Raw genomic sequence first — 72,089 nt, 5'->3', positions numbered from 1 at the left:
AGGAAGAAATTCAAGGGAAAAATGTCACCCATGCATGCTACAAGGATCGAACAAGGAGCCATGAGGAAGCCAAGAACTAAGGTTGATTGCCGTGCCAAGAAGCCAAGGAAATTAATTGAATTTGTGCCCCAGCCATGTTTCGAACACGGGACGTGGAAGAGGGAACTCTGCCCTGCCCTTGGCGCGGGCAGGGCAGTATTTGGATTGGCGCACGATCTTGGCGCACCACACACAAATCTGGCGCACCAAATCCTCTCCTGGCAGCACCAGCGCGCACCACAATCCTCTCCTGGCAGCACCAATTTTTTCTGCCCTGCCCTCCGCGAGGGCAGGGCAGCATCCTATGCACCAAGCTCAATTCTGGCGCACCAACTTTGGATTCTGGCAGCACCATGACACGTTCTGGCAGCACCAAGACAAATCTGGTGCGCCAACTTTTCCTGCCCTGCCCTTGGCGCGGGCAGGGCAGCGTTCCACGCATCAGGGCAGCGTTCCACGCATCAGGGCGCACCAAACTCGCACAAGGCCGCACCAGCCGCACCACGGACGCACCACCATGCACCAATTTTCTGCCCTGCCCTCCACAAGGGCAGGGCAGCCTCCTGGGAGTGACTTTTAATGGGCCAAAAATTCAAATTAAAAATCCATTTGAATTCATTTCTTCACCAAATCAAAAGCCCATCCAAATCCCAAAATCCAAGAATAGAAAGTGTATAAATAGAAGCTAGTTTGATGTAATTAGGACCTTTTTTTTTGGAATTTTTTTACCTTTTGACTTACTTTTGGTTTAGCCTTTGAATTTGCACTTTCTTTGAGCTTTCTTGAGAGACTTGACCGAGCACTAAGAGGATCAAGGGAGAATTGACTGATCTCCTTCCTCATTCGTACTTGGGCAATTCTACTCTTCTGTTTCTGAGTTTTGGGTGTGTGAAATTGAGGAAATTCTGTCTCAATTCCCATTCAAACTCTTTTCAATTTGTTTTCTGCATAATTGAATCTGATTTCTGTTCTTCTACTGCTTTCTCTTCTAATTCTTGTCAATTGCTTTGCTAACTTGGATCTAGGAAGGCAAATAGAGATCTAGGCTCTGCTACCTAGTCTCTTGAGACCTGAGACTCAATTTTACTTTTGGTTCTTCTGTGAACCTCTGCTACATTTTATTTCCTTTTTGTTTGAATGCTTATTGCTTCTGATTCAATTTTTGCTCTCTTAATTGTTGCAATTTACTTTCTCTTGGTTTAGATTTTGCAATCCCAGTCCTCAAACCCCTTTTTATATTCAAGCCAGTTATCTTTCTTGCCATTTAAGTTACTGTAATTTACATTTCTTGCACTTTAAGTTTCAGTCATTTACTTTCTTGTTCTTTAAGCTTCTGCAAATTTATCTTCCTGTTCTTTAATTTACTGCACTTTTCCCTTCCCCCTTTACATTTACTGTCATTTACTTCTCGTTAAACACACATCACTCAACCAAAACGTAATTCGCTTGACTAAATCACCCACTAAACTAAAATTGCTCAATCCTTCAATCCCTGTGGGATCGACCTCACTCATGTGAGTTATTATTACTTGATGCGACCCGGTACACTTGCCGGTGAGTTTTGTGTTGGATCGTTTTCCACACATCAGCTACAAGTTAGGAAGCTTGGAAATCATGTCATAGAATGTGAAGTCTTAATGGGTAACAATATTGGTCATATTGCTTTGATTCTAAGAATGAATATGGTACCAACAAATGAAACCGTCTCAGTTAGATTCCAACGAAGACAGTTTCCCATAATAGTATCATTTGCCATGATAATTAATAAGTCTCAAAGACAAACTTTATCTCATGTTGGATTGTACTTGCCCAAACCAATTTTTTCATATGGCCAACTATATGTGGCACTTTCAAGAATTAAGAGTAAGAGAGGTTTAAAAGTTTTACTTATGAATCACATATGAATGTTTGCAAATTCAACCATCAATGTTGTTTATAGAGAAGTCTTTGAAAAAATAGTATTCTAATGTAAATATTTTAATTTTATTTTAAATTCTGTATTAGTGTATACTCATTTTACCTTAAAAATATAAAATAATTATTACTCACTTTTTTAAGTTAAACTTTGATTTTGATAATAATTTTATAAATTTCTTAAAATAATAATTATTTTGCACTTTTGTTTTAAATATCGAAGCATATAATTTTTTTTATTTTTATAAATTTTTCCGTGCTGAGCACGGGTTCATACACTAGTTAATATTAAATTATTAATATAATTTTAATTTTATATAATAGTTTGATAATAGATTAGTAAAAGCAAATGGAAGGATGACTTTAATTAGTATTCGATAAAATATTCATTTAGAATAATTAAAAAAAGTAAAAATATGATATTATTAAAAATAATATATTTTTATGTTTAAAAAATTATATTTAAATAAAATATTTGTAAAATATAAAATTTAGAGTAACATAGCTTCATGAACATCAATCATTAATCAATTATGAACTAACATAAAATTATAATACAATTTATTTACGAAAAAAAATCAACAATTAATATTAGTAAATATAAAAATCAACCAAACACTTTGATTAAAAGTATGAGTGGTTAATTATTAATAATATTTTATTCATAACAAAAAGTAAAAATATAATTATTCAGATTTAGATTTTAGAAGAATTAACGTTATAAGTATCAAATGATCTATTTTATCATGCATATTATAAATTAATAAATCAAACTATATAATTGATATAATGAATTATAATTAATTAATTGGTATAAATTATAATAAATTATATGATATTTTAAAAAAATAAAATGAATAAGAAGAAAACAAAATGAAATAGAAGAGATAGAAGACTACAATAAAATAAATTCAGTGTGAGTTTTTTTTTTTATAAATTTCATATCACATCCATTTCAATAATAATAAATAAAAATACGCCAACTTGATATCTAAGAGAAAATGATGAAATAAAATCATAACACAGTTCTAAAGTAAAAACTTAAATTAGACCATAATATCATTGTACAACACAAATTAAAAGTAATTTTACACTACAATATACCACACAAACAGGTAAATGACTTAAGTTTAAATACAATTTTTTTATTTATACATACATGATAACACCATGGTTTATAAATGCGTCATGGATAATATATCATATATTGCTCTGAATGATGAGCACGGGAGTTGGAGAGTGTGTGGTGGTTTGTGTCCACGATAGTTGCCTTCTTGCGATGTCGCCTCATAGGAAGAAAAAATTGTTGTAAAAGCTACCTAATGAAAGAGTAATTGGTAAACAAACGATATTTTCTTCTAGCATATATGGTCTTTTATAGTGGTAAAATAAAAATGGATGGAATAAAATTTTGTATTTTTATATTTGGAATAGAATTTGATATTTATCTGATGAGAGAACTTTTGCGTGGTCTAGAATTCAGAATAGATTCCCGTTGCAAGTATAGCTTCTAAACCAACAAAAGTCCTTTCATACAAACGATTTAGTTGTCACAAGTAACAAACCCCTTTTAAAATTGATAACCGAGTATTTAAACCTCGGGTCGTCTTCTCAATGAATTGCAGGGAGGTATATTCTTATTATTGGCTATGAAAAAGGTAAAATTAGGGTTTTTGGAATTTGGGCAACGGGCACAGATATATTTTCAAAGCAATAAAAATAAATAAATAACTGTAAAATAAACTCTTGGCAAGGTATAAGAACTGGAAGTCCTATCCTTATCAATTGTGATGAGAATTGGATTTTAATCCCACTTAGTTAACCTTTACTAAACAAAGGAAGGTCAAGTGGACTAATTAATTTGATACCTAAAGTCCTAGTCTTTCCTTTGGAAAGGCTAGAGTTATTGGAACTCAAATTAATTAGTAACTCCCAATTTCAACCACTGCTTTATTTGACAGCTCAAGCGTCACCAATTACTCAACCAAAGCCAAAAGGGTAACAGAAAAATCCAAATTATTTATATAAATAAAAGACAGCAATCATCAATCTGAAATACCTCAAAATTATAAATTAATAACTCAATCAAATGTAACATGGGCAGTTATAGCCAAATAAAGAAGTTGAGTTGAACATAGAAATCCATAAATTAAATTGAGAAAATAAATAAAAGGAACATTGAACCTGGGATCGAGAGTCACTCCTGAAACTAAGAGAAGTCCTAAATCCTAATTTCTAAAAACTCTACCTAAATCCTAAGAGAGAGGAGAGAACCTCTCTCTCTAAAAAACTACATCTAAAACATGAAAAGTGAATTCTTCAAGCATCATGAGTCTCTGCAAGTTCCCTGACTTTAATCTGTGTTTCTGGGCCGAAAACTAGGTTGAAATGCGGCCCAGAATCTCTACCAGCGACTTTTGTAATCCTGCAGATCGCGCACGTCACGCGATCGCATCATCCATGCGGACGCGTCATTTGCGTTTTTCCCTGCCACGCATTCGCGTCGTCCACGCTTCCGCGTCACTTGTGCTTTTCCAATCCGCGCGGTCGCGTGAGCCATGCGATCGCGTCACTCTGATTTCTTCTATTTCACGCGGTCGCGTGAGCCATGCGACCGCATGACTTTTCGCTGGTCATCTCCTCAATTCCTTGTATTCTTTCCATCTTTGCACACTTCTTCTTCATTCTCTAAGCCATTCCTGCCCTATGAAGCCTGAAACACTTAACACACAGATCAAGGCATCGAATGGTAATAAGAGAGGATTAAAATTAGCTAAATTAAGACCAAAGAAGCATGTTTCAATCATGTAATAATTTTAGGAAGGAAATATAAACGCATGCTAATTATATGAATAAGTGGGTATAGATCATGATAAAACCACACAATTAAACACATTATAAACTATAAAATAGTGGTTTATCAACCTCCCTACACTTAAACATTAGCATGTCCTCATGCTAAACTCAAGGAGACAAAATAAATGAGTAGGAAAGGCAAGACTCATGCAATGCAGCCTATGAATGTGAATGCGACTACATGCTAAAATGATTCTACCTACTTGGTGAAAAAATAAATAAATCTTTCAAGAATAAATATGAATTGGATTTCACTAATTCAAATCACAAAATACAATATAAATAACTTGCAAAAAGAAGATAGCTCATAAAAGCAGGGAACAAAGAATTAAGCACTGAACCCTTACTAGTAGTGTATATCATTCTAACTCTCAAGTGTCTAGGGTCAATTCTCTCAATTCTCTACTAATCTTGCTTTCTATAGCTTGCTTTTCATCTAACAATCAACAAAAATTTAATGCACCAATACACAAATCAAGAGGTCTTTTAAGGGTTGTAATGGGGTTAGGGTCAAAGTAGGATTGTATTTAGCCAAGTGGACTAAAATTTGAATCCTTAATTAACATAAACTTTCCACCTAACTTAAGACAATCCATTTAATTAAAATACTAAATCTAACTTCCCATCAATTGTGTTTACTACATATTTATGCATTCCAAATTTTGAGTACGGCTTATATGCATTAATTTCACTTATTTATTTTGGGGCATTTTGTCCCCTTTTATTACTTTTTTTTTTCTTCTCAATGCACATGATTAAGGTTTTGAATGCATAAACATGTTCTTAACATTTTTCATATTTTCACACAAAGTCTAACATACTCAATTCCCAAACCAAACGTTTCCAAACCCACATTTCCCCACACTTAATTCATGAGCATTCTCACTAGTCTAAGCTAATCAAGGATTCAAATTAGGGACATTATTGTTTTCCGCTTAGAGTTAGTGATGAGCTAAAGTAAAGAACAAGGGGTAAAATAGGCTCAACATGGGTTTGCAAAGGATAATAAAAGGTAAGGTCATAAGGGTATGTAAGCTCAGTGAAACAAGGCCTCAATCATATAGGTGCATGCATACATCAAATAATGGAAATATAGAATTAAGCAAGACAAAGATCACAATTTTTAAAGAGAGAAACACACACCAAAAAAAATATTGGTTGATAAAATGCAACCAATCAAATAGGCTCAAAATCTCACTGGTTTGTGTGTTCGAGCTTTAAACTATGTTCCAAAATAATATTTATTCAAACAAGTTTTTCAAAAAGTTTTATTCAAATTAGTGAAATATTATAAAAATTTCTTGAAGAAGAAAATATTACTTTAACCAAGTGGTAAAATATGCACAAAAAGAAATAAACATGCAAATGCAATAATGAAGAACAAAAATTGGTGTTGAGAATGGATTAACTAACCCGTGGAGATCGGTATCAACCTCCCCACACTTAAAGATTGCACCGTCCTCGGTGCATACTGAGATCCACAGATGGGTGGGTGTTGTGGTTCCTAAGCTGTTGCTCGTTGTAGAAGCTTTCTTTTTACCCGTTCTGGTGGCCAGCCTGAAAAAGGGAGAAGAGAAAGAGACATGAAGTCAAAGAGATGGAGCAAAGAGGAAGGCGGTACGAGTGATAGTCATGCCAAGTAAAAAAAAAGTAAATGAAAGACATGGTCGCGATTCCATGTGATCAGTTCATCAATGGAAATATAGCAAGGCATGGGGAGTATTGGATGTAAGATGTTTGTTAGCATGCCGGCAAGGGCATGAGTAGCATAGATCAAGCATTAAAAGCTTTAATGTATTGTTGGTCGTGAGAAACTAACAATAACGTTTGTATTGACAATTATATTTAATTAATAAAATATAAAAAGAGTTTTGTGAAAAGCAAGCATTTATAGTAGTAGATTAAAAAAATCTTTAAAAATGATGCACAATACCATACGGGCGTTTTCACAAGCACATAGCACACATATTAAATAACGTATGCAAAATATTAATTAGAACATGCAAGCAACCCTATAAAAATGATATATAATTGTCAAATAATTTCTCAACAATCAACAAAATAAATATCAACACCAATAAAAAATATGCATGAATGCAATGCATGAAAGTATGCAGATAAAGTAAGTAAAATAGAAAGAAGGAAAATAAGGGAAGAAAGAAGTAAGGAAGAAAGGATGGAGGAAAAATTAGGATTGGGGAAGAAAAGATAAGATATTTTGGCAAATTAGGATAAGCTGTGCGACGCAAGCGACGCGATCGTGTGGGGCACGCGGTCGCGTGACTTGCACTTATACGGATTGACGCGGTCGCGTCGAGCACGCGGTTGCGTGACATAGGTTATGCTACTGGCGCGAGGGCAGCCTCGCACTCGCACAACTCTCTGTTCAAAATCATTAATTGCCAAATATTGGGTGACGCGATCGCGTGGAGCATGCGATCGTGTGAGTGTGCTTCAAAAAGGAATGAAGCAGACGCGTGAGCCATGCGTCCGCGTGGATAGAATTGTGCGTTCAGCACCAATCCAGCACCACTCTCGCACAATAATTCGTAGTGCACCCTTTTTATGTCGAAAATTAGGGCAGGCGGCCGCGTAGGGCACGCGGTCGCATGGGAGGCCATTATTCCCATATGACGCGATCGCGTCATTGACGCGGTCGCGTGGGACGATTTGTGCCATTGGCATGCCTTCAGCCACGCTCTCGCGTGACTCTCTGTTCATTTTTATTTTCTCCCCTCTCCTTGCGATGCGGACGCATCGCGTGGCATTTTTTTTATATTAGATGCAAATGCAGATGCAATGAATGGTATGCAAAATTCCAGTTTCAATCAAAACTCAAAAATAGACTAAAATTTAAACTGGAAAAAGGAACGATCATACCATGGTGGGTTGTCTCCCACCTAGCACTTTTAGTTAAAGTCCTTAAGTTGGACATTCTGGTGAGCTCCTTGTTATGGTGGCTTGTGTTGTACTGATCCAGGAATCTCCACCAGTGTTTAGAATTCCAGTAGCCTCCGGGGTCCCAAACTAGGTGCAGAAAGCCTTCAAGTAAGTTAAAGCAAGTGACAAGGCCCCAAGAGTGGTGGTTGGTAGAATGGATTCCGGGGTCCCAGACCTTGCCCTTGCACCCGTCTTTTGGTTGAGCAATATTGTTCCATCCGGGTGGCAAGCAGTCTGAATTCTCACTGAAGCAGCCAAACAACTTCCTAGACCCATTCAGTTGAGCTTTAAACCAACATTTGCGCTTGAATGTTGAGCACACAACCCAGTTGAACTTTGCAGGATAAATCTTATCACTGACCATTTTTTTCTTACTCTTAATGCCACAGAGAGCTCTAAGTTGACCATCCGTCTCCAGTAGCCCGTATTCAAGTGGAATTAGAAAGCTAAGGGATATGAATTTCACCCACTTTAATGTTGTGAAGGATGATGGCAACTTAGGGGGAGGTGTTTCTAATGAACGTGCAAGCTCCACTCCCTTGTGCTCTTCTTCGACATCTTCCACCTCTTGGCAATCTTCTTCAATATTAACCTCTTCCTCTTGGTGGATTTCTTCCAATTCAATCTCTTCTTCAGTGTTCACCAAGGGCAAGGGAGGTTGTGCTTCTTCTTCTGTAATCTCCATGTCAAGTCCAATGGGAGAGGATTCAAATGTAGATAAGAATTCATTAATGATTGAATCCATCTCTTGATCGTCTCCTTCAAACTCTTCAACCATGATATGCTTTGGAGGTTGTACACCCTCCTCAACATCATCTTCAAACGTCTTTGAAGGATGCTCTATAACTTGACTTTCCCATGGAGGTTCAGCATCTCCTATGTCTTCAACCACTGCCTCCTCTTCTTCTCCAATAATTTCGGCTTCCTCCACTTGTTCCAATATCAAATCATGCTGCTCACTATCCACCGGAGTGCCCAATTTTTCCTTCTTGCTACATTCTTCAGTAGATTTCCCACATGAAACCATGGTGGTTCTTTGAATGTCCGAACGTTAGAAAGGTAATCGATTTCTTTCTTGATCCAGGTATTTAAGTATGCAATCGTATTCATCCTCAATGATTTTCCTTCCAACTATTTCTTCACCTTTAAGCACAAAATTCTCCTTGTTGTCTTCTTTCACTAGTTCTTCAACCGCGCTATCAACTTCAAGGGTTTCTACTACCTTTACCTTTAAAGCCTCCTCTAGCTCCTTATGAAGTATGGATTCACGAAGATGATCCCTTCTCTCTTGTTCCATGTCAATGGCTTCATTGGGATCATGTTGCTCTTGGATTGATGGATGTGGGTGCTCTTCCATGGATGGTGGTGATAGGGTGGAGAGATCATTCTGTGGTTGAAAAGGAAGTGCACTAGAGCTTGAGGGTTGATTGTTGAAGGTATTTGGTGGTCCGATTTGGGCGGCGAGAGCTCGCATAGTAGAGTTTAGATCAGCAATTACTTTTTCCAAGGAGATTTGGGGTGGATAGGAGGATTCATTTGTTGGGAGAAAGGGTTCATGGTAGGAAGGTGGTTCATCTTGATAATGATAAGGAGATGGTGTATATTGAAGTGGTGGTTCTGTGTATGGTTCATATGGTGGTTGGTGTGGTGAACAAGGATTGGGGTCATATGGAGGTGAATGGTGGAAAGGGGCTCGTGAGTGTGGCGGTTCAAAGTTATGTTGAGAGGATGGTCTATAGGCACGGGGTGGGACTTCTTCGTAGTTACAAGGTTGTCCACCATATCTTTCAGCTGGGTATGCATTGTAGAATGGTCGTTGTCCATGATATCTTGGAGGGTGTTGTTGCCTAAAGGGTTGATTAGATCCTCTTGGCTCCATCCATCCTTGATTGGTCTGACCTTGATGCATATTCCTGCTGTGGTTTCTATTTCCTTCAACAAAGTTAGAACCAAATTCAAAGCGAGAGGGGTGAGAATTCATAGTAGATATCAGAAATAAGGGGGAAAAGGAGAAACAAATAAACAAGTAAAAGAAAAATATATTTTTTTTAGAAAAATATTTACAATAACCAATAATAAGGCACACGTTTGCAATTCCCCGGCAACGGCGCCATTTTGATGAGAGAACTTTTGCATGGTCTAGAATTCAGAATAGATTCCCGTTGCAAGTATAGCTTCTAAACAAAAAAAAACTCCTTTCATACAAACGATTTGGTTGTCACAAGTAACAAACCCCTTTTAAAATTGATAACCGAGTATTTAAACCTCGGGTCGTCTTCTCAAGGAATTGCAGGGAGGTATATTCTTATTATTGGCTATGAAAAAGGTAAAATTGGGGTTTTTGGAATTTGGGCAATGGGCACAGGTATATTTTCAAAGCAATAAAAATAAATAAATAATTGTAAAATAAACTATTGGCAAGGTATAAGAACTAGAAGTCCTATCCTTATCAATTATGATGAGAATTAGATTTTAATCCCACTTAGTTAACCTTTACTAAACAAAGGAAGGTCAAGTGGACTAATTAATTTGATACCTAAAGTCCTAGTCTTTCCTTTGGAAAGGCTAGAGTTATTAGAACTCAAATTAATTAGCAACTCCCAATTTCGACCATTGCTTTATTTGACAGCTCAAGCATCACCAATTACTCAACCAAAGCCAAAAGGGTAACAGAAAAATCCAAATTATTTATATAAATAAAAGACAGCAATCATCAATCTGAAATACCTCAAAATTATAAATTAATAACTCAATCAAATGTAACATGGGCAGTTATAGCCAAATAAAGAAGTTGAGCTGAACATAGAAATCCATAAATTAAATTGAGAAAATAAATAAAAGGAACATTGAACCTGGGATCGGGAGTCACTCCTGAAACTAAGAGAAGTCCTAAATCCTAATTTCTAAAAACTCTACCTATATCCTAAGAGAGAGGAGAGAACCTCTCTCTCTAAAAAACTACATCTAAAACATGAAAAGTGAATTCTTCAAGCATCATGAGTCTCTGCAAGTTCCCTGACTTTAATCTGTGTTTCTGGGCCGAAAACTGGGTTGAAATGTGGCCCAGAATCTCTGCCAGCGACTTTTGTAATTCTGCAGATCTCGCACGTCATGCGATCGTGTCATCCATGCGGACGCGTCATTTGCGTTTTTCCCTGCCACGCGTTCGCGGCGTTCACGCTTCCGCGTCACTTGTGCTTTTCCAATCCCCGCGGTCGCGTGAGCCATGCGACTGCGTGACTTTTCGCTGGTCATCTCATCAATTCCTTGTATTCCTTCCATCTTTGCACACTTCTTCTTCATTCTCTAAGTCATTCCTGCCCTATGAAGCCTGAAACACTTAACACACAGATCAAGGCATCGAATGGTAATAAGAGAGGATTAAAATTAGCTAAATTAAGACAAAAGAAGCATGTTTTCAATCATGTAATAATTTTAGGAAGGAAATATAAATGCATGCTAATTATATGAATAAGTGGGTATAGATCATGATAAAACCACACAATTAAACACATTATAAACCATAAAATAGTGGTTTATCATTATCCTAATAAAATTAAACAACCAATTAGTTATAACTCATGTATTTAAATAAATAACATAAAAATATTTTTAAGAATTAATCAAATCAATTAGTTGATATATATAATTAGTATAATTGATTTTATTTGATTTACTGAATTCAAAAAAATAAATTAAGAAATAATTGATTGAATTAATTAGTTGAAATAATTGATTGAATTAATAATAATACATGGGTAATTGAAATAGTTTATATACGAAATTTTTAAGTTATTATTATTATTATTATTATTATTATTATTATTATTATTATTATTATTATTATTATTATTATTATTATTATTGGATAATAAATAAGAATTAGAAATATATCAATATTTTTAAAATTAATATAATTAAAATGACTAAAAATATTTAAAATCAATGTGCCTTATTAATATCATAAGATTTGATCATTTTATGATTAGAATCAAATATTCTTATCATGATTATTACGACCGGTGCCATTATCATATCATTATCATATATTATTATTACGACCTGTGTCATGCACGTGATAAGATTGAAATTATAATTTTAAATTATTTTTTAAAAATTAATTTGATTAATAAAAAAGTAACATGTTATGTATTGTTTTTTTAATTTAGTGTTAATTGGATTAACTCTACGTCAGTGAGAGATGGAGGGCTAGCTGGAATGGGTTGGGACAGCAGTAACAATCAGACAACGGCAGTGGCTCTAAGGTTGTAAAAGGCTGCGAAAATAGAAGGAGACGGTGGTCTTGGGCTCGCGGAGGTAAGGCAATGGGAAGAAGAAGAAAGAGAAAGGGAAAGGGCGGAGGAGGAAAGAAAGGAGGAAAGGACGCGGTGGCTGTGAGTGGAGGTTGGGTGGAACTTGACGGCGCCTGCGACTGTTGAGTGCCACGGCGGTGGTTATGTGATGAGCGGATAATTTATACGCTTTTTGGCATTGTTTTTAGGTAGTTTTTAGTAAGTTTAAGCTACTTTTAGGGATGTTTTCATTAGTTTTAATGTTAAATTCACATTTCTGGACTTTACTATGAGTTTGTGTACTTTTCTGTGATTTCAGGTAATTTCTGGCTGAAATTGAGGGACTTGAGCAAAACTCTGATAGGAGGCTGACAAAGGACTGCTGATGCTGTTGGAATCTGACCTCCCTGCACTCAAAATGGATTTTCTAGAGCTAAAGAACTCCAAATGGCGCGCTCTTAACTGCGTTGGAAAGTAGACATTCAGAGCTTTCCAGCAATATATAATAGTTTATACTTTATTCGGTAATTCACGACGTAAAGTGGCGCTCAACGCCAAGTACATGCTGCTGTCTGGAGTCAAACGCCAGAAACACGTCACAACCCGGAGTTGAACGCCCAAAACACGTTATAACTTGGCGTTCAACTCCAAGAGAAGCCTCAGCTCATGGATAGATTAAGCTCAGCCCAAACATACACCAAGTGGGCCCCAGAAGTGGATTTATGCATCAATTACTTACTCATGTAAACCCTAGTAGCTAGTTTAGTATAAATAAGACTTTTTACTAGTGTATTAGTCATCTTTTGGCCATTCGGTCTTTTGATCATTCAGGGGGCTGGCCATTCGGCCATGCCTAAACCTTTCACTTATGTATTTTCAACGGTAGAGTTTCTACACACCATAGATTAAGGGTGTGGAGCTCTGCTGTACCTCAAGTTTCAATACAATTACTATTATTTTCTACTCAAGTCTCTTTTATTCTTATTCCAAGATATATCTTGCACTTCAACTTGATGAATGTGATAATCCGTGACACTCATCATCATTCTCACCTATGAACACACGTGACTAACAACCACTTCCGTTCTACCTTAGGCCGGGCGCATATCTCTTAGATTCCCCAACAGAATCTTTGTGGTATAAGCTAGATAGATGGCAGCATTCATGGGAATCCGGAAAGTCTAACCTTGTCTGTGGTATTCCGAATAGGATTCCGGGAATCTGGAAAGTCTAACCTTGTCTATGGTATTCCGAGTAAGATTCCGGTATTGAATGACTGTGACGAGCTTCAAACTCCTGAAGGCTGGGCGTTAGTGACAGACGCAAAAGAATCAAGGGATTCTATTCCAACCTGATTGAGAACCGACAGATGATTAGCCGTGCTGTGACAGAGCATAGGACCATTTTCACTAAGAGGATGGGATGTAGCCATTGACAACGGTGATGCCCTACATACAGCTTGCCATGGAAAGGAGTACGAAGGATTGGATGAATGTAATAAGAAAGTAGAAATTCGAGAGGAGCACAGCATCTCCATACGCCTATCTAAAATTCCCACCATTAATTTACATAAGTATTTCTATCTTAGTTTATTTATCTTTATTTTCTATTTATTCCATTAATCAAATTTAAACCAATAATCCAATTATACTTGAATCCGCCTGACTGAGATTTACAAGGTGACCATAGCTTGCTTCATACCAACAATCTCTGTGGGATCGACCCTTACTCACGTAAGGTATTACTTGGATGACCCAGTACACTTGTTGGTTAAGATGAACGGAGTTGTGTCCACACATAATCAATAGCCATTAAATAAATCTCATGCAAATACAAAAAGGGTCACAATTTCGTCCACCAAGTTTTTGGCGCCGTTGCCAGGGATTGTTCGAGTATGGACAACTGACGGTTCATCTTGTTGCTCAGATTAGGTAATTTTCTTTTCAAAAATTTTTTCAAAAATCTTTTTCAAAATTTTTCTTTTCTTTTTCGTTTTTCCAAACTTTATTTTCAAAAAAATTAATAAAAATCCAAAAAAATTAATAAAATCATAAAAGTCAAAAATATTTTGTGTTCCTGTTTGAGTCTTGAGTCAATTTTTAAGTTTGGTGTCAATTGCATGCTTTAAAAATTTTTCTTGCATTTTTCGAAATTCCATGCATTCATAGTGTTCTTCATGATCTTCAAGTTGTTCTTGACAAGTCTTCTTGTTTGATCTTGATGATTTCTTGTTTTGTGTTGTTTGTTGTTTTTCATATGCATTTTTCGTTTGTTAGAGTCCATGCATTAAAGATTTCTAAGTTTGGTGTCTTGCATGTTTTCTTTGCATCAAAAATTTTTCAAAATTATGTTCTTGATGTTCATCATGATCTTCAAAGTGTTCTTGGTGTTCATATTGACATTCATAGTGTTCTTGCATGCATCTTGTGTTTTGATCCAAAATTTTCATGTTTTGGGTCATTTTTGTGTTTTTCTCTCTCATCATAAAAAAATTCAAAAATAAAAAAAATCTTTTCCTTTTTTATCTCCTAATTTTCGAAAATTTGAGTTGACTTAGTCAAAAATTTTAAAAATTAGTTGTTTCTTACAAGTCAAGTCAAATTTTCAATTTGAAAAATCTTATCTTTTCAAAACTTTTTCAAAAATTAAATCTTTTCCTTTTTTCTTATTAATTTTCGAAATTTTTTTTAAAATATTTTTCAAAATCTTTTTCTTATCTTTTACATCATATTTTCAAAAATTAGCTAACAAGTAATGTGATTGATTCAAAAATTTGAAGTTTGTTACTTTCTTGTTAAGAAAGGTTCAATCTTTAAATTCTAGAATTTTATCTTTTAGTTTCTTGTTAGTCAAGTAATTAATTTTAATTTTAAAAACAAATCTTTTTCAAAATATCTTTTTTATCTTTTTAATCATATCTTGTTATCTTATCTTTTTATCTTATCTTTTTCAAAATTTTATCTTTTTCAAAATTTGATTTCAAATATCTTATCTGACTTATCTTCTTATCTTTTTCTAATTTGACTTTAATATTTTTTTCAACTAACTATTTGACTTTTTGTTTGCTTCTTATCTTTTTCAAAACCAACTAACTACCTATCCCTCTCTAATTTTCAAAAATATCTCATCTCTTTTTCAAAAATTCTTTTTAATTGTTTTAAATTTTAATTTTAATTATATATTATCTTTAATTTTCGAAAATCACTAACCACTTTTTCAAAATTATTTTTGAAAATTTTCTATCTCTCCTCTTCTTCTATTTATTTATTTATTTACTAACACTTCTCTTCACTTCTCTTCATCTCAAATTACCACCTCTATCCTTACCCATTCTTCTTCACTCTTCTTCCCTTTCTTCTTCTACTAATAATAAGGATCCTCTTTACTGTGACATAGAGGATTTCTCTTCCTTTTCTTTTCCTCTTCTCTTTCATATGAGCAGGAACAAGGAAAAAGATATTCTTGTTGAAGCTGATCCAGAACCTGAAAGGACTCTGAAGAGGAAACTAAGAGAAACTGAATTACAACAATTCAGAGACATAGAAGAGCTCAAGGACATTAATGGTCCTTCAAGAAGGCGCCACCCTCACTAAGGTGGACTCATTCCTTGTTCTTAAATTTTTTTTCTACTTTTCATTTTTTTATATTATATGTTTATCTATGTTTTGTGTCTCTACTTCATGATCATTAGTGTTTAACTATGAATAAATTCTATAAATCCTTCACCTTTCTTAAATGAAAAATGTTTTAATTCAAAAGAACAAGAAGTACATAAATTTCGAATTTATCCTTGAAGTTAATTTAATTATATTGATGTGGTGACAATACTTTTTGTTTTCTGAATGAATGCTTGAACAGTGCATATTTTTGATCTTGTTGTTTATGAATGTTAAAATTGTTGGCTCTTGAAAGAATGATGAACAAAGAGAAATGTTATTGATAATCTAAAAAATCATAAAATTGATTCTTGAAGTAAGAAAAAGCAGTGAAAAAAAAAAGAAAAGCTTGCAAAAAAACTGGCAAAAAAAATAGAAAGAAAAAGAAAAAGCAAGCAGAAAAAGCCAATAGCCCTTAAAACCAAAAGGCAAGGGTAAAAAGGATCCAAGGCTTTGAGCATCAATGGATAGGAGGGCCCAAGGAAATCAAATCCAGGTCTAAGCGGCTAAATCAAGCTGTCTCTAACCATGTGCTTGTGTCATGAAGGCCCAAGTGAAAAGCTTGAGACTGAGTGGTTAAAGTCGTGATCCAAAGCAAAAAGAGTGTGCTTAAGAGCTCTGGACACCTCTAACTGGGGACTCTAGCAAAGCTGAGTCACAATCTGAAAAGGTTCACCCAGTCATGTGTCTGTGGCATTTATGTATCCGGTGGTAATACTGGAAAACAAAATGCTTAGGGCCACGGCCAAGACTCATAAGTAGCTGTGTTCAAGAATCAACATACATAACTAGGAAAGTCAATAACACTATCCGAAATTCTAAGTTCCTAGAGAAGCCAATCATTCTAAACTTCAAAGGAAAAAAATGAGATGCCAAAACTGTTCAGAAGCAAAAAGCTACAAGTCCCGCTCATCTAATTATAATTAATATTCATTGATATTCTGGAATTTATAGTATATTTTCTTCTTTTTATCCTAATTGATTTTCAGTTGCTTGGGGACAAGCAACAATTTAAGTTTGGTGTTGTGATGAGCGGATAATTTATACGTTTTTTGGCATTGTTTTAGGTAGTTTTTAGTAAGTTTAAGCTACTTTCAAGGATGTTTTCATTAGTTTTTATGTTAAATTCACATTTCTGGACTTTACTATGAGTTTGTGTGTTTTTCTGTGATTTCAGGTAATTTCTGGCTGAAATTGAGGGACTTGAGCAAAACTCTGATAGGAGGCTGACAAAGGACTGCTGATGCTGTTGGAATCTGACCTCCCTGCACTCAAAATAGATTTTCTAGAGCTACAGAACTCAAAATGGCGCGTTCTCAACGGCGTTCGAAAGTAGACATCCAGAGCTTTCCAGCAATATATAATAGTTCATACTTTATTCGGTAATTGATGACGTAAAGTGGCGCTCAACGCCAAGTACATGCTGCTGTCTGGAGTTAAACGCCAGAAACACGTCACAACCCGGAGTTGAACGCCCAAAACATGTTATAACTTGGCGTTCAACTCCAAGAGAAGCCTCAGCTCGTGGATAGATCAAGCTCAGCCCAAACATACACCAAGTGGGCCCTGGAAGTGGATTTATGCATCAATTACTTACTCATGTAAACCCTAGTAGCTAGTTTAGTATAAATAAGACTTTTTACTAGTGTATTAGTCATCTTTTGGCCATTCGGTCTTTTGATCATTCAGGGGGATGGCCATTCGGCCATGCCTGAACCTTTCACTTATGTATTTTTAACGGTGGAGTTTCTACATACCATAGATTAAGGGTGTGGAGCTCTGCTGTACCTCATGTTTCAATACAATTACTATTATTTTCTACTCAAGTCTCTTTTATTCTTATTTCAAGATATACGTTGCACTTCAACTTGATGAATGTGATGATCCGTGACACTCATCATCATTCTCACCTATAAACGCACGTGACTGACAACCACTTCCGTTCTACCTTAGGCCGGGCGCATATCTCTTAGATTCCCCAACAGAATCTTCGTGGTATAAGCTAGATAGATGGCAGCATTCATGGGAATCCGGAAAGTCTAACCTTGTCTGTGGTATTCCGAGTAGGATTCCGGGAATCTGGAAAGTCTAACCTTGTCTGTGGTATTCCGAGTAAGATTCCGGTATTGAATGACTGTGACGAGCTTCAAACTCCTGAAGGCTGGGCGTTAGTGACAGACACAAAAGAATCAAGGGATTCTATTCCAACCTGATTGAGAACCGACAGATGATTAGCCGTGCTGTGATAGAGCATAGGACCATTTTCACTGAGAGGATGAGATGTAGCCATTGACAACGGTGATGCGCTACATACAGCTTGCCATGGAAAGGAGTAAGAAGGATTGGATGAATGTAATAAGAAAGTAGAAATTCGAGAGGAGCACAGCATCTCCATACACCTATCTGAAATTCTCACCATTAATTTACATAAGTATTTCTATCTTAGTTTATTTATCTTTATTTTCTATTTATTCCATTAATCAAATTTAAACCAATAATCCAATTATACTTGAATCCGCCTGACTGAGATTTACATGGTGACCATAGCTTGCTTCATACCAACAATCTCTGTGGGATCGACCCTTACTCACGTAAGGTATTACTTGGACGACCCAGTACACTTGCTGGTTAAGATGAACGGAGTTCTGTCCACACATAATCAATAGCCATTAAATAAATCTCATGCAAATACAAAGAGGGTCACAATTTCGTCCACCATTATGCAGAGGAGCTATGAAGGGGCGAGAGAGAGGAAGAAGAGTGGAAATCGGGTGAGGGGGGACAGCTTGGTGTTTGCCAGTAGTGGTGCAGTTGTCTCAAACAATTTGCTTTTTCTATTGTTGTTGTTGTTGCTTTATGTGAAGAAGATGATAATGGAGGTATAATAGTAGTAGTGGTGATGGTAGTGATGAAGGAAATACGCCTTTAAATTGAGTGATGATGGTAATTAGGGTTTAGGGTGGTGGTGAGGAAGAATTTCGGTGATGGGTTTGGGATTGGAAAAGTGATGGTGTGGAGTAAGTAGTTGTGGTAGTGGGGTAATTTGGAAATTTTAAATAATTTTTTTGGATTTGGATAGTTTTATTAGCAAAAGTTTATATTTCATGGGTATAAATGGTAATTTTCCTCTTCTATATATGGGTGGATATGTCAGCGTTTCAACTTTCGTGGATACAAATGGTAATTTACTCTTTCGAAAATTCTATGACGAGAACTCGCAAACTCCAAGAATTATCTTTTAATATAAACACAACAAGGTGGATATAGATAAATAGACAACGCTAATATAGAAAACTTGATAGAGGATGCGGAAAGGAGCTTATACGAACCTGTTTTTGCGCCGTAATTTTTCGAAATTTTGTAAAAAAAACTCAGGAATTTCTAAGAGCGTGATATGTCGTGACATATCAAACAGCAAAAAATCAAACAAACATATATAAATATATTTATATATCAGTTGAATATGTTTAGAACCAAAGGGTTTTGTGACGATGTTTTTTATTGCGTCGGTAATTATTTTTGTTTAAAATTTCGATATCGGTAGTTGAAATTTTAACCATGGTTAGTTAATCTCTCTCCGGATTAATCCACACAAGTTTAACCACTTGTCTAGATCAATCATGACATAATTAATTTATCAAGTAATCAATTAATTAAAATAAAAAATTATCATTTGTACCCATAAAAGATATAGACACTGACAAATGTACTCATATAAGAATAAAACGACAATTGTAATCACGGAAGATGGTCTCCGTGTGCCAAGAGTACCCGGACGTTGGTTACGCAATTGGTCCGTTAGGGTGCTCTTGGCACACGAAAGCCACTTTTTATGGTTACAATTATTGTTTTATTCTGATATGAGTACATTTGTCAACGTCTGTATCTTTTATGGGTACAAATGACAATTTATTCTTGAAAAAAAAGTCTAGATACATCATCAAAAAAAGTTAACACATAATCACACTTTCTAATCACTCTTTATCTCTCCTTAAACATAAACCCACTCTCTGTAACTTCACATAAAGTACTCTCCCTCCTCTCTTGTAAGCTGGCCAAACCTCAGCCATAACATAATCAAAGATTGATGAATCATTAGTTGTATAGTTAATGAAGGAAGCATGTAATCAAACATGTGTTAACTTCCTTGCATTGTTGTCACCGAAAAACCTCTTCAATCCTCTTTCAATTCACACATAATTATCCTTGACTAAAACTTTTAGAGAGGAGCAAAATAACAAGGAAAAAGCAGAAAGGGAAAGAGTAGTGAAGATTAAAAGAGTAAGTGAAAGAGAGCACCAAGAGTGAAGGGAGAATGAGAACGCAATTTTCTTAAATTTCAGCAACTTCTCTTTAAATCCATCATCACCATTCTTGAGTTAGGAGGCAAGGAAATGAGAGAGTGAGAGCACCAGCTTCACCGAAGCTAGGAGGAAGAGGATGAAACATCATCAAGCTTTCTTGTTCCATGAAAAATCAGCTAGCTTGGTCAATCACTCAAACTCTCTTTAAGAACATCTAATCTGAGAGCTCTAGAGGGACTCTTTGGCTATACCAGAATCCAAAATAAGATTTCATTGATAATGAACAGTAACAAGTAAGGGATAGGCTAGCTAAAAGCCTTTTGTGTGTAATATTTGTTGCTGGAAGTCTTGATAATAATTGTGTTTGAATGATGATGATGATGTGGTTGTTTTTGGTATGTAAAATTTGTTGTATATGTATGTATTTGTATAAAGATGTGATATATAACTGATAAGAATGATAAGAGCTGAGATCTTGGGGTTGCAACACCTATATGAACAAGTTTAAATAACCAAAAGAAGGGTAGAATCATGAATTGAACGGAGTTAGATGTTTAGGAAACAAATTCGATAGGTAGAGCCCAAATCACATGCTGCAGAATCTGGTGCAGAATTATTACAGCAACTTGTTCGAATTTTTGGGAGAAATTTAGCCACCCAAAAGTAATGAAATAAATTTTATAGGAAATCTTGATGAGTCTAGGTCATTCTCTAAAAATTTTAGAATTTTTTGATAAGTTGGGAGTTATAAATTTTTGAAGTTAAATGGTTTTTGTTGCGAAATCTGTTTTCGAGTTATGAAAGCAGCAACTTCCAACTTACAAAACTTTTAATTCTGATAAGATTTTGAGTTGCAATAAAAAAAAACATGCTGAATACCGCCGGATTTATCGTCGAATTTAGCGGCGGCCATTACCTTCAAATATAGCGGCATTTTTTGCATCGAATAGAAGCATAATTTAATTTTCAGAATTAGTTATCGTCGGATTTTATGTTCCGTCATTACCTGAGTAGCGCCAACTTTACCCGAGGATCTTTCATCAAATTCAACTGCCATTATATTGGTTTAGTGAAACGTTACATTTAGCCAATTTACCGATGGTAAAATTCAAATACGAACACCTTCCCTCTCACTTCTGTGAACTCACTCTCTCTCTCTTGTCTTTCTCCTCTCATCCTCCCTTCTTCGGCCCTGAAGCTGTCGTCATTGACACCACCACCTGGAGCCTCCGCTGCCGCCACTACTAAAATTGTCAGTCACTATTGGAGCTGTCAGGAATGTCACCGCTATTCGCGTTCGTGGCCATTGGTGACAGTCACGTTGTCCCGTCACTGCCGTCTCCTATCACCACCATGCCTCCACCATCCTACAGCCCATCAAAGGTAATTTTGGCATAACTTTTTTTATTTTTTTCAATTTTTTTGAGTTTAGGATTTTGTTAGGTAGTTTATTAAATTATTGATTAAATTAGTGTAATCAAGTTTGTGATTAGGATTTGATATATTATTTTTATTTTTTTATTTTTTTGTGAGTTTAGGATTTTGTTAGGTATTTTATCAAATTATTAAATAAATTACTGTGATGAAGTTTATGATTAGAATTTGGTTTTTTTTCAGATTTTTTTGTGAGTTTAGAGTTTTGTTAGATATTTTATCAAATTATTGAGCTAGTGTAATGAAGTATGTGATTAGGATTTATTATATTAATTTAATATAAATAGAAATTAAATTAAGTTAAGGTAGGTTAAGTAAGGTGAGATTAAGAGTGTTGGAAGACTTTGTTTAGTTTATTAAATTAGTTTCACCTTGTGTAATATAATAAGTTGACATTTTTATTAGGACGGTGCTATTTCTTTGAGATTAATTGGAGTTTGTTTCTTCTGTATTCAATACATTTGTGTTTTAGGTAAGTTTTCTATCTCTAAATATAATCAATTAATTAAGTTTTATGCGAGATGTAAGGTCCGAAACTTTTAAAAGTTTTATTATGAACCGGTTCGATTTATTTTATTTGTTTAAGACTTTATTTTCAAAAAGTATTTTATTAAAAGAAACTAAATCAAGTTTTGATAAATTGAGTTTAAATTAAATCGAATTTTTATCTAATTTTATAATAATTGGATAATTTTTTCATATTTAAAATTTAAAGTTTTAGCAATTGAAAAATAATAAATATTTGATGATTTAATTTGAATATTAAGATTTGGAATTGATTTTTTTTATGAACAAAAGAAAATCGAGTAGAATATCTCTAATTTAAAATTAGAGTACTCATTAAAAATTAATTAGTGGGTTTATTAATAAATAATATTTTTAAAATAATTTTAATGAATTACATTTAGTTTTTAATTACTATATACCCTCCAATTTTATCAAAATAAAAATTCTACCCTTACTCAATTTTTCAACTCTAATTAACCTTAATTTTCAAGGACACTCTCTCTCCCTCTCTCTCCTGAATCGTATTAAATAATACTACAGTAAGTGAAATATCATTCTCTTGAGGATTAAAAGACTAAGAAATAATGACTAATTAATTATTCTAATTAGACAATCAAAATCAAAGGAACGAAGAAATTAAATGTGAACAAAGGCAAATAAAATAGCAAATAGTGAGTGAAAATAATAACGGAAAGAATGTTAATGTTTCAGAGATATTCACTCTTTAGAAAAATAATCCTTGTGTTCATTTATTTGTGGTATGCAAAGATCAATCACGGCAAATCATAAATAATCAAATTTCAATTTAATGGCAATTCAATTTCTCTTTAACCTAATTAATCGTTAATTTCTTAGTCAATTTTTTAAGTAAGAAGGTGAAACACAAATCTGATTTAGTTTCAAATAAAATTCAAGAATAGTCCTTAGGTTGAATTATATGTCATTTATCTTAGCAAAGATTGAGAATTAATATTTTGTGTCCAAGTAGTCATTGACTACAAACATAGTAATTATAAAAGAATTAATCTCACTTCTACATCCTAAAACATCATAAGAAAGTCAAATAGACATAATTAGACCACTTGCTTTTACTTACTTTCTTAGATACATCATAATATGCATTTACAAGAACATATATACTTGTTTATTTATGAATTCTAGGGATCAGTAGTTGATTTTACCTGAAAAAAACATATATGGTAGATTTTTCACTTTTCTTGCACATGCTATTACTTTAAAAATATAGTGACACTTGAATATGGTCATATATCAAAAACTTCCTTCAAATAAAGAATTATTCTGGAGAGTGGATCTTGAAAATTTCAAACAAGTAACTTAAAATTATTTTTAAACAATAATTAATTAAAAACTAAAATTTGAGACCAAAATTACTTCTTCATGGTTACTATTGAAATTACATGTAAATTTCTTTCTTCAAACTTTTTTTTTAGTTATAATGCTGAAAACTATTTTTCCACAAATTATAGATTGTGCACTAATATAGAGTTTGAAGTGGCTTTGATGTTTCCTTCCAAGTGAACACTCAGGTAAAGATACTCAAAACATCTTTATATAAAGATATTTGATTTCATCAATTGAATAAATTATCATATATTAGATTTTTGACACATGACATAAATTAAAAGTGATATTTTTATTAAAAAGTGTTGGTATCTTATTAAAATTGTTATTTTGATTCTGATGCCAATTTTTTAAATTGTTTAAAATTTAATTTTTTAACAAAAAATTTATTAGAGAATTATTTTATTTTTATTATTTTTTATAAATTTTATAATATTATGTTTTTGTTTTTATTTCATTATCATTTTAATACTTTTTTTTATTTTGAGAATTTAATAAATTTTTACAAGTTGAGTTTTATTTAAAATTTTTATAATTTTTTAGTAATTTTTCTTTTTTTTTTTATTTTAAAATTTATATTTTAATCTACTAATTTTTATTATTAATTGTTTTATTTTTAGTCTAGTATTGTTATTTATTTTAAAATTCCTTGAATAAAAATTTATTATGAAATTAAAATTTCAAAAAATATTATTTTATATTAATTTAAGAAATTCAGTATCATTTGAGTTAATATTATTTAGAATTATTAAAATAATTATTTTTTTAGAACTTTTAATTTATTTATTGATTTAATTGTATTTATAATTTATATTTTTATTATTAATTTATGTTTTTTAAAATATATTTTTTAATGCAGCTAAACAAACAACTTTAAAAAAAGTTGTTTTTATCATCTTTATGTGAGTGGTGCATGTAAGACCCAGAACCTTTGAAAAGTCTTTTTATAATCAAGTCTCAAATCATATGGTTATTTATAGTTTTAATTTCAGAAATTATTTTATTAAAGGTAATTAAGGCAAGTTTTGATTTATTGGATTTGAGATGAGTTATGATTATTATCCAAGTTTATAATTATTGGATTATTTTCTATATTTAAATTATAAAGTTGCTAGTTATGAAATAATAAGATTTTATATGATTTGGATTAGATAAGTAATATTTTAAATATTAATACTGCTATCTTGAAAAATGAAGAAATTAAGTATATTATTTCTAATTATTTGATTTGGGCATTTTATTAAAAGTAATTTGCAAAAATGGATGATCAAGTATTTTCTATATAGAATTAGTGGTGGATTTAATTTGGGTTTTAATTACCATATTATTTCCAAATTTATGTGAAATTACTATATTGCCCCTAACCCTAATTTACACCACACACCCTACCAAACTATTGACCTAGCCGCCAAAAAAATAAATCCCCTTCCCCCAAATCCAGCAGCCACACCCCTACCTATTTCCCTCCCACCCTCTCAGCAATGCCACACACATAGAAGCATGAACAGAAATGGAGACTAGGCCAGAAGGAGAGAAGGAGAGGGGGAAGAGCTTAGCGCCGCCGGCTGGGTACTACCACCGTGACCGCCGAACTACCGCGCGTGAGGAGCGCCGCCATTAAAGCTGCCCCGTTCATCCATAACTAGTCGCGGTTCTGCCACCCATCACCCTATTCCGTCTCTGGAGATCTCGAAGCCGCTGCTCGTTGCACCGTCCTTGTCGCCGCCACTGCTTCCATCTCTTCCAACGGCGCTGCTACCGCCATCGTGAGTCGCGTCCAAAGAGGAAGCATTACAGCAACTGAATCCCGAGAAGGACACGTTCACGAAACGGGAGAGAGAGCTACGGGGAGAGGGAGGCCGTGCGTCCCGTCGCGCGCGTTGCTGCCCAAGGACCGCCGCTGATCCGTGCTGCGCGAAGCTAACGCCGCCGTTCCTGCCGCCGGCAAGCCTCGGTTAGCACTACCGAAGCTCCGGCCATCACCGTCGTTGAGGAAGCTCACCGGAGTTGCTAGAGGCTGCCACCGCTCTGCCTGGTTCTGTGTTGAGTCGCGCCGCCATGCCTGGCTGCCGGAAAACTTCGCTGCCGTCGCCGGAGAACTCTGCCGGTAAGGGTTTTTTAATTTGTGGTTTCGGTCATTTTGAGTTTGAGAAGGTTTTGATGCTGTGCAGTTTTTATAGATGACCCACCAGAGCTTCTGGCTACCGCTGGAGCTGCTGCCGGGCCGGTTCGAAATCACAGCTGCTTCGTGTTGAAATTTCGGTAAGAAATTATGTTTCGAAAGCCCTCCGTTAGTGTCCCGTACGTGTATTAAAGCCTATACGTTAATAATGTTCCTAGAGTTTAGTAACTGAGGTTGCTTGTTCTAAATTAGAGTTGATTATGCTGCTACGAATATGTGTGGGGCTATGCTTTGAAGCTGTCTTTGATTTTGAGTTGAGGCGAAAAGAACTTATGAGGCGCTTGGATTATGGAATTGCGTTTGAGGTAGGGGCGCTTTCCAAAAACTATGTTTTATGTATTGGAATTAGTACATATGGATACTGATGTGAGATATTGTGTTATTTGGTGATTGTACCTACCTTATAAATTATTTGATTGACTCGAATGATTATAGATGTTGGTTTGGATGAATTGTTGTGCGATTTGTGAACTGTAATGTTTGAAGTTGATTCTTTAAAGATTTGAAATTTGAGTTTAATCCGTTGAGGATTGATTTGATTTGAGTTAATTATTTTGGTGATTTGAGAAGTCGAATACACTTTTGAATTCAGACTGGTTTACTTTAAATGACTTGGATTTGGATAAATGATTTGTTATTGAGCCATTTCTTTAAAGTTTTGGAAATGAGTTAAATCGGTTGATATTGAGTTGATTTTTGAAATGGTTTACTTGTTATGCCACTGAGGCGACTGTTGGATTTAGCTTGCTTTTGAATTGATTTCTGGTTTTGAGCTGTTGAAAAGGAATGAGAAATGGTTTAGTTGGGACCTGAACCGGGTGGCAAAAGTCCAAGTTTTAGGGGAGGTGCTGCCGAAATTTCTACAAAATCCTAGTCTTGTTTGAAAAGTTATTTAAAAAGGGTTGGATTTGAGAAGTTGTATTATTTTATTTTTTAAGAGAATATTGATGTTTTCAAACTTAATTTATTTAGTGAACTTTATGCCTTGAGTTCGACTTATTTAGAAATGAACTATTTTTACCGTTTGAATCACTGAAGGAAAGAATGATGCTCTAGGATTGATTTCAATATAAAAAGGAGCTTTTAGTGATTTCAAAGGAACCTAGACTTTTGATTGAGTAATTAAGTTTGAGGCATTTTGGAAGAGTTAGAAAAATGGGTTCCAAAAAGAAACCTGAAAGTGGTTTGATTCAAATGAACCGGTTCCGTTTCAAATGAGTTGATTTTTGGACCGGGTTGGAACTTGTGATTTTGTATGGCCGGTTTTATAGTAAATTCAGTTTTATTTACTTGAACCGAGAATCTATGATTTTAAGGGTTTCAATGAATTTTAAGGAATTGATATAGGTTGACCTTCCCTAAAGAATTGGGACTCTGCCGAGAAACTTTTGTTATAAAATTCCATTGTTGGATGGATGATTTTGAATACTTTGAAATAAATCCTTAACTTGCCATGGTTTTGGAAGTTTTAGAAAGAGAATGCCGAGAGTGGCTTTGTTTTAAAAAGAGAACTCACTTTGAGTAAATTTGGCTTATGAGCCTGAGATGATTTGAGAAGTGAGATCTTTAAAGCCAAGGCTGAAAAGAGTTGAAATTTGATTTCAAAGTGAAATGAATTGAGAAAAAGTGAATTGTGGCTTAAGTGCCAATTTTATGAACTTTGATGATGTTGAATGGTGGAAGTGCTATTTGTTATGAGCCGGAATGGCTGTGTATGGTATTGAATTATGGCTGATTGTCGAATGCGTTATAAGCCGTATGGCTGGCTATGAATTATGAATTTAAGCCGAAGGGCTGTATTTATTGATAAGTTGGTTGGTTCTGGATTAGACCGTGAGCCGGATGGCTGAGATGGATGGTGATCCATGGTTGAATATAAATGCATGTATGCAATTGAATGAATTATGAATTTAAGTCGAATGGCTGAGATGAATGTCGTAAGCGAGTATGCTTGTGTTTTCTCTCTGGTTGTAAGGGTGACAGGGGACCGATACCCTCTAACGGCGACAAGGCGCAGATACCCTCTAATGGCGATAGGGTGCAGATACCCTCTAATGGTGACAGGGCGCAGATACCCTCTAATGATATTAATGCACAACAGAGAGACTGTGCCGGGGTTAGCTACCGGACACGTCGGGTTGGCTTGGTAACCGACAGATGATATCATCAGCCACTAGGACAGGCATGCATCATATGCATCTTTGTGACATTGTTTGGGTGTGCATATTGTTCTTGGTTTGCCTTTGTGATTAACTGCTAATTGTTCTACTTGCTGCAATTGTTTGTTTGTACTTGAACTTTCTATCTGTGTTTGCAACTGGGACTCTGTTGGATTGTAGTGATTGATTGATGGTTGGATTGTTTGGGCCTAGGGCTGTGGTTGAAATGAGATGAACCGATGGTTGATTTCGGTTTTGTGTTTCTGGTTTGGAAAAGTATGAAAGGCTATTTTGGTTCAGCATAGATAAACCTTTTGTAAGGCTTTTGAATGTTGTTTTAAATGAACAGTTTCCTTTTTCAGAAAAGGGTTTCAGATTTCTCTTTTATCGTAAACCGTTGTTTTAGAAAAGAGGCATAAGTTGGTTATTAATCACTGGTACGGTTTATCTTCATGTATCCTATTACAGTAATTCCCAAAAACCCTCTACTGAGAACCCTTTTGAGGATGATGTTCTCACCCCCTATATTTTTCCCCTTTCAGGATATGGGCGCTGAAGTCACGAAGGGTGTATATAATTGTTGTTGTGATGCTCTGTATTGTTTCAGTTATGGTTTATTGTACCCTCGCCTTTATCTTGATATATTCTGTAAGAGGGATAGGAATTGTATTGGTTAATGCTTGTAATATTATTTATATATATCTATGTACATATATGGATGTACTCCTTATGAGTTTCTGTAAGTTGTATGGTATTGATGAGCGGATAATTTATACGCTTTTTGGCATTGTTTTTAGTATGTTTTTAGTGTGTTTTAGTTAGTTTTTAGTATATTTCTATTAGTTTTAGTTAAAATTCACTTTTCTGGACTTTACTATGAGTTTGTGTGTTTTTCTGTGATTTTAGGTATTTTCTGACTGAAATTGAGAGACTTGAGCAAAAATCTGATTCAGAGGCTGAAAAGGACTGCAGATGCTGTTGTATTCTGATCTCTCTGCACTCGAAGTGGATTTTCTGGAGCTACAGAAGCCCAATTGGTGCGCTCTCAACGGCGTTGGAATGTAGACATCCTGGGCTTTCCAGCAATATTTAATAGTTCATACTTTGCCCGAGATTTGATGGCCCAAACCGGCATTCCAAATCAGCTCAAAACTGCCCGGCGTTAAACGCCGGAACTGGCACAAGAATGGGAGTTAAACGCCCAAACTGGCACAAAAGCTAATGTTTAACTCCAAGAGAAGTCTCTACACGAAAATGCTTCAATGCTCAGCCCAAGCACACACCAAGTGGGCCCGGAAGTGGATTTTTATGTCATTTACTCATCTTTGTAAACCCTAGGCTACTAGTTCTCTACAAATAGGACCTTTTACTATTGTATTTTCATCTTTTGATCACTTTAGATCTCTAGATCATCTTGGTAGCTATCTTTATTCTTATGCTATCTTAGATCATTGGGAGGCTGGCCTCACGGCCATGCCTAGACCTTGTTCTTATGTATTTTCAACGGTGGAGTTTCTACACACCATAGATTAAGGTGTGGAGCTCTGCTGTACCTCGAGTATTAATGCAATTACTATTGTTCTTCTATTCAATTCAGCTTATTCTTGTTCTAAGATATTCATTTGCACCCAAGAACATGATGAATGTGATGATTATGTGACACTCATCATCATTCTCACTTATGAACGAGTGCCTAACAACCACTTCTGTTCTACAAGCAAACAAGGCTTGAATGTTTATCTCTTGGATCCCTTGATCGGAATCTTCGTGGTATAAGCTAGAACTGATGGCGGCATTCAAGAGAATCCGGAAGGTCTAAACTTTGTCTGTGGTATTCTGAGTAGGATTCAATGATTGAATAACTGTGACGAGCTTCAAACTCCTGAAGGCTGGGCGTTAGTGACAGACGCAAAAGAATCATTGGATTCTATTCCAACTTGATTGAGAACCGACAGATGATTAGCCGTGCCATGACAGGGTGTGTTGAACATTTTCACTGAGAGGATGGGAGGTAGCCACTGACAACGGTGAAACCCTACATACAGCTTGCCATGGAAAGGAGTAAGAAGGATTGGAAGAAGACAGTAGGAAAGCAGAGAGACAGAAGGGACAAAGCATCTTCATACGCTTATTTGAAATTCCCACCAATGAATTACATAAGTATCTCTATCTTTATCTTTATGTTTTATTCATCATTCATAACCATTTGAGTTTGCCTGACCAAGATTTACAAGGTGATCATAGCTTGCTTCATACCAACAATCTCTGTGGGATCGACCCTTACTCGCGTAAGGTTTATTACTTGGACGACCCAGTACACTTGCTGGTTAGTTGTGCGAAGTTGTGATAAAGAGTTGAGATTACAATTGAGCGTACCATGTTGATGGAGCCATTGATGATCACAATTTCATGCACCAAGTTTTTGGTGCCGTTGTCGGGGATTGTTGAGTTTGGACAACTGACAGTTCATCTTGTTGCTTAGATTAGGTATTTTTTTTTCAGAGTTCTTAAGAATGAATTCTAGTGTTTCAAGGTGATGTTCTTATCATCACCAAAGCTGATTGATTATTATCAATTTAGCTCTTGAATGCAATGTCCTGCTGAAGCTTGGCTAGCCATGTCTAATTTCTTTAGACTAACATTGCATGATTCCTGGAATTCTCATTAAGAATTTTGATACCTTTATTTTCTTTTCTACTTAATTTTTGAAAAATCCAAAAAAATTTGCAAAATCATAAAAACCAAAAATATTGTATGCTTCTTGTTGAGTCTAGAGTCTCATGTTAAGTTTGGTGTCAATTGCATGTTTCTGTTCTTCTTGCATTCATTCATGTGTCTTAAGTGATCTTCAAGATGTTCTTGATGATTTCATTGCTCTGATCTTTAAATTCTCTTGACTTGAGTGTTTTGTTGTTTCTCATATGCATTCTCACTTTGTTAGTGTCAGTAGTATACAAACTGCTAAGTTTGGTGTCTTGCATGCATTGTTATTTGATTTTAGTTGCATTTTGATTATTCCTCATTATTAAAAATCCAAAAATATTTTTAATTTATGTCTTTTTAAGTCAATAATATAGAGAATTGAAGATTCAGAACATACAGCAGAGGAATTACACAAAAAAAGCTGGGCGTTCAAAACGCCCAGTAAGGAAGGCAAACTGGTGTTTAAACGCCAGCCAGGGTGCCTGGCTGGGCGTTTAACGCCCAAAAGGGTAGTGCTTTGGGCGTTAAATGCTAGAATGTGCACCATTCTGGGCATTTAACGCCAGGATGGCACAAGAGGGAAGATTCTGTTTTCAGTTCAAATTTTTTTAAGTTTTCAAAATTTTTTTCAAAATCAAATCTTTTTCAAATCAAATCTTTTTCAAAATCAATTTCTTTCCATTTTCAAAAATACTTGCTATCAATTAATGATTTGATTCAACATTTCAAGTATGTTGCCTTTTCTGTTGAGAAAGGTTTAATGTTTGAATCATATCTTTCCTTGTTAGCCAAGTCATTAATTTTTAAAATCAAATCTTTTTAAATTGTTTTTCAAATCATATCTTCTCAATCATGTCTTTTTAAAACTATATCTTTTTCAATCATATCCTCTTAAATCACATCTTTTTCAAAATAATTTTCAATCGTATCTTTTTGATTTCTAATTTCAAAATCTTTTTCAAAAAAAAATCACTTGATTTCTTTTCCACTCTTAGTTTTCGAAAATCAATTAGTATTTTTCAAAATGTTTTTAAAATCTTTTACTTAATTTTCGAAAATTACTTCCCCTCTTCTTACATCCTTCTATTTATGGACTAACACTATTCCTCAATGAACAATTCGAACTCCATCTCTCTCGATAAGTTCGAATTCTTCTTCTTTTGCCTTCTATTTTTCTTTTCCTCTGACACCTCAAGGAACCTCTATACTGTGATGTAGAGGATTCCATATTTTCTTATTTTCTTCTCTTTCATATGAGCAGGAGCAAAGACAAAAGTATTCTTGTTGAGGCTGACCCTGAACCTAAAAGGACCTTGAAGCGAAAGCTAAGAGAAGCTAAGACACAACTCTCTGTAGAGGACCTAACAGAAATCTTCAAAGAAGAAGAACCCATGGCAGCCGAAAACAACAACAATGCCAACAATGCAAGGAAGGTGCTGGGTGACTTTACTGCACCTACTCCAGACTTCTATGGGAGAAGCATCTCTATCCCTACCATTGGAGCAAACAACTTTGAGCTTAAGCCTCAATTGGTTTCTCTAATGAAACAGAATTGCAAGTTCCATGGACTTCCATTGGAAGATCCTCATCAGTTTTTAGCTGAGTTCTTGCAAATCTGTGACACTGTCAAGACTAATGGGGTTGACCCTGAGGTCTACAGACTTATGCTATTCCTTTTTGCTATAAGAGACAGAGCTAGGACATGGTTGGACTCACAACCTAAAGAAAGCCTGAACTTTTGGGAAAAGCTAGTCAATGCCTTCTTGGCAAAGTTCTTTCCACCTCAAAAATTAAGTAAGCTTAGAGTGAAAGTCCAAACCTTTAGACAGAAGGAAGGCGAATCCCTCTATGAAGCTTGGGAAAGATACAAACAATTAATCAGAAAGTGTCCCTCTGATATGCTTTCTGAATGGAGCATCATAGGTATTTTCTATGATGGTCTGTCTGAACTGTCCAAGATGTCATTGGATAGCTCTGCTGGAGGCTCTCTTCATCTGAAGAAGACGCCTACAGAAGCTCAAGAACTAATTGAAATGGTTGCAAATAACCAATTCATGTACACTTCTGAAAGGAATCCTGTGAACAATGGGACTAATCAGAAGAAAGGAGTTCTTGAGATTGATACTCTGAATGTCATATTGGCTCAGAATAAAATATTGACTCAGCAAGTCAATTTGATTTTTCAAACTCTGTCTGGAATGCAAGCTGCACCAGACAGTACTAAGGATGCTTCATCTGAAGAAGAAGCTTATGATCCTGAGAACCCTTCAATGGAAGAGGTGAACTACATGGGAGAATCCTATGGAAACACCTATAATTCTTCATGGAGAAATCATCCAAATCTCTCATGGAAGGATCAACAGAGACCTCAACAAGGTTTCAACAATAATAATGGTGGAAGAAACAGGTTTAGCAATGGCAAGCCTTTTCCATCATCTTCTCAGCAACAGACAGAGAATTCTAAGCAGAGCCATTCTAACTTAGCAACCATGGTCTCTGATCTAATCAAAACCACTCAAAGTTTCATGATTGAAACGAGGTCCTCCATTAAAAACGTGGAGGCACAAGTGGGACAGCTGAGCAAGAAAATTACTGAACTCCCTCCTAGTACTCTTCCAAGCAATACAGAAGAAAATCCAAAAGGAGAGTGCAAGGCCATCAACATGGCCGAATTTGGAGAGGAGGGAGAGGCAATGAACGCCACTGAGGAAGACCTCAATGGACGTCCACTGGCCTCCAATAAGTTCCCTAATGAGGAATCATGGGAATCTGAGGCTCATAATGAGACCATAGAGATTCCATTGGATGTACTTCTGCCATTCATGAGCTCTGATGAGTATTCTTCCTCTGAAGAGGATGAGTATGTCACTAAAGAGTAAGTTGCTAAATACCTTGGAGCAATCATGAAGCTAAATGACAAGTTATTTGGTAATGAGACCTGGGAGGATGAACCCCCTTTGCTCACCAAAGAACTGGATGACTTGTCTAGGCAGAGATTACCTCAAAAGAGACAGGATCCTGGGAAGTTCTCAATACCTTGTGCCATAGGCACCATGACCTTCAAGAAGGCCTTGTGTGACCTAGGGTCAAGTGTAAATTTCATGCCTCTCTCTGTAATGGAGAAGCTAGGGATCTTTGAGGTACAAGCTGCAAAAATCTCACTAGAGATGGCAGACAATTCAAGAAAACAAGCTTATGGGCTTGTAGAGGATGTTCTGGTAAAAGTTGAAGACCATTACATCCCTGCTGATTTCATAGTCATAGAGACTGGGAAGTGCATGGATGAATCCATCATCTTTGGCTGACCCTTCCTAGCCACAGCAAAGGCTGTGATTGATGTGGATAGAGGAGAATTGATCATTCTAGTGAATGAAGAATCCCTTGTGTTTAAGGCTCAAGGATATCCCTCTGTAACCATGGAGAGGAAGCATGAAGAGCTTCTCTCAAAACAGAGCCAAACAGAGCCCCCAGAGTCAAACTCTAAGTTTAGTATTGGGAGGCCACAACCAACTTCTAAGTTTGGTGTTGAACCCCCACATTCAAACTCTAAGTTTGGTGTTGGGAGGTTCCAACATTGCTCTGAGCATTTGTGAGGCTCCATGAGAGCCCACTGTCAAGCTAATGACATTAAAGAAGTGCTTGGTTGGAGGCAACCCAATATTATATTTATCTATTTTTCCTTTGTTATTTTATGTTTTCTGTAGGTTGATGATCATGGGAAGTCACAAAAATAATTGAAAAAGCAAAAACAGAATGAAAAATAGAAAGAAAAATAGCACACCCTGTAGGAAGACCTTGCTGGCGTTTAAACGCCAGTAAGGGCAGCAAATGGGCGTTTAACGCCCAGTCTGGCACTATTCTGGGCGTTTAACGCCAGAAAAGGGCACCAGACTGGCGTTAAACGCCAGAAAAGGGCAAGAACTTGGCGTTAAACGCCAGAAATGGGCACCAGCCCGGCGTTTAACACCAGAATTGGCACAAAGGGCATTTTTGCTCGCCACTTGGTGCAGGGATGAATTTTTCATGACACCTCAGGATCTGTGGACCCCACAGGATCCCCACCTACCCCACCACTCTCTTCTTCTTCACCCATTCACCAATCACCTCAACACCTCTTCCCCAAAAAAAACCTTCACCTATCAAATCCCATCTTTCTCTTCACCACTCACATCCATCCTTCATAAAACCCCACCTACCTCACCATTCAAATTCAAACCACTTTTCCTCCCAAACCCACCCTCCCATAGCCGACCCTACCCCTCTCTCCAATCCTATATAAACCCATCTTCACTCCTTCATTTTCACACAACCTAAACACTATTTCTCCCCCTTTGGCCGAACCACAAAGCCATCTCCATCTCCTTCATTTCTTCTTCTTCTACTCTCTTCTTTCTTCTTTTGCTCGAGGACGAGCAAACCTTTTAAGTTTGGTGTGGTAAAAGCATTGCTTTTTGTTTTTCCATAACCATTTATGGCATCCAAGGCCGGAGAAACCTCAAGAAAGAGGAAAGGAAAGGCAAAAGCTTCCACCTCCGAGTCATGGGAGATGGAGAGATTCATCTCAAGGGTGCATCAAGACCACTTCTATGAAGTTGTGGCCTTGAAGAAGGTGATCCCCGAGGTCCCTTTTAAACTCAAAAAGAGTGAATATCCGAAGATTCGATATGAGTTTCGAAGAAGAGGTTGGGAAGTTCTTACCAATCCCATTCAACAAGTCGGAATCTTAATGGTTCAAGAGTTCTATGCCAATGCATGGATCACCAAGAACCATGATCAAAGTGTGAACCCGGACCCAAAGAATTGGCTTACAATGGTTCGGGGGAAATACTTAGATTTTAGTCCGGAAAATGTAAGGTTGGCATTCAACTTGCCCATGATGCAAGGAGATGAACACCCTTACACTAGAAGGGTCAACTTTGATAAAAGGTTGGACCAAGTCCTCACAGTCATTTGTGAAGAGGGCGCCCAATGGAAGAGAGATTCAAGAGGAAAGCCGGTTCAACTGAGAAGGCATGACCTCAAGCCCGTGGCTAGAGGATGGTTGGAGTTTATCCAACACTCAATCATTCCTACTAGCAACCGGTCCGAAGTTACTATAGACTGGGCTATCATGATTCATAGCATCATGATTGGAGAGGAAGTAGAAGTTCATGAGGTTATAGCCCAAGAACTTTATAAGGTGGCGGACAAGTCCTCTACCTTGGCAAGGTTAGCCTTTCCTCATCTCATTTGTCACCTCTGTTATTCAGTTGGAGTTGACATAGAGGGAGACACCCTCATTGGTGAGGACAAGCCCATCACTAAGAAAAGGATGGAGCAAACAAGGGACCCCTCTCATCATGAAATCCCTGAGATGCCTCAAGGGATGCACTTTCCTCCACAAAATTATTGGGAGCAAATCAATACCTCCCTAGGAGAGTTAAGTTCCAACATGGGACAACTAAGGGTGGAGCACCAAGAATATTCCATCCTCCTCCATGAAATTAGAGAAGATCAAAGAATCATGAGAGAGGAGCAACAAAGGCAAGGAAGAGACATTGAGGAGCTCAAGCACTCCATAAGATCTTCAAGAGGAAGAACAAGCCGCCATCACTAAGGTAGACCCGTTCTTTAATCTCCTTGTTCTTTATTTTTCTGTTTTTCGAAAAATCATGCTTATGTTTATCTATGTTTGTGTCTTTTGATCATTAGTGTCTTAGTGTCTATGCCTTAAAGTTATGAATGTCCTATGAATCCATCACATTTCTTAAATGAAAAATGTTCTTAATTGAAAAAGAGAAGAATTGCATGAATTTTGAATTTTATAACAGATTAATTATTTTGATGTGGTGGCAATACTTTTGTTTTCTGAATGTATGCTTGAACAGGCATATGTCTTTTGAATTTGTTGTTCATGAATGGTTGGCTCTTGAAAGAATGATGAAAAAGGAGACATGTTACTGAGGATCTGAAAAATCATAAAAATGATTCTTGAAGCAAGAAAAAGCAGTGAATATTCAAAAAAAAAAGAGAGAGAAAAACGAAAAAAAAGAAAAAAAGAAAAATAAAAAGAAAAGAAGAAAAATAAAATAATAAAGTTGTGATCCAAGGCAAAAAGAGTGTGCTTAAGAACCCTGGACACCTCTAATTGGGGACTCTAGCAAAGCTGAGTCACAATCTAAAAAGGTTCACCCAATTATGTGTCTGTGGCATGTATGTATCCGGTGGTAATACTGGAAGACAAAGTGCTTTGGGCCACGGCCAAGACTCGTAAAGTAGCTATGTTCAAGAATCATCATACTTAACTAGGAGAATCAATAACACTATCTGGATTCTGAGTTCATATAGAAGCCAATCATTCTGAATTTCAAAGGATAGACTGAGATGCCAAAACTATTCAGAGGCAAAAAGCTAAAGCCCCGCTCATCTAATTAATACTGATCTTCATAGATATTTTTGGAGTTCATTGCATATTCTCTTCCTTTTATCTTATTTGATTTTCAGTTGCTTGGGGACAAGCAACAATTTAAGTTTGGTGTTGTGATGAGTGGATAATTTATACGCTTTTTGGCATTGTTTCTAGTATGTTTTTAGTGTGTTTTAGTTAGTTTTTAGTATATTTCTATTAGTTTTTAGTTAAAATTTACTTTTTTGGACTTTACTATGAGTTTGTGTGTTTTTCTGTGATTTCAGGTATTTTCTGGCTGAAATTGAGGGACTTGAGCAAAAATCTGATTCAGAGGCTGAAAAGGACTGCAGATGTTGTTGGATTCTGACCTCCCTGCACTCGAAGTGGATTTTCTGGAGCTACAGAAGCCCAAATGGCGTGCTCTTAACGGCGTTGGAATGTAGACATCCTGGGCTTTCCAGCAATATATAATAATCCATACTTTGCCCGAGATTTGATGGCCCAAATCGGCATTCCAAATCAGCTCAAAACTGCCCGGCGTTAAACGCCGGAACTGGCACAAGAATGGGAGTTAAACGCTCAAACTGGCACAAAAGCTGGCGTTTAACTCCAAGAGAAGTCTCTACACGAAAATGCTTTAATGCTCAGCCCAAGCACACACCAAGTGGGCCCGGAAGTGGATGTTTATGTCATTTACTCATCTCTGTAAACCCTAGGCTACTAGTTCTCTACAAATAGGACCTTTTGCTATTGTATTTTCATCTTTTGATCACTTTAGATCTCTAGATCATCTTGGTAGCTATCTTTATTCTTATGCTATCTTAGGTCATTGGGAGGCTGGCCTCACGGCCATGCCTAGACCTTGTTCTTATGTATTTTCAACGGTGGAGTTTCTACACACCATAGATTAAGGTGTGGAGCTCTACTGTACCTCGAGTATTAATGCAATTACTATTGTTCTTCTATTCAATTCAGCTTATTCTTGTTCTAAGATATTCGTTTGCACCCAAGAACATGATGAATGTGATGATTATGTGACACTCATCATCATTCTCACTTATGAACGAGTGCTTGACAACCACTTCTGTTCTACAAGCAAACAAGGCTTGAATGTTTATCTCTTGGATCCCTTGATCGGAATCTTCGTGGTATAAGCTGGAACTGATGGCAGCATTCAAGAGAATCTGGAAGGTCTAAACCTTGTCTGTGGTATTCTGAGTAGGATTCAATGATTGAATGACTGTGACGAGCTTCAAACACCTGAAGGCTGGGCGTTAGTGACAGACGCAAAAGAATCACTGGATTCTATTCCAACCTGATTGAGAACCGACAGATGATTAGCCGTGCCGTGACAGGGTGCGTTGAACATTTTCACTGAGAGGATGGGAGATAGCCACTGACAACGGTGAAACCCTACATACAGCTTGCCATGGAAAGGAGTAAGAAGGATTGAAAGAAGACAGTAGGAAAGCAGAGAGACGGAAGGGACAAAGCATCTTCATACGCTTATCTGAAATTCCCACCAATGAATTACATAAGTATCTCTATCTTTATCTTTATGTTTTATTCATCATTCATAACCATTTGAGTTTGCCTGACTAAGATTTACAAGGTGACCATAGCTTGCTTCATACCAACAATCTCTGTGGGATCGACCCTTACTCGCGTAAGGTTTATTACTTGGACGACCCAGTACACTTGCTGGTTAGTTGTGCGAAGTTGTGATAAAGAGTTGAGATTACAATTGAGCGTACCATGTTGATGGCGCCATTGATGATCACAATTTCGTGCACCAGGTATGTACGGATGTTCGTTGTATAGCAAAAGTATTTTTGGGAGCGATATTGCGGTTTAAAGTTTTAAACAGGCTCATATTTTAGTATTAAATAGTATAAGTGTCGTCGTAATGTCCGAGCTATCAGAGTTGCACAGCCGGAAGCGTGAGCTTTGGTAGTTAGGGTGTTACATTATGGTATCAGAGCAGTCCTTCCTGTAGAGCTTGAGGAATGGACCAACTATGCTTCAATTGCATGCTCTGAACGTTTGTCATGTATTAGGTCTTGTCGAATGATGAGAATTAGAGTTTTATGCACATGACGGTCTATTGATTAACATTGTTAGTCTTGCATTACATAATTCCTGATATTAAGTTTGGCCGGCTTAATACTTGTGAATTTCGTATATGAAAGTACTAATGGGTTATCATAGATGATATACGACTTTTGAGTTAAGCGAATCGCGAGTTTTGGGAATGTTGGAAACTATTTCTCGAGGCTATTCAGTTGTGTGTTTTGGATTTTGTTCGAGTCGACATGTTCTTTCATAGCCTAACTTGAAGTTCTTGTTTGCTAATCCTTTAGAAAGGTGGTTTGATTTTCCAACTCTATTCCTCTATTCATATGCATCCTTGTTTGCTATTAAAGTGCATATGCTTGTTTGAAACCCTTGTTGCATCTATCTTTCTTTGTTTGAGTCCTTCTTGATTCATGTATTCCTTGCTATAGCTTTGAACTTGTCCTACTGCGTTGTACATTTTAACTCCGGATTCTGAGTCCATTATTAGAGAGATTGTTGATTCAGTTTTTCTCTTATTTGACAGTGATCACAGCCAATGTTGAGATTTTATAAAAATTTTTGTTATATACTTATCTATATATGAAACTGAGATTACTTATACAGTTTAACAACTATTTATTTCTAATACATCGCTTGTGCTTTTACTGGTTTATGGAACTGCATTTACTTTAAATTACAATTTGACTTTCTAGCAATTTTACTATAGTTCCAATGCACATCTTCATTTGATTATGTATTTGGATATTTTTCAAAATTTTGGAAAGGAAAGCTTTTTCACTTTTATCCTGGTTGAGTTTCGTTTGATAAGCTTTACTTAACTTATTTTGAATTGAGTTTGATTTAGCATTCTATATGGTTTATGCCATTGTTGTTCTTTTGAGAATGTTGGACTCATAGCTTTCTATCTCCATGAACGTCATGTTTGACTTTGTTTTTAACTAACCTTTTACACCATGTGAACGTTACTATTGATCTTGGTTTTTATTTTCTTGTGAATCTCATTCTTATATGAGTCAGTTGATTCGTTTCAAAATGGTGCACCGTTTATCCTCTCATTGTCATTACAAGAGTTTTTAGTCAAAGGTTTATCCTTGAGAAATTACTAATGATAAGGTTGTCTTTTCCTATGACTTTTGTATTCTTTGGATCAATTGAAAGATTATTTGAGGTCTCATGCCTAGTGGATCTTGTTTTAACTATCTTGATTTGTGATCCTTTCTCGTATGATTTGACTCCTTTTTAAGTACATTCTAATCTCCTTGAATATCCTTCTGAGATGGTGATTTCAAGAACACTTTGGAGTCTTGTTTTGGACTTTTAAAGAAATTTTGAATTCTCTTTGAAGAAATTCCAAACGGAATTTATTTTCTGTTGCTTGATTGAGATTAAAACCATTGTTCAATTTTTGACAAAAATTATTTTAAAGTTGACATGCGCTATTTTAAATGAGGTTTTGAAAAGTTTCCTTGTTTAATGGAAACCTATTCGTTTGTAACGTACCACTTGTTTCCTTACCAGATTATAAGCAAAATTTTACCTCGGAATTTCTTTTCTAAAGAGAGTTTAACTTCCTCTTTTGTCCTCGCTATAAATGTTATATACACTTGTTTGAATATGGATTTTGAGAATTTTTGAACAAGCATTTGATTTCTCTTCTGAGTTTTATGATTGCTTTTGGTTAAGTTGTGCACCTAATTATCTTTCTAAAATATTTGAGGAGATATTTTAGCCTTTAGCCAAACTTGTGTGCACCTTATTTTTAAAATTCTACATGACCTGCTTCAACATGAATTTGCATTAAAGCAAAGCCACAATTATGCTTTTGTTACTCTCTTGAAAGATGTTTCTTAACCTTTCTTTTAGATTGCGAAGTGATTTTTTTTTTGCAAGTTTTCGATTCTTTTGTGAACAATGTATTCGGAAATGTTTTTAATCATGCTCTTGAAGTTCTGTGAACTTTGTCTTTGGTTTGAGAGATTCTTCTCTATAAACCTCATACTTCTTTGACTCAGCTTGAATTTGTTTCAAACTAATGCGCTGATCCTTTTCCTTGTTGATCCTATCGGATTTCTTTGATTCAAGGGTTATCTTTGAAGTTGTCAATAGATTTATTTCTAGCAAACTTCATTGGTTGAGTATCCTTATTTACCTAGATTGTATACATTCTCTCAAATCTATGAGTACTATCCTTGACATTTGTCTCTCCTTTCCAAGATTTTGCGTTCTTCTGAGTAGACTTAAGAATTGTTTTGATGTCGCATTCGATCTGTAGACGTAGTAACGCAATGCGTTAGTTTTTTAAGATGTGATATGTGAATATGGAAGGTGAAACGGTAGGTGTACCATGTTATGAGTTGTGGGTGTTTTGCCCCTTGGAAACGAGTTTGCGAGTGTTAGGCTTATGTTTGGCCATGAGGTTGTAAAATGTTTGGTGGAGTTGGGAAGTGAAGTTCTGAAGTGGGAACAAGATTGTCAGCGAACATTATGCTGCTGTGTAAATACCAACATGCTTTGCAGCCTTTTACCACACTAATTACCACTTTGCTTTGTGAACGCCTATCTTGATTTGCACCCTATTTGACACCTCAAGTTTTTGTAAAGCCTTGAGATTATATGACCTTGTGCATTGAGCCTACCTTGTAAGGTTTGCTTTGCAATCACACTCCTACCTTTGTATTTTTATGCATACGACCAACAAAGTATTTGAAAACCGTATGTATGTTTATATGTTGAGATATATTTTTGCTTCTTCCTTAAAAGTGTTCAAGGGTGAACTGTTATGAAATATTTTTTGTTTTGTATCAATTTTCGAGGGCGAAAATTTTTATAAGGTGGGTAAAATGTAAGACCCAGAACCTTTGAAAAGTCTTTTTATGATCAAGTCTCAAATCATATGGTTATTTATAGCCTTAATTTCAGAAATTATTTTATTAAACGTAATTAAGGCAAGTTTTGATTTATTGGATTTAAGATGAGTTATGATTATTATCCAAGTTTATAATTATTGGATTATTTTCTATATTTAAATTATAAAGTTGCTAGTTATGAAATAATAAGGATTTTATATGATTTGGAATAGATAAGTAATATTTTAAATATTAATACTGTTATCTTGGAAAATGAAGAAATTAAGTATATTATTTCTAATTATTTGATTTGGGCATTTTATTAAAAGTAATTTGCAAAAATGGATGATCAAGTATTTTCTATATACAATTAGTGTTGGATTTAATTTGGGTTTCAATTACCATATTATTCCCAAATTTATGTGAAATTACTATATTGCCCCTAACCCTAATTTACACACACACACCCTACCAACCTATTGACCTAGCCGCCAAAAAAAAATTCCCTTCCCCCAAATCCAGCAGCCACACCCCTACCTATTTTCCTCTCACCCTCTCAGCAATATCACACACATAGAAGCATGAACAGAAATGGAGACTGGGCCAGAAGGAGAGAAGGAGAGGGGGAAGAGCTTAGCGCCGCCGGCTGGGTACTGCTACCGTGACCGCCGGACTACCGCGCGTGAGGAGCACCGCCATCAAAGCTACCCCGTTCATCCATAACCAGTTGCGATTCTGCCACCCATCACCCTATTTCGTCGCTGGAGATCTCGGAGCCGCTGCTCGTTGCGCCGTCCTTGTCGCCGCCACTGCTTCCATCTCTTCCAACAGCGCTGCTACCGCCATCGTGAGTCGCGGCCAAAGAGGAAGCATTGCAGCAACTGAATCCCGAGAGGGACACATTCACGAGACGAGAGAGAGAGCTGTGGGGAGAGGGAGGCCGTGCGTCACATCGCGCGCGTCGCTATCCAAAAACCGCCGCTGATCCGTGCTGCGCGAAGCTAACGCCGCCGTTCCTGCCGCCGGCAAGCCTCGGTTAGCACTACCGAAGCTCCGGCCATCACCGTCATTGAGGAAGCTCACCAGAGTTGTTGGAGGCTGCCACCGCTCTGCCTGGTTCTGTGTTGAGTCGCGCCGCCGTGCCTGGCTGCCGGAAAACCTCGATAACGTCGTCGGAGAACTCTGCCGGTAAGGGTTTTAAATTTTTGGTTTCGGTCATTTTGAGTTACGAGAAGGTTTTGATGTTGTGCGGTTTTTATAGATGACCTACCGGAGCTTCTGGCCACCGCCGGAGCTGCTGCCAGGCCGGTTCGAAATCACAGCTGCTTTGTGTTGAAATTCCGGTAAGAAATTATGTTTTGAAAGCCCTCCGTTAGTGTCCCGTACGTGTATTAAAGCCTATACATTAATAATGTTCCTAGAGTTTAGTAACTGAGGTTGCTTGTTGTAAATTAGAGCTGATTATGCTGCTGCGAATATGTGTGGGGCTGTGCTTTGAAGCTGCCTTTGATTTTGAGTTAAGGCGAAAAGAACTTTTAAGGCGCTTGGATTATGGAATTGCGTTTGAGGTAGGGGCGCTTTCCAAAAACTATGTTTTATGTATTGGAATTATTACATATGGATATTAATGTGAGATATTGTGTATTTGGTGATTGTACCTACCTTATAAATTATTTGATTGACTCGAATGATTATGGATGTTGGTTTGGCTGAATTGTTGTGCGGATTTGTGAACTGTAATGTTTGAAGTTGATTCTTTAAAGATTTGAAATCTGAGTTTAATCCGTTGAGGATTGATTTGATTTGAGTTAATTATTTTGGTGATTTGAGAAGTCGAACACACTTTTGAATTCAGCCTGGTTTACTTTAAATGACTTGGTTTTGGATAAATGATTTGTTATTGAGCCGTTTCTTTAAAGTTTTGGAAATGAGTTAAATCGGTTGATATTGAGTTGATTTTTGAAATGGTTTCGCTGAGATATGCCACTGAGGCGACTACTGGATTTAGCTTGCTTTTGAATTGATTTCTGGTTTTGAGCTGTTGAAATGGAATGAGAAATGGTTTAGTTGGGACCCGAACCGGGTGGCAAAAGTCCAAGTTTTAGGGGAGGTGCTGCCGAAATTTCTACAAAATCCTAGTCTTGTTTTAAAAGTTATTAAAAAAGGGTTGGATTTGAGAAGTTGTATTATTTGATTTATTAAGAGAATATTGATGTTTTCAAGCTTAATTTATTTAGTGAACTTTATGCCTTGAGTTCGACTTATTTAGAAATGAACTATTTTTACCGTTTGAATCAGTGAAGGAAAGAATGATGCTCTAGTATTGATTTCAATATAAAAAGGAGCTTTTAGTGATTTCAAAGGAACCTAGACTTTTGATTGAGTAATTAAGTTTGAGGCATTTTGGAGGAGTTAGAAAAATGGGTTCCAAAAAGAAACCTAAAAGTAGTTTGATTCAAATGAACCAGTTCCGTTTCAAATGAGTTAATTTTTGGATCGGGTTAGAACTTGTGATTTTGTATGGCCGGTTTTATAGTAAATTCAGTTTTATTTACTTGAACCGAGAATCTATGATTTTAAGAGTTTCAATGAATTTTAAGGAATTGATATAGGTTGACCTTCCCTAAAGAATTGGAACTCTGCCGAGAAATATTTGTTATAAAATTCCATTGTTGGATGGATGATTTTGAATACTTTGAAATAAATCCTTAACTTGCCATGGTTTTGGAAGTTTTGGAAAGAGAATGCCGAGAGTGGCTTTGTTTTAAAAAGGGAACTCACTTTGAGTAAATTTGGCTTATGAGCCTGAGATGATTTGAGAAGTGAGATCTTTAAAGCCAAGGCTGAAAAGAGTTGAAATTTGATTTCAAAGTGAAATGAATTGAGAAAAAGTGAATTGTGGCTTAAGTGCCGATTTTATGAACTTTGATGATGTTGAATGGTGGAAGTGCTATTTGTTATGAGTCGGAATGGCTATGTATGGTATTGAATTATGGCTGATTGCCGAATGAGTTATAAGCCGTATGGCTGGCTATGAATTATGAATTTAAGCTGAAGGGCTGTATTTATTGATAAGTTGGTTGGTTCTGGATTGGACCGTGAGTCGGATGGCTGAGATGGATGGTGATCCATGGTTGAATATAAATGCATGTATGCAATTGAATGAATTATGAATTTAAGCCGAATGGCTGATATGAATGTCGTAAGCGAGTATGCTTGTGTTTTCTCTCTGGTTGTAAGGGTGACAAGGCACCGATACCCTCTAATGGCGACATGGCGCAGATACCCTCTAATGGCGATAGGGCGCAGATACCCTCTAATGGTGACAGGGTGCAGATACCCTCTAATGATATTAATGCGCAACAGAGAGACTGTGCCGGGGTTAGCTACCGGACACGTCGGGTTGGCTTGGTAACCGACAGATGATATCATCAGCCACTAGGACAGGCATGCATCATATGCATCTATGTGACATTGTTTGGGTGTGCATATTGTTCTTGGTTTGCCTTTGTGATTAACTGCTAATTGTTCTACTTGCTGTAATTGTTTGTTTGTACTTGAACTTTCTATCTGTGTTTGCAACTGGGACTCTATTGGATTGTGGTGATTGATTGATGGTTGGATTGTTTGGGCCTAGGGCCGTGGTTGAAATGAGATGAACCGATGGTTGATTTCGGTTTTGTGTTTCTGGTTTGGAAAAGTATGAAAGGCTATTTTGGTTCAGCATAGATAAACCTTTTGAAAGGCTTTTGAATGTTGTTTTAAATGAACAGTTTCCACTTTCAGAAAAGGGTTTCAAATTTCTTTTATTGTAAACCGTTGTTTTTGAAAAGAGGCATAAGTTGGTTATTAATCACTGGTACGGTTTATCTTCATGTATCCTATTACAGTAATTCCCAAAAATCCTCTACTGAGAACCCTTTCGAGGATGATGTTCTCACCCCCTATATTTTTCTCCTTTCAGGATATGGGCGCTGAAGTCACGAAGGGTGTATATAATTGTTGTTGTGATGCTCTGTATTGTTTCAGTTATGGTTTATTGTACCCTCACCTTTATCTTGATATATTCTGTAAGAGAGATAGGAATTGTATTGGTTAATGCTTGTAATATTATTTATATATATGTATGTATATATATGGATGTACTCCTTATGAATTTCTGTAAGTTGTATGGTATGTACGGATGTTCGTTGTATAGCAAAAGTATTTTTGGGAGCGATATTGCGGTTTAAAGTTTTAAATAGGCTCATATTTTAGTATTAAATAGTATAAGTGTCGTCGTAATGTCCGAGCTATCAGAGTTGCGCAGCCAGAAGCGTGAGCTTTAGTAGTTAGGGTGTTACAGTGCCTTTATTTCCATAGAATTCAGGTATAATTTTTGGGTTGGATGCTCTCATTGTATTCAAGTATTTTTATTCTCTTATTTAAATGTCATCTATCTATCCATGACTTTGCACCTGAAAAATTTTCAGTTATAAGTATTGATGACAAATTCAAATTAGTCTATTGCCTCTAACCTCTACTTTTTAGTTGACAACTATTGAGTAAAACTATGCTTTAGTCTCTAAACCATTTTCATCTAACACTCTTAGTTTTTAAGGGATGAAATATGTACAATTCAATTTCTGAATACTTTTTGTTTTAGTGTTGTAGTCTTTAAGAGATTAGATGCACATAATTTAGTCCTTTGAATGAAAATTAAGATACATAGATGTCAGGCTTCAAATAAAAGATAACCTTTTAATGATTTTAGGGCTAAATGGATTTCTTTTATCAAACTAAAGTCTATGCGATTTATCTTTCAATGAATATAGAGTATATTTCGGCATCTAAGTCTATATTTACCTAATGCATCTACTAATTTTCGCTACATATTAATCGCTGTAAGAAGAATTTTATATATGTGGAAGGTACAAGCTATCAAATGTTAAAGCTCACAACAGATGCAAGAAAAATTAGAAGAATTTCATATAATCTAATTGGTTTGCTTCATCTGTAACATTATCTTTTAACTTTAAATAATAACTTTCAATTCAAAATGCATGTGAATCATTAATTTATATAGCATTCTGATGCTATGGTGAAATATGCTAGCTAATTTCCTCAATGTACAGATGAATAGATTGAAAAAATATTGAAACTTCATCTCTCTTATGAAAATGGATATATTTAATTTCTTTTAATCTTTTGTGCACCAAAATTAGAATATGTCAAGCATTAATTCCTTGATATATATGGGTAAGCCGTTTGGAGAAATTTATATGCATGTGATTTATAGTTCTACTTAATTTGTTGGTATTTTTTCACCCAATAAGCAAAAGGAATTGCTTAGGCTTATTTTTATTATAGAGTCCATAAATGGTAGTTACATTCAATTAGAAAAATTAGCCTAAACCTAAACCAAAAATATTAGCCTAACTCTTAACAATCAAAAGGAGGAAAATGAATTTTAAGGTGATATCATACAAATAGAGTTGAAACATGTTATTAAAGTTTGCTATATGCACCAGCTGCGGCTAATTTTTTTGTAGTGGATTGGAGGAGTGTAACACCCTAACTTTTAGCACGTCATGATCGTACCAAAAGTAAGGCGTTACTAACCTGTTCTCCCTATTTATTATTTAATATTGAGTCTTTAGGTCGATATCGCATTTCAGTTTATAAGAAAATACCAGAAAATTATTTGTAGTAATTAAAATCACACAATTATTAATAATAATAAATGCTATACCAATGAATTCAATATAAAACTCAAATACAATACCTATCCCTCTGGATAAAATAAAACTTAAAGCAACAAGCGTGAGGGAACTCTATAAAAACAACAGGAATCACAAGTAAATCTACTAGTCGTCTGCATCTTCTAACTGAATCTTCGAACCTGTGTCACTGAAAAAGTGGAAGATTTTGGGGTGAGAACAAACCACACGTTCTCAGTAGGGAACGGGAATACCGTAAAAGTAATGAATTTAATGCAAATAATTAACTTACTTAGTAAAACTATTTTGTTAACCCTTTGGAAATACTTTTATTTCTACTTTAGATAAATAATTACTTTTCTTTAAATTTCTAAACTCAAAACAAATTTTAAATATAAAACTAGTCACATTTTCTGTCTCTCAGCTACATAGTTAATCCTCAGTCAAATGTCAACTCGTAATCACTTTAATACACTCACAAACAGATAGTGCAAGCAAGAGATTCAATTCAATGTACAAGCAAGTCACAACAAGACAAACAATACAATCACAAAGTAATAAAACAAGCAAGCGCAATAAAATACAAATGTGCAAACAACATGATGCATGTCTATCCCTAACGCAGGCCATGAGCTCATGTGTCGGTTGCCTACCTGCTTCCGACATTACCCGGGCACAAGTCCCAGATATGGCTTTCCAGATGCATCAGTGTGCTTACAAGTCGTACGGCTAGGCCACATCAGTGTGACTTTCCAAATCAACAAGCGTACATCTGGAAAACAGTTCTCAGTGTGTGGGCGTCCCCACTTTACATTTGGCACTAAGGCCCAAACAATGTCACATCTGCTCTCCTGTGGCAGATGCTTCATTAATTAATATATTCCTTTAATCTTTGTTCTCTGCTCTCCTGTGGTAGAGATTCCTTTTCTTAAAAAAAAAACTCAAAACAACACTTAGAACAAAATCTTTCCTTACACAATGGATTTAAAACATTCTGTTTTTCTTAATAAATCTAGTTTAAAAATAGAATACACCTTTTCTCAACTGAATAAATCTCAAATAATTTAATTTTCCAAAACCAAATCTTTTAAAATAACTTTTCAAATAAAACCTCAGACTTTTATAAAATTTCGGCAGCACTTCCCCTAAAACTCGGGGTTAGCCACCTTTTTTCGGGTCCCAACTGAACCATTTTCAACCTCTATTCAATCGAGAAATCAAATACATGTTCATCATTCAGTCATTTCAAACAATCATAAATTATTTACAAATACCCACTAGACTTCCATGGCATTTATAGTTTAAAAACAGTTAATTTCAAAACAAAATTCCCTACTTCCGTAGGAAATCAAAACAACAGAAGTTCCGGAGAAGCTTTCTGATCGAGCTGCTGAAGGAGAAAGCGTTAGAAATCGTCTGTGCTTCCTAGAACTCCAGTTAGCCGAACTCAAGGAGTAGGAGAGTTACGTTACCGTCGACTTTCACCGGACAAAAATAACACCAACATATAGAAGAGAAAGATACGAACACTTTTATCGGATTAGATTTTTTATTAGAATTACAAATTTCAAGAAATTAAAACCGAAAGATCAAAGGGAGTCATGGTATCCTCCCTCACCCACGGTCTCTCTCTCGGCCTTTTTTTCTTCTCCCTGTCCGTGGCAATAATGAATTAATGAAAGGAGATAGGTAGATATTTTGATTAGTGAGGATGGTGAGTTGTCATTGTTATATGTGTAGATGTATGCATATGAGCCACGTTTCAATCTCTTTTCTTTTTTCTTTTGGTTATATATATATATATATATATATATAAGCTATGTTTCATTTTCTTTCTTTTTCTCGAAATGGCTTCGGCTACTTTCTTTTTCTTTCTTTTTTTTTTGAACGATAATAATAATAATAATAATAATAATAATAATAATAATAATAATAATAATAATTAATTTAGACAGTAACTATCAATATAGTTTCTGATAGATAATTTAAAATAATAGAATAAGTCATAATTAAATTAAATTTTATTTTTAAATTCAAAGCTATTTTAAAAATTCGGGTGTTATATCTTACCCACCTTACAAAAATTTTCGCCCTCAAAAATTGATATAAGATGGAAAAGATTCATATTAACTCCATTTTCAAAAATATCGAAGAAAAGAAATAGAGAAGTGTGGCATGTTCAGTTTGCAAATGTGAAAGAAACCATATCTGATGAAAGAAATTTGAAACAAAAAGTCTTACGGCAAACAACCAAGGAAGAGATTCACATTAGCACGAATAAGGATTATGCGTTGAAACGGAGCTAACCCCTAAACTTAACTTCTAACGTTCCCAAACCCCGTAATTTACGTTACTTATTACTTCTATTGCGTCTATGATAACCCGTTAGTACTCTCATATACATAAATCACTAGTATTAAGTTGGCCAGACTTATTACCATGAGGTATGCAATGGTAAGCTAACAGCATTAATCAACAGACAGTCATGCATCTCAAAACTCAAACTCTTATCATTAGGACAAGTCCTATTGCATGACAAACACTCAGAGTATGCAGTGAAGCATAATTAGTCCATTTCCAAGGCTTTAATAGGAACGAACTACTCTGATACCATAATGTAACACCCTAACTTTTAGCACATCATGATCGTACCAAAAGTAAGACGTTACTAACCTGTTCTCCCTATTTACTATTTAATATTGAGCCTTTAGGTCGATATCGCATTTCAGTTTATAAGAAAATACCAGAAAATTATTTGTAGTAATTAAAATCACACAATTATTAATAATAATAATTGCTATACCAATGAATTCAATATAAAACTCAAATAAAATACCTATCCCTCTAGATAAAATAAAACTTAAAGAAACAAGGGCGAGGGAACTCTATAAAAATAACAGGATTCACAAATAAATCTACTAGTCGTCTGCATCTTCTAACTGAATCTTTGAACCTGTGTCACTGAAAGGGTGGAAGATTTTGGGGTGAGAACAAACCACACATTCTCAGTAGGGAATGGAAATGCCGTAAAAGTAATGAATTTAATGCAAATAATTAACTTACTTAGTAAAACTATTTTGTTAATCTTTTGGAAATACTTTTATTTCTACTTTAGATAAATAATTACTTTTCTTTAAAAAAAAAAAACTCAAACCAACACTTAGAACAAAATCTCTCCTTACACAATTGGATTTAAAATATTATGTTTTTCTTAATAAATCTAGTTTAAAAATAGAATACACCTTTTCTCAACTGAATAAATCTCAAATAATTTAATTTTTCAAAACCAAATCTTTTAAAATAACTTTTCAAATAAAACCTCAGATTTTTATAAAATTTCTGCAGCACTTTCCCTAAAACTCGGGGTTAGCCACCCTTTTTCGGGTCCCAACTGAACCATTTTCAACCTCTTTTCAATCGAGAAATCAAATACATGTTCATCATTCAGTCATTTCAAACAATCATAAATTATTTACAAATATCAACTAGACGTCCATGGTATTCATAGTTTAAAAACAGTTAATTTCAAAACAAAATCCCCTACTTCCGTACGAAATCAAAACAACAGAAGCTCCGGAGAAGCTTTCTGATCGAGCTGCTGAAGGAGAAAGCGTCAGAAATCGTCTGTGCTTCCTAGAACTCCAGTTAGCCGAACTCAAGAGGCAGGAGAGTTACGTTACCGTCGACTTCCACCGGACAAAAATAACACCAACATGTAGAGGAGAAAGATACGAACACTTTTATCGGATTAGATTTTTCTATTGGAGTTACGAATCTCAAAAAATCGAAACCGAAAGATCAAAGGGAATCATGGTTTCCTCCCTCACCCACGGTCTCTCTCTCGGCCTTTCTTTCTCCTCCCTGTCCGTGGCAATAATGAATTAATGAAAGGAGATAGGTAGATATTTTGATTAGTAAGAATGGTGAGTTGTCATTGTTATATGTGTAGATATATGCATATGAGCCACGTTTCGATCTCTTTTCTTCGTTTCCTTAAAGGCTCACGGTTATGTATATATGGAACTAAGGTAATGAATATAATAAATAGTGATTTGGTGGCATTGGTTATATATATAAGCTATGTTTCATTTCGTTTCTTTTTCTCTAAATGGCTTCGGCCACTTTCTTTTCCTTTCTTTTTTTTGAACGATAATAATAATAATAATAATAATAATAATAATAATAATAATAATAATAATTAATTTAGACGGTAACTATCAATATAGTATCAATATAGTTTCTGATAGATAATTTAAAATAATAGAATAAATCATAATTAAATTAAATTTTATTTTTAAATTTAAAACTATTTTAAAAACTCGGGTGTTATAAGGAGTGTGTTATGCATAGTTATGAAAAGTTTGTGTGTTTTTTTTAGATATGGATATAATGTTTTTTTTTTAAATTAGAAACTATAAATTAGAGGCTCACATTTGGGTGGGAGTAGAAAACCGAGGGTTAGACTTTGGATGGGAGTAAAAAATTAAGGGTCTATTTTGGATAGGGATAGAAACTGAAGGTCGGTTTTGGATAAAAAAAACAAAAAAAAGGTTATGTTAGGTAATCAATAACTTTTTTGAACAACATGAATAATCATAAATCAAATTAAAATACACTATATCTTCAAATTACCCATCTAAATCTTAATATTAGAATAACCATCCGTCTACCTAGTAAAATGAACATCCGATATATTTATTGTTGGTGCACGAATTTGTAATTCGCACAACTAACCAGCAAGTGCACTGGGTCGTCCAAGTAATACCTTACGTGAGTAAGGGTCGATCCCACGGAGAATATTGGTTTGAAGCAATCAATGTTTATTTTATTAATCTTAGTCAGGAGGCCAATAAGGTTATTTGGATTTAATTGTAAGAAGTCAAAGTATTTAAAATTATTAGAAAAATAAGAGAGAATCAAATCGTTACTTGGTGTGCAATAATGAGAAATATGTTGGAGTTTTGGAGATGCGTTATCCTTTGAATTTCTACTCTTCCTTGAAGTCCTCTTCCCACACGCAGGGTTCCTTCCATGGCAAGCTCTATGTAGGGTGTCACCGTTGTCAATGGCTACCTTGTAACACCCTACCATACAGAGTCTTATCCTTAAGTCATAATTCAAAGATGGCAAGGTATTACGACCTCTAAAATAAAAATTTAGTACGTATAGTAGTATGAATGATTTATTATAACTAGGAGCCTTTGTAGAAAAAGGGGTAAACAAAAACCGCAACCTTAAAGCGCAACACTCCGATCGATAACGTAACGAACAAGGATAACCAACGCGAGATTATATATATACAAAGGAGTGTCAAAAACAGGAATATCAAGACTCAAGATCCGGCTGCGAAGATAACCGGTCCAAGCATAACAATATATACATATGATAAAATAAGGAAAACCCCAAAGGAAACCCAAAGGGACACAAATACATAAAACCTATTCTCCAAAATCTCCCATAAGAGGAGTCATCACAGTTTGTATTATTTAATGGAGATAAAAGTATCTAAGCAAAACATATAAACCAAAACATAGCCCCGAGAACAAAGGATCTTCGCAAATCTAGAAGTCTCCAGCATGCCTCAGCGAGAAACCTCACGTCCTGCATCTGAAAACCACAAAATCTGCATGGGTGAGAACCAGAGGTCCCCAGCATGGTAACAGCTTCCACATATATAATACATAATAATGGAGGAAAGCCAAAGGCAATCCTAGAACTTCCTCCAGATAATATCAACACTTATAAACAAGCTAAACCATAAAGGGCATCTAACTAAAGATTCTTCAGTCTAACTAATACTTCCCTTTCCAATTCCTTCAGACCTCCCAACCACCAGCAGGAGTATAATGTAGCAAACACAGTTATATCAAACAAAGAATATACAAATAGGAACAGTTAAGGCATTTAGACAATTAGCAAGTATTATGCAGTCAAATAGGCAATCTCAAACAATTCATATAGTATGCATATGATGAATGCCTGTTCCTAGTGGCTGATGATATCATCTTGTCGGTTATAGAGCCAACCCGACAAGTCCTGGTCGCTAACCATTGGACTGTCCCTCTGTCATGCATCCCCAACTCGAGTTATACTCGTCATAAACTTGATCATAATCATGATCTATATCCATCACCCTCACTGGTGAATATATACGGGGGCGAGCTCATCCGGGTCTTTCACAGTGCCCGGCCACACTTACGACATAGGGTCAACAGAGTATCAAGTCTCAACCTGGAGCACGTGGTGGCTAGCCACTGCTACTACCCAGGGAAACTCGTATCTCAGATAGTGGAAGTGCAAATAACAATTATCAATAATTCAGCATAAACATGCATGAATTCTCATCCATGGATCAACATCCATATCAGCCATTCCGGCTCACGGTTAAATCCATAACCAGCCAATATTCATAGCATACACAGCTATTTCGGCTCACGGTTCAATCCAGAACCAGCCAATTCATAAACAATTACAGCCCTTCGGCCAATGGCATAACAAGCACTTCCACCACCATCCTCCACATCTCACTTAATCCTCAATGATCCTCATTGATTATTCATTTTCCCTTGCTTCACTCGCAAGTTACCTCATTCACTAGCCCCTTTTTAATAGCTAGGCATGTCATATTGATTTAAGATATAAGTGGTGAGATCGGAGGCTTAGAAGTATGAGATTTGGCTTTTAAAACTCAAAAATCAACTTTGGGATGAAAAACAGGTCCGCGCGTACGCGCACTCCACGCGCACGCGTGGATGGCCTCAAAAACTTCATCGACGCGCAAGCGTCATGCACGCTAACGCGTGGATTAAAAATTTGCCAATCGACGCGTACGGGTCAACCACGCGTACGCGTGGGTGTTCTCGTGCCCCAGGCACAACACTGGCACAGTTCTGGCATGACTCTCTGGAAAATGGCTGGGCATTGGGTGCAGCACCATCGGCGCGCCCGCGCACATCACGCTCACGTGTGGATGGCATTTTCGGGAAGAACGGCGCGCACGCGCCAAGTGCGCCCACGCGCAAGGGGTCATTCTGCTAAAAATTTTCTAAGTTAAAAGCTGCAGAATTCACCAATTTAAACCCCAATCTTCCAACGGACATAACTTTCTCATTTTAAATCGTTTTTCACCCGTTCTTCGAACGGCATGGACATCCCGGATCCAATTTCATTTCTAAATAGATTTGGCACAAAACAGAGATTCGTAATCCAAGTTATGTCCCACCAAAGTATGCCCAAAAACCATATTTTTCATGAAAACCACAAAGTGCCATTTGCAAACAAGCCATTTCCAACTCTTTTCAAAATCAATCAAAACATGCCATTTTCATCCCTTTTCTTTGAAATCAATCAAAATATATCAATTTCAACATCAAGCCTCCTCAACTCACACATTGACACATTACCACAATATACAAAATCACTATCTCATCATTCTAACCCACTTCACCCAAGTGGCTCAAACTCAAATATATTGACATATCATATACTCTTACTCATGCCAATTCTCAACAACACCAATTCCAATAAATCATCATTGTACACAATCAACATCATACTCACCATAAACATGGTTCAACCCACAATTCAACCATAATCAATCATCAAGCATATATCACAACATGCATATTTCTCATACATCATACCACCAAGGCATCATTAACCATCATCACATATATGACCACATCATATATCTCAATCATTAATCAACATCAACCATTCAATGCCTATCTTAGGGTCTCTAGCCTAAGTATTTCCTACCACATTACATATTAGATACGGGAAACCGAAACCATACCTTAGCCGATTTTCCCAAGCTCAACCGGAGCACTTCCAAACCACTTATCCACAAGCTCTCAAGGCCTCAATACCTCCAAGAACAGATTTTTCACCACCAAACCCTTTCCAAGATTTTCAAAATCACCAATCAAGCTCCAATATCCACACATACACAACCTAAGCCACAATCATCATACCCATACACAACATCTCAAAACCCAAACATCATAAAATCACAAATTACACTAGGGTTGAGAATCTTACCACACCCAAGGTCCAAGGAGACAAGATTAACCTTCTCCTTCAAGAGAGTTGGGTCCTATAACACCAAAGAACCCAAAATCTCAACATTTTTGCTCATAAAACTCGAAAACAAGGCTGGAATTTCGAAGAGAAAAACGTGGCTTACCTCAAGATTAATTGTGTGGGTTTTTTAGAGCTCTCCGCGGTGAACGCGTGGCCGCAAACGGGGCGGCAATCGGAGCTCTAGATCAAAAGTTATGGTGGTTTGAAGATCAACCAAGGGAGAGAACTTGAGAGAGTGTTCTTCCTCCCTTTCTCTCAAATTTCAGCTTGTGTGTGTAACAAATGAGGAGAGAGAGTGCTGAAAACTAGGGTTTTGGTTAAGTTATGTTGGGCCAAGGGCCCACTTTAGGTCCAATTGGCCCGGTTTGGCCCGTTCGGTCCAATCTTGGTCCGAATTCTATAAAATTGGTACCGAAATTCTCGTCTCAGTCTCCTCTATCACATTTAGCCATAAAAATCACATTTTAGGCTTTCTAGAATAAATTCTCATTTATGGGTTAATTAACCGTTAATTAACCGGGTTTTACATTCTACCCACCTAATTGGGAATTTTGCCCACAAAATTCAAATGCAATTACCTAAGAATAAATGCGGATAATCCGTTCGCATCTCTGACTCAAGTTCCCAAGTGTGTTCCTCAACACCGCCTCGACTCCATGCCACTTTGACCAATGAAACCTCTTTTCCACGCAACCGTTTGATACTAGTATCATCGATTCTGACCGGAGCCACTGGAAGCGTCAAATCTTCCCTTAACTGAACCGACTCAGGTTCCAACACATGGCTAGCATCAGGAGTGTACTTCCGAAGCTGCGACACGTGAAACACGTCGTGCAGATTCGAAAGATGAGGTGGTAGAGCCATCCGATACGCCACCGGTCCAATCCTCTCTAGGATTTGAAATGGACCAATGTATCGAGGATTCAACTTCTTTGCCTTAATCGCCCTACCTACTCCCGTGGTCGGAGTAACCTTAAGGAAAACATGATCTCCTTCCTCAAATTCTAAGGGCTTTCGCCTCTGATCGGCGTAACTCTTTTGACGACTCTGCGCCGTAAGCATCCTATCACGGATTTTCTTGACTTGTTCAGTAGTCTCAACTATCATTTCCGGCCCCAACAAGCTTTTCTCTCCAGCTTCATACCAACATAGCGGAGATTGACATTTCCTCCCATACAAGGCCTCATACGGAGCCATTCCAATGCTCACATGATAACTATTATTGTATGCAAACTCCACTAATGGCATATACCGATCCCAACTCGCTGGTTGGTCCAAAACACAAGCTCTCAACATATCCTCTAGTGTTTGGATCGTCCTCTCGGATTGACCATCTGAGGATGGTAAGCCGTGCTCAAGCTTAATCGGGTTCCAAAAGCTTTCTGAAATGCACCCCAAAACCTTGAAGTGAAACGAGGATCTCTATCAGAGATTATAGTAGCAGGTACACCATGAAGTCTCACAATCTCCTTTATATATAACCATGCTATCTCCTCAAGGGTGTAAGTCATCCGAATGGGCAAAAAGTGAGCTGACTTCGTTAGTCGGTCCACAATCACCCAAATAGCATCAAAACCAGCCTTAGTCCTTGGCAATCCCGACACAAAGTCCATTGCAATACTTTCCCACTTCCATTGTGGAATCTCTAAAGGTTGCAACATCCCGGAAGGTCTTTGATGTTCAATATTCACCTTTTTTTGAAACATATTCCGCCACATCATTATTCATACCTGGCCACCAGAACATTGCCTTTAAATCATGGTACATCTTAGTACTGCCCGGGTGAATGGAGAATCCGCTTTTGTGTGCCTCCTTTAAAATATCTTGCCTCAAAGTGCCAACATCCGGCATAATGACCCTACCCTTGAATCTCCATAACCCATCTTTTTCTCTCGACACTCTCCATTGTTTTCCTTGCTCAATAGCCGGTAACACCTTCCATAACGCTTCATCATTTTGATGAGCCTTTAGGATTTCGGACTTAAAATCACTTGAGATCTCTAATCGGCTCAAACACAAAGTTCCGGATACTTCTCGAGCACCAATTTTCAGACTCTCAAATCCCTTGAGCAACTTCTCCTCTTGAAGCATCATCCAAGCCGCATATAATGACTTCCGACTCAACGCATCTGCCACTACATTCGCCTTTCCCGGATGGTAATGCAACTCAAAGTCGTAGTCCTTCAACAATTCCATCCACCTCCTCTGCCTCATATTGAGCTCTTTCTGATCAAAGAGATACTTCAAGCTCTTATGATCAAAGAAAACTCGGAACTTAACCCCATAGAGATAATGCCTCCACACCTTCAAGGCAAACACAACCGCAGCGAGTTCCAAATCGTGCGTAGGTTACTAACTTCATGAGGTCTCAACTGTCGTGAGGCATACGCCACCACATTATGATGCTGCATCAGCACGCACCCTAGACCCTTCAATGAGGCATCACAATACACCTCAAATGGCTCATTCGGCTCGGGTAACACTAACACAGGTGCAGTGGTCAACTTTTTCTTCAATGTCTGAAAGCTCTCCTCGCACTCAGGAGTCCAAACAAATGGAGTGTCTTTGCGGGTTAACTTTGTCATTGGCAAAGCTATCTGTGAAAAGCCCTTGATAAACCTTCGGTAATAGCCAGCTAAACCCAGAAAACTCCTTATCTCTGTTACGGTGGTTGTTTGCTTCCAATCCATCACAGCCTCCACCTTAGTTGGATCTACGGCTATTCCTTTCTTACTCACCACATGGCCCAAAAACTTCACCTCACTCTTCCAAAACTCGCACTTAGACAGTTTTGCATAAAGTTTCTTCTCCTTTAGAATCTGCAATACGGTCCTCAAGTGTTCCGCATGCTCTTCTTCAGTCTTGGAATAAATCAGTATGTCATCAATGAAGACAACAACGAATTTATCCAAAAACGGACAGAAAACTCTATTCATGTAATCCATGAATACCGCAGGAGCGTTCGTCAACCCAAAAGACATTACAGTGTACTCGTAATGACCATAACGAGTCCTAAAAGCGGTTTTAGGGATATCCTCACCACTCACCCTTATCTGGTGATAACCGGATCGCAAGTCGATCTTGGAGAAAACTCCAGCTCCTTGTAACTGATCCATGAGATCATCAATTCTCGGCAATGGGTACTTATTCTTTATTGTAACCTTGTTCAGCTGTCTGTAATCCACACAGAGCCGCATACTCCCATCCTTCTTCTTCACCAGCAACACTGGAGCACCCTATGGAGATACACTTGGGCGTATAAAATTCTTTCCCAACAAATCCTCTAACTGAGACTTTAACTCGTTCATCTCTAACGGTGACATCCTATAAGGAGCACTTGAGATTGGTCCCGCCCCTGGCACCAATTCAATAGCAAACTCAACCTCTCGGTTAGGTGGAAACTCATCAATATCATCGGGAAACACTTCTGGAAACTCACACACAACCGGAATCTGTTCCAACCTTTGATCATCACCCGAAACGCCCGCGGTTAACAACATGATACCCTGACATTCGGTTCCGGAACAGTTCACCTTCATCGAATTCAAGTAATAATTATTTACTACGACCGGCCCTTCTGTATCCTCCGGCATAAAGTACACTGACTTTGTAGAACAATCTAGCAGAACATGGTTCTTAGATAACCAGTCCAACCCCAAGATAAGATCAAGACCGATCATCGGTAAGCAGATTAAATTATGAACAAAATCACGCTGCTTGAACCTAAAGGAAACTTCCGGGCATCCTAGCCTAGTTACCATGGCTTCATGGGTAGCATTGTACACCCTTAGATCATAACCTAAAGTTACAATCTTCAGTCCTAACTCATGGGCTTTCTCAAATGCAATGAATGAATGTGATGCTCCCGAATCAAATAAAGCATTTAAAGTTTGTCCAGCCATTTCACAGTTACCTCGAATAAGTGTCTCAGATCCCTCAGCTCCTACAGCTGAAGTGGTGAACACTCGACCAGTCTGTTGTGCCTTTCCAGCACCTTGTTTCTGCTTCTCCGGACAATTTGCGGCTTTATGCCCCGCCTTTCCACAAGTGTAGCACAAACCCCATCCGGCCTTGCATGGTGCTCCCGGATGGTGACTTCCACACCTAGTACAAGCTTGATCATTCTGAGGCTGCTTCCCATACTTCTTCCCTTGGAAATTGTTGTTGTTGTTGGGCCTTCTGAAAGAGCTCCCCCTTTTGAAAGACGGACCTCTAGGTGCAAAGCTCTTCCCTCGGTTCTGTGGGAATGATCCTCTGTGACTCCCCTTTTCAGCAGTTGCCCTTTTCACACACTCTTCAGCAACCCTACACTTGTTTACCAACTCGGAGAAAGTCCTAATCTCCATTGGTCCCACTGAACTAAAAATATCACTCCGGAGTCCTCCTTCATACTTAACACACTTCCATTCCTCATATTCCACCGGAGTCCCTTGGCACATACAAGAGAACCTGAACAGCTCTTCAAACTTGTCAGTATACTCTGATATGGACATAGTACCCTGCTTCAGCTGTAACAATTCAAGTTCCTTAGCCGTCCTAGCAGAAGTCGGAAAGTACTTCTTATAGAACTCCTCTTGGAAAACATTCCAGGTGATATAGTCATCACCCTGCTGCAGAAGACGTCGGATACCTTGCCACCAATGGGACGCTTCACCTGTAAGCATATAGGTAGCAAACTCAACACGCTGCCCTTCAGGCACCACTTGTGCTTGCAGTGCTCGCTCTATAGCATGAAACCACGTATCAGCCTCAGTCGGACTAGTAGTTCCCTTGAATTTAGGTGGATTAACCTTTAAAAAGTTTGCCAGTGTCATCGGGCCCTGAACTCCACCTCCATCATTACCATGGTTGTTCATCTGTTGACCAAGAGCCTCAGCAGTGGCTTGCATAGCAGCAGCCATGTTCTCCAACGCAGTCATAAAGTTCACCAGGTCATTAGGGTTATTCTCCGGCGCACGAGCATTCGTACGACCTCTCGCACTACCTCTACCGCGTCCACGAGGCACCATCTGGTTCCTATACATACCAAACAATCGATATTAAGTTGATCAGTCTCAATATCGGAAGTCTAGTACTTCAAAGTCCCAAATGTATGCTCATGAACGTTTATGCCAATTATATCAAGCAGATATACTAATAGCACATAACACACACACAGAGAATGCACAGAAGCATAATCAGTCCATCCCTCAGGCTCTACAGGAACGAACTGCTCTGATACCATAATGTAACACCCTACCATACAGAGTCTTATGCTTAAGTCATAATTCAAAGATGGCAAGGTATTAAGACCTCTAAAATAAAAATTTAGTACGTATAGTAGTATGAATGATTTATTATAACTAGGAGCCTTTGTAGAAAAAGGGGTAAACAAAAACCGCAACCTTAAAGCGCAACACTCCGATCGATAACGTAACGAACAAGGATAACCAACGCGAGATTATATATATACAAAGGAGTGTCAAAAACAGGAATATCAAGACTCAAGATCCGACTGCGAAGATAACCGGTCCGAGCATAACAATATATACCTATGATAAAATAAGGAAAACCCCAAAGGAAACCCAAAGGGACACAAATACATAAAACCTATTCTCCAAAATCTCCCATAAGAGGAGTCATCACAGTTTGTATTATTTAATGGAGATAAAAGTATCTAAGCAAAACATATAAACCAAAACATAGCCCCGAGAACAAAGGATCTTCGCAAATCTAGAAGTCTCCAGCATGCCTCAGCGAGAAACCTCACGTCCTGCATCTGAAAACCACAAAATCCGCATGGGTGAGAACCAGAGGTCCCCAGCATGGTAACAGCTTCCACATATATAATACATAATAATGGAGGAAAGCCAAAGGCAATCCTAGAACTTCCTCCAGATAATATCAACACTTATAAACAAGCTAAACCATAAAGGGCATCTGACTAAAGATTCTTCAGTCTAACTAATACTTCCTTTTCCAATTCCTTCAGACCTCCCAACCACCAGCAGAAGTATAATGTAGCAAACACAGTTATATCAAACAAAGAATATACAAATAGGAACAGTTAAGGCATTTAGACAATTAGCAAGTATTATGCAGTCAAATAGGCAATCTCAAACAATTCATATAGTATGCATATGATGAATGCCTGTTCCTAGTGGCTGATGATATCATCTTGTCGGTTATAGAGCCAACCCGACAAGTCCTGGTCGCTAACCATTGGACTGTCCCTCTGTCATGCATCCCCAACTCGAGTTATACTCGTCATAAACTTGATCATAATCATGATCTATATCCATCACCCTCACTGGTGAATATATACGGGGGCGAGCTCATCCGGGTCTTTCACAGTGCCCGGCCACACTTACGACATAGGGTCAACAGAGTATCAAGTCTCAACCTGGAGCACGTGGTGGCTAGCCACTGCTACTACCCAGGGAAACTCGTATCTCAGATAGTGGAAGTGCAAATAACAATTATCAATAATTCAGCATAAACATGCATGAATTCTCATCCATGGATCAACATCCATATCAGCCATTCCGGCTCACGGTTAAATCCATAACCAGCCAATATTCATAGCATACACAGCTATTCCGGCTCACGGTTCAATCCAGAACCAGCCAATTCATAAACAATTACAGCCCTTCGGCCAATGGCATAACAAGCACTTCCACCACCATCCTCCACATCTCACTTAATCCTCAATGATCCTCATTGATTATTCATTTTCCCTTGCTTCACTCGCAAGTTACCTCATTCACTAGCCCCTTTTTAATAGCTAGGCATGTCATATTGATTTAAGATATAAGTGGTGAGATCGGAGGCTTAGAAGTATGAGATTTGGCTTTTAAAACTCAAAAATCAACTTTGGGATGAAAAACAGGTCCGCGCGTACGCGCACTCCACGCGCACGCGTGGATGGCCTCAAAAACTTCATCGACGCGCATGCGTCATGCACACTAACGCATGGATTAAAAATTTGCCAATCGACGCGTACGCGTCAACCACGCGTACGCGTGGGTGTTCTCGTGCCCCAGGCACAACAATGGCACAGTTCTGGCATGACTTTCTGGAAAATGGCTGGGCATTGGGTGCAGCACCATCGGCGCGCCCGCGCACATCACGCTCACGCGTGGATGGCATTTTCGGGAAGAACTGCGCGCACGCGCCAAGTGCGCCCACGCGCAAGGGGTCATTCTGCTAAAAATTTTCTAAGTTAAAAACTGCAGAATTCACCAATTTAAACCCCAATCTTCCAACGGACATAACTTTCTCATTTTAAATCGTTTTTCACCCGTTCTTCGAACGGCATGGACATCCCGGATCCAATTTCATTTCTAAATAGATTTGGCACAAAACAGAGATCCGTAGTCCAAGTTATGTCCCACCAAAGTATGCCCAAAAACCATATTTTTCGTGAAAACCACAAAGTGCCATTTGCAAACAAGCCATTTCCAACTCTTTTCAAAATCAATCAAAACATGCCATTTTCATCCCTTTTCTTTGAAATCAATCAAAATATATCAATTTCAACATCAAGCCTCCTCAACTCACACATTGACACATTACCAAAATATACAAAATCACTATCTCATCATTCTAACCCACTTCACCCAAGTGGCTCAAACTCAAATATATTGGCATATCATATACTCTTACTCATGCCAATTCTCAACAACACCAATTCCAATAAATCATCATTGTACACAATCAACATCATACTCACCATAAACATGGTTCAACCCACAATTCAACCATAATCAATCATCAAGCATATATCACAACATGCATATTTCTCATACATCATACCACCAATGCATCATTAACCATCATCACATATATGAACACATCATATATCTCAATCATTAATCAACATCAACCATTCAATGCCTATCTTAGGGTCTCTAGCCTAAGTATTTCCTACCACATTACATATTAGATACGGGAAACCGAAACCATACCTTAGCCGATTTTCCCAAGCTCAACCGGAGCACTTCCAAACCACTTATCCACAAGCTCTCAAGGCCTCAATACCTCCAAGAACAGATTTTTCACCACCAAACCCTTTCCAAGCTTTTCAAAATCACCAATCAAGCTCCAATATCCACACATACACAACCTAAGCCACAATCATCATACCCATACACAACATCTCAAAATCCAAACATCATAAAATCACAAATTACACTAGGGTTGAGAATCTTACCACACCCAAGGTCCAAGGAGACAAGATTAACCTTCTCCTTCAAGAGAGTTGGGTCCTATAACACCAAAGAACCCAAAATCTCAACATTTTTGCTCATAAAACTCGAAAACAAGGCTGGAATTTCGAAGAGCAAAACGTGGCTTACCTCAAGATTAATTGTATGGGTTTTGTAGAGCTCTCCGCGGTGAACGCGTGGCCGCAAATAGGGTGGCAATCGGAGCTCCAGATCAAAAGTTATGGTGGTTTGAAGATCAACCAAGGGAGAGAACTTGAGAGAGTGTTCTTCCTCCCTTTCTCTCAAATTTTAGCTTGTGTGTGTAATAAATGAGGAGAGAGAGTGCTGAAAACTAGGGTTTTGGTTAAGTTATGTTGGGCCAAGGGCCCACTTTAGGTCCAATTGGCCCGGTTTGGCCCGTTCGGTCCAATCTTGGTCCGAATTCTATAAAATTGGTACCGAAATTCTCGTCTCAGTCTCCTCTATCACATTTAGTCATAAAAATCACATTTTAGGCTTTCTAGAATAAATTCTCATTTATGGGTTAATTAGCCGTTAATTAACCGGGTTTTACATACCTCCCATCCTCTCAGTGAAAATATTCCTATGCTCTGTCACAGCACGGCTAATCATCTGTCGGTTCTGAATCAGGTTGGAATAGAATCCATTGATTCTTTTGCGTCTGTCACTAACGCCCAGCCTTCAGGAGTTTGAAGCTCGTCACAGTCATTCAATCCCAGAATCCTACTCGGAATACCACAGACAAGGTTTAGACTTTCCGGATTCTCATGAGTGCTGCCATCAATCCGGCTTATACCACGAAGATTCTGATTAAGGAATCTAAGAGATATTCATTCAATCTGATGTAGAATGGAGGTGGTTGTCAGGCACACATTCATAGATTGAGGAAGATGATGAGTGTCACGGATCATCACCTTCTCCATAATTAAGCGCGAATGAACATCTTAGATAAGAACAAGCGTGTTTGAATGGAAAACAAAGGAATTGTATTAAATCATCGAGACGCCGCAGAGCTCCTCACCCCCAACAATGGAGTTTAGAGACTCATGCCGTCAAAAAGTATGTAATTCAGATCTGAAAATATCATGAGGTACAAGATAAGTCTCTAAAAGTTGTTTAAATAATAAACTAGTAACCTAGGTTTACAGAAAATGAGTAAACTAAGATAATTGATGCAGAAATCCACTTCTGGGGCCCACTTGGTGTGTGCTGGGGCTGAGACTAAAGTTATCCACGAGTTGAGGTCTTTCTTGGAGTTGAACTCCAAGTTATAACGTGTTTTGGGCGTTCAACTCCGGATCATGACGTTTTTCTGGCGTTTAACTCCAGACAGCAGCATGTACTTGGCGTTCAACGCCAAGTTACGTCGTCTATCTTCGCGCAAAGTATGGACTATTATATATTTCTGGAAAGCCCTGGATGTCTACTTTCCAACGCCGTTGAGAGCGCGCCAATTGAACTCCTGTAGCTCCAGAAAATCCATTTCGAGTGCAGGGAGGTCAGGATCCAACAGCATCAGCAGTCCTTTTTCAGCCTAACTCAGATTTTTGCTCAGCTCTCTCAATTTCAGCCAGAAAATATCTGAAATCACAGAAAAACACACAAACTCATAGTAAAGTCCAGAAATATGATTTTTGCCTAAAAACTAATATTATTCTACTAAAAACTAATTAAAACATCCATTGTTTAATATTCTACATGAAATTACCCCCAAAAAAGCGTATAAAATATCTGCTCATCAATTGTTCATATTGTTTAATATTTTCATTCTCTACCTATACTTTTTCAAAAAAAAAGAAAAAAAAATTAGAAAACTCAAATGAAAAGGTGTTATTTGCTTGTTAAAATTTTTTTCCGTATTGGGAATACAAATTTAACCCTTAAATTTATAAATTTTTTTAAAAAAGAATAAAAATTACAAATCTAATCCTCAGATTTGTAGTATTCATATAAAATAAAAATACACTAAATTTTTACATTATAGAAAATACTGTTTGTAGTATAATATAAAAAATAAAAACCCACCAGCAGCAGGGTATATGTAGTTCCAGAATTCCAGTTATTATATTCTTAATAAGAAGCCAAAAAATTATGATAATATATATATATATATATATATATATATATATATATATATATATATAATTTTTTTTAAATTAGAGGATAAATGATTCTTTATGACATGTTTTTTTATTACTAAATAAAATAAAATGAATTGACTTATTATGGTTAATTTTAACTTTTAATCTAACTTAAATTTTGTTAATTTAATTAATTCATCGTCATGTAACTTTTTTTTACAAATTATAAAAATTATTAAAATAGGTTTAATTTTGTAATTTTTTACTTTTCTCAAATTATACATTTATTAATCAATTTCAATCATAAAATATAAAAAGTCTTGAAAGACAAAGAATAAATAAAAAAATTCAAGAGGCACACAACATTTAAAATATTTTCAAAATTTTCTCTCTTTTGTTTTCTTAAAATTTTTGAAAAATAATAATATATAAAATAAAACTTTTCTAATAATTTGTAACTATGGTATAACTTTTCTTAATCTAACCTAAATTTTGTTAACTTAATCAACTAACTATGGTATAATTTTTTTACAAATTATAAAATTGATTAGAGAAGTTCTATTTTATATTTTATTTTTTTTTTAAATTTGAAAGCAAGAGAGAGAAAATTTTGAAAATTTTAAATTTTTTGTGCCTCTTGAATTTGTTTTATTTATTCTTTGTCTTTTGAGATTTTTTATTTTTCGATTGAAATTGATTAATAAATATATAATTTGAGAAAAAATAAAAAATTATAAAATTAAATTTTTTTAATAATTTTTATAATTTGTAAAAAAAATTATATCATAATTAATTAATTAAATTAATAAAATTTAAATTAGATTAATATTAAAGTTAATAATAATAAGTCAATTAAGTTTATTTCAATTAATAATAAAAAGATATATCACAAGAGATAATTTATCTTCTAATTTAAAGAGGGTTAAATAATATTCATATTCGAGAGGTTAATAGGTCTCATGCGGCAGCTTCCATATAAAATACAGGGCAGTAGTGATGGAGAGGTATGGAAGTCAAATGAAGGAAGCTCACATGGTGAAGGGTGATTCGCTCTTCTCTCTCACAATCAAAGCCTTCTTTTACATCTTAAAATCATGTTTGTGACTTTTCTCATGCAAGATTTCTTGGAGGATTGTTAAGAATTTTGGTAAAGCTCTTTGAAATTAAATAGTTTTCCTAGGTTTTGTTGTATGATTTATTTGAAGAGATTGTTTTTTAATAAACAATAAAAAATAGAGAATGATATTTATCTCATTTGGGTTCAATTAGAAAATATTCTCAATCATTATAAAAAAAAGGTCTATCGCCACACTTTTTTTTATTATGCTTTAGAAGTATGGTAAAAAATGGTCAATGGTCACACTTTTATAAGATTATAGATCTGGTCACGTTTTTTCTTGTCACGCTTTAAAAGCGGGACGAAAAGGGTCAATGGCCACGCTTATATAAAGTTGGCGATTGATTAGAGATTTGACCATGCTTTGTTTTGCCAGGCTTCAAAATCGTAGCTATAGAGAAAAACAGGGATGCTTTTAAAGCGTGGCGACATGGTTCCAAAAAAAGCGTGGCTCTTACAACACGCTTCAAAAGCATGGCAACAAGGTTTCGAAAAAAGAAAAGGTTTTGTTCAGATGAGAGTTACACTACACACTCTTTCAAAAAATACTTCTCCGAAAACACTTTCTCCTTCAAAGAACCCTAAACTTGAAACAGTTTCTCTTTCAATGAATATTTGATCTCTTCAGAGGGCATGAGGAGGTAGTTAATGATAACAATTCACAAAGAATAAAATGGGAGAAATCTAAATACCATAGTCAACAGTTCTCAGAATGATTTAAAATTCGTGCCATGAAAAAAGATGTGCCTGATTGGACAAAAGGATTAGCTAGAGGTCTAAATAGAGTTGTGAAAAGATTTTCAGGTTATGTTATCAATGAGTATAGGTTCCATACATGGCATCGTGATGCGAGATGTAAAACCCAAAATAGTGGCATCACATTAGAGACATTGACTTTTAGTTTGCTAGTGTAAGAGATAAAAACCCAATTGAAGCAAAAGTAACCTATTATGATAGAATAGTTGATATATTTGAGTTAGATTATTATGGTTAATTTAAGGTAGTCCTGTTTAAGTGTGAGTGGTATACAGTTGTAAAAGATAACTTTGGTCTCTCATATGTGTATTTTAATAAAAAATGCTATCAAGAAGAATCATTTGTGCTAGCATCTTAGGTAAACCAATGCTTTTATGTGCAAGACCCATATGTGAGTGACAAATACTATGTTATAAAAATAATTCCAAGAGATTTACTTAGGATAAGTGACGATCTTGAGTCTAATTATCCAATAATATATGCAAGGGATCCATGTAAATCTGAAGTGATTTTAAGTTTTTCAAATGATAATGGTAAAGTTGATCTAGTGACGATTGATCTATGAGAAACCATTATGGATATGGCTCCAGATATGTTTGCTAAACAATATTGTGAAGAAGACGAAGAAAGAAAATATGAGTACATGGATGACTTTAATTTGAAGCATCTTGACATGTTTTCATGTATTAATTTTTTTGGTAGAATCTTAAATGACTCACTTTTCTTAGTTGTTTTGCTTATTTAATTACTTGCTTATGTTGATTATGTTCATTTAATTATTAATAAAATAATATTTTTTTCATTGGAACTCTTTTGTATATGCAGAATGAAAAAAAGAGGAGACCACTAAAAGAAAACGGATACTTACCTTAGGACAAAAAATGAAACGAAAAAGTCCAAAAAAAAAACAATTCCTTTAAGGTTACACAAGTGAAGTCAAGTGCTGAATTGCTACATAATACAAGATTAAGAGAGAAAAGATCATGGATGAAAATAAGAAGGCTAGCTTGCAATCTTAAGACCCAAAAGATCCAACAAGAAAATAACCCATCACAATAGTGAAAAATGCATTTGAAGAGCAAGCTAGAAAAGGACCAACCAGGTCGAGTTCATTGCTATGGGGATTCGATTACAAGAAGCTCTCTTAAAAAGGATGAGGAGGTTCACAAAGTCAAAGTTAAATACAATGATAAGGTCTTATCGTTAGAGAAGAAGATAAACGGTGTATGTGGTTTATTAAAGGTAATGTTTCACCACATTAACCCTGAAATAAGTGACAAAGAGGAAACAACCTTAGTGCAAGCTATCCAAAATTCTCCTTTGGATGCCTCAAGTAGCAGACCAAGAAATACTATTTGCTACTCCGAATCAACTCACATTCCACCCAAAGATGATGTACGTAACTATATTTTTTATATTATTGTCATAGAAATATACTGATAAAAAAAGAAGAAGTGGTCACTACCTTGTTACTCCGGACTATAGAATTTCATTTTTGCATGTTGAATTTTCTATTTATAGTTCATGCTATTGTTGCTGGCTAAATATTCATTGTTGGTTGTTGAATTTTCTAGTTGTGTACTATTGCTTGTTCTTTGTTTTTTAAGAGAGTGGATTAGATTGTGCAATCATTTCTGTTACTTGATTCTGTTAGGAACCAGTTAGTTGTTAGTTAGTGGTGTCTATCCATTATGTGGTAGAATCTGTGTTATAGACTTATAGTAGTTAGTGTATAAATATGATTACTGAAAAGAGGGTATATTGAAGAGAGATATTGTGTAGTATTTATTCATGACAAAATGATAAATATTATGTATATTGGAGAATACAATATGGTTTTCAATATATGTCCTCTCATTTTTTGATAAAATATAAGATGCACTAACATAACAATATTTAAAATTATACAGCGCAGTGGTGACAATAATGGAGCCCGTAGTGAATGATCATTTGATATGAAGTTTCATATGAAATGAAGTATATAAAGAAAATAGATAATGTAATAATTATTGGAATTGTAATTCATATATTAGAAATTCATGAGTAGTTGTTATGACTTTGATTTTTTGTATTTTGTTAGAGCATGTCATGTGATCAAACACACTTTTTTTTCTTTGACAAGTTTATATATGTTGGATTGGTTGATTTAAAAGTACTAGTCATTATCTAAATTTTAAAATTATCTATGAATTTTTTAAGGTTTTATTACGAAGATTAAAAAAAAATATTTTATTGAACAAACTTATATCCACGCTTAAAAAAGTGGACATATTGTATAGTAGTCATCAACAGTTATGCTTTAAAAGTGTAGCTATATCTTTCACTATTGGCGTGCTTCAAAAGCGTAGCCATATCTTTCACTATTGACACGCTGTAAAAACGTAGCCATATCTCTCTATTAGTAGTGTAGCCATATCTCTCACTACTGGCATGCTTTAAAAACGTAGCCATATCTTTCACTGTTGGCACACTTTAAAAGCGTAGCCATATCTTCAGTTATTGACACGCTTCAAAACTGTAGCCATATCTTCCACTATTGGCACGTTTTTAAAATATAGTCATATCTTTCACATACGGCCACACTTTTAAGTGTAGCAATAGATAAATGCGTGGCAAAAAAGCATGCCAATAGATTAACGAAAATGTGTTAACAGAGCAACCAGCACATTTGTAGATGTGACACTTTCAAAAGCGTACCGGTAGCTTAAAAAACGTGATGAAAAGCTATCGCTATGATTTTTTTTAACTTTTCACCATGCTTTAAAAGCATCACAAAATCGTGATTTTCTTGTAGTGAACCTAGAATGTGCTTTAAATATGATGTGGCAAAAAGAATATATGCTCTGATTATAAAATTATTATTCTCAAAGTGATCATTACCATACAATCAGTATTTTATAGTAACAAACTTGAGTTGATCTAATGGTTAGCTCAACAGTTTGCTTAAACAGGTGTCAGGGGTTCGACTTCTGCTTTGTGTATACAGTAACTCATTGGCCAGTGACAAATCATTAAATAGAACTCTGATCCACGATATATTAGTCCTTGGGCGGCCAGGCTGGGAGATACCGTAGAAAACAAAAAAAACATAATGATTTTATAGTTTTCCTTGAATGAATTGCTAGGAGGTAATTTTTTTTTACGATAGATTTGCCAAAATGATAAAACAAAATAAGGTAGATCATTATAACACTAAGAACCTTTGCTTTGAGTAGGAAGCATGGTTCCGAAAATTGGACTGAACCGGCCGGTCGGACCGATCGAACTGCAAACCGACGGCATTAACGGTCTGGTCAGGTATACAAAATCGCCGAAATAGAAATTGGTGAAAAACCCTGAACCGGTAGGGAATCAGCTAGTTAGACCAAACCAGCAACTGGCCGATTTGGTAAAAATACGTCATTTTTTGCTTAAACGTTTAAATGATCCAACCCTAGCTGCACATATCACTCAAACTCCAGAACTCTAAATCACTCCCCCTTTTCCAACCCTAGTTGCTGCCACCGTGGGCCGTCAATCCACTACCGCAGTCCATCCATGTAGCCATTGCCGCCAAGTTTCCAACCCCTACCCTCTTCTTCTGGGAACTCTCGGCCCATCCGTCGTCTTCATCTTCTCACCGTCGTCTACGTCTTCTTGCCGTCGTCTGCATTTTCTCCCCGTTATCTGGTCGGTGTCATCCATCAATCAACTGTCTGTCGACGTCGTCATCGAAGGTCGGTGGCTCGGTCGCTTGTTCTTCACTTTGTTCTTCATTTTTTTGTTTTTTACTTTTTAAGCTATGTGGTTCAAAGCTTGTGGCTGTGTTTATAATTTTTTGTTAACGATTACTTGCTTATTAGTTAGCTTTGGTTCTGCTATGCTGCTATTTTTTTTTGTGTTTCACTGTGTTGTGGTTTTATTATTTTAATTTACTGATTATTGATTATTGAATGTGTTGTATTATTGATTAGTTTTGGTTCTAATATGCTGCTGTTTTGTGTGTTACTGTGTTGCTGATAATAATACTCAATCAGTGCTTAGTGTTTGTTCTTGCCTTCTTAGTTGATTGGCTTTGCTCATTGTCTGATGATAAATTTCAATTTTGATGATTCTGTTCCTGGGTTATTGCTTGTTGATAAATTGCATTACATGTATTACTAATTCACTGCTTATTCCTGCTCTTCTATTGCCATAACTATAGTAATTTATCACGTCGAAAAAATTGTTTTTAAATAGAAATTATTCTAGATAAGAAGGATGATTTTTTAAAGAGCAATAATCATCAGAAGCTGCTAAAGTGCTAACTATTGCACATGTGAGATAAGTTTCATTGTGGCATAAATATGGAGGTAATTTGGAGGACATAAATAACTTTAGTGAATTCTTATTTGATTTCTGAAGATATGTTGGAATTAATTCCAATCTTTGACAATAAATCTATATATTCTTATAAATACATAGACCACAATAAATTAAAACTTTGTGAAGATGAATTATGGCATGAGCT

General features: G+C 36.3%; 1 long non-coding RNA gene and 1 other non-coding gene across 2 annotated transcripts; one reads left to right on the top strand and one right to left on the bottom strand.

Annotated features, from left to right (window-relative positions):
• Positions 1-32,144: 32,144 nt before the first annotated feature.
• Positions 32,145-32,252, bottom strand: LOC112700348 (small nucleolar RNA R71). The gene has a single exon (XR_003153256.1). It is a non-coding gene; the product is annotated as a small nucleolar RNA R71 (small nucleolar RNA).
• Positions 32,253-42,119: 9,867 nt separating this feature from the next.
• LOC112696572 (uncharacterized) lies at positions 42,120-45,877 on the top strand. Its single transcript, XR_003150776.3, has 4 exons — positions 42,120-42,846; positions 42,920-43,001; positions 43,114-43,226; positions 45,623-45,877. It is a non-coding gene; the product is annotated as an uncharacterized lncRNA (long non-coding RNA).
• Positions 45,878-72,089: the final 26,212 nt, after the last annotated feature.

The sequence above is a fragment of the Arachis hypogaea genome, chromosome 6, assembly GCF_003086295.3.
Source record: "Arachis hypogaea cultivar Tifrunner chromosome 6, arahy.Tifrunner.gnm2.J5K5, whole genome shotgun sequence".
In the NCBI taxonomy this organism is placed as follows: domain Eukaryota; kingdom Viridiplantae; phylum Streptophyta; class Magnoliopsida; order Fabales; family Fabaceae; genus Arachis; species Arachis hypogaea.
The sequence above is the reverse complement of the archived record's forward strand: the minus strand, read 5'-3'. Positions and strand labels throughout refer to the sequence as shown.